General features: G+C 33.4%; 7 protein-coding genes across 8 annotated transcripts; 4 read left to right on the top strand and 3 right to left on the bottom strand.

Moving 5' to 3' along the window:
- Positions 1 to 1,111: 1,111 nt before the first annotated feature.
- LOC132182263 (protein translation factor SUI1 homolog 1) lies at positions 1,112 to 4,873 on the top strand. The gene is made up of 5 exons (XM_059595449.2): positions 1,112 to 1,197; positions 3,766 to 3,872; positions 3,981 to 4,186; positions 4,445 to 4,498; positions 4,584 to 4,873. Exons 2-5 carry the CDS (start codon positions 3,836 to 3,838, stop codon positions 4,626 to 4,628), a joined length of 342 nt encoding a protein of 113 aa, XP_059451432.1. The 5' UTR covers positions 1,112 to 1,197; positions 3,766 to 3,835; the 3' UTR covers positions 4,629 to 4,873.
- A 4,524-nt stretch (positions 4,874 to 9,397) lies between these two features.
- LOC132182626 (transcription factor CPC) lies at positions 9,398 to 10,502 on the top strand. Its single transcript, XM_059595929.2, has 3 exons — positions 9,398 to 9,639; positions 9,982 to 10,069; positions 10,174 to 10,502. Exons 1-3 carry the CDS (start codon positions 9,588 to 9,590, stop codon positions 10,259 to 10,261), a joined length of 228 nt encoding a protein of 75 aa, XP_059451912.1. The 5' UTR covers positions 9,398 to 9,587; the 3' UTR covers positions 10,262 to 10,502.
- A 14,234-nt stretch (positions 10,503 to 24,736) lies between these two features.
- ICL (isocitrate lyase) lies at positions 24,737 to 29,218 on the top strand. The gene is made up of 5 exons (XM_059593186.2): positions 24,737 to 24,953; positions 26,343 to 26,582; positions 27,261 to 28,141; positions 28,276 to 28,757; positions 28,864 to 29,218. The coding sequence occupies exons 1-5, from the start codon at positions 24,924 to 24,926 to the stop codon at positions 28,959 to 28,961; spliced, it is 1,731 nt and encodes a 576-aa protein (XP_059449169.2). The 5' UTR covers positions 24,737 to 24,923; the 3' UTR covers positions 28,962 to 29,218.
- A 3,040-nt stretch (positions 29,219 to 32,258) lies between these two features.
- Positions 32,259 to 41,972, bottom strand: LOC132180374 (syntaxin-132). Of its 2 annotated transcripts, none has more exons than XM_059593171.2 (13): positions 41,865 to 41,972; positions 41,061 to 41,174; positions 40,717 to 40,773; positions 39,707 to 39,755; positions 39,265 to 39,353; positions 39,097 to 39,170; positions 38,950 to 38,992; positions 38,803 to 38,863; positions 38,547 to 38,572; positions 38,380 to 38,457; positions 37,450 to 37,530; positions 37,311 to 37,376; positions 32,259 to 35,209 (listed from the first exon to the last, which is right to left on the bottom strand). In XM_059593171.2, the coding sequence occupies exons 1-13, from the start codon at positions 41,880 to 41,882 to the stop codon at positions 35,048 to 35,050; spliced, it is 918 nt and encodes a 305-aa protein (XP_059449154.2). In that variant the 5' UTR covers positions 41,883 to 41,972; the 3' UTR covers positions 32,259 to 35,047. The 2 variants fall into 2 exon arrangements, with proteins under 2 accessions (XP_059449154.2, XP_059449153.2); XM_059593170.2 differs by lacking the exon at positions 32,259 to 35,209 and adding an exon at positions 36,877 to 37,198.
- Positions 41,973 to 46,871: 4,899 nt separating this feature from the next.
- LOC132183125 (uncharacterized) lies at positions 46,872 to 47,736 on the bottom strand. The gene has a single exon (XM_059596523.2). The coding sequence runs from the start codon at positions 47,595 to 47,597 to the stop codon at positions 47,016 to 47,018; it is 582 nt and encodes a 193-aa protein (XP_059452506.1). The 5' UTR covers positions 47,598 to 47,736; the 3' UTR covers positions 46,872 to 47,015.
- Positions 47,737 to 62,050: 14,314 nt separating this feature from the next.
- On the bottom strand, positions 62,051 to 62,990 carry LOC132181585 (uncharacterized). Its single transcript, XM_059594834.2, has one exon. The coding sequence runs from the start codon at positions 62,813 to 62,815 to the stop codon at positions 62,234 to 62,236; it is 582 nt and encodes a 193-aa protein (XP_059450817.2). The 5' UTR covers positions 62,816 to 62,990; the 3' UTR covers positions 62,051 to 62,233.
- Positions 62,991 to 65,833: 2,843 nt separating this feature from the next.
- LOC132183187 (high affinity nitrate transporter 2.7) lies at positions 65,834 to 69,640 on the top strand. Its single transcript, XM_059596593.2, has 2 exons — positions 65,834 to 67,115; positions 69,357 to 69,640. The coding sequence occupies exons 1-2, from the start codon at positions 65,938 to 65,940 to the stop codon at positions 69,598 to 69,600; spliced, it is 1,422 nt and encodes a 473-aa protein (XP_059452576.2). The 5' UTR covers positions 65,834 to 65,937; the 3' UTR covers positions 69,601 to 69,640.
- The last annotated feature ends 1,551 nt before the right edge of the window (positions 69,641 to 71,191 follow it).

The following is a 71,191-nucleotide window of genomic DNA, read 5'->3' as shown; positions in this document are numbered from 1 at the left end:
CAAATTAATTCGGAGGAAATTTCCTTTAACCTAATCTAATAAGTGACAAGTGTCATTGTTCATATGTTTTCTTGAATATTTTAACAACCATTTATTTTCATTTCACTCATTTAGGAATCCAAACATTAATTTTTAAAAATCTAAAAATGTTGAATGACGCTTGAAGGAAATTTCATCCAAACCAGTTTGAAAATTTGTATCTGCTATCTATTCGTTAAATTATTAATGACAATTATTTATTTATTTTAATTATGTTTACACCCAAATTTAATATTTATAATTTTTCAAAATTAATAGAAATTGAGTCATTTCCTAATTTTGAAAATTGAGATATGCTGGATTTCGATGAAAGCATTATTAGAATAGATAGAGTAAGGTTAAATTTTTGAAAGGCTTTCAATTTTCAAAAGATCAATCCTAAGATAGAGAACAACAACCTTGTTATGCAGTGAATCTATTAAACTAATATTTATTTTTATATTTTTAACAAAATTAACAAAACATGTGATTATATACATTTAGAAAAATAGATGAGAATCACGAATGAGAGTAATGTTACATACCATATAAATTCTCTTACGTAACACGACCTAGTAACCTTAGGATCAGCTCTTCATAAAAAAAAAAAAAAAAAAAAGCAGAATAATGCTATACAATATACACTACATAATTATTTTACACACTAAAATGACATTGTTAATATACTCCTAAATAATTATTATTAAAAAAAAAATGATAAATTGACAATACCGCGTAAGTATAATGAGATACTGATATAATATATAATGTTATTTTAAAAATAATCCGATGATTATTGTTTTTTTTTTTTTTTTACGAGAAATTTGTGGGACAAAAGAATGGGCCCAAATGAGCCAAACCGTGCAAAAGTACTCCTACGGCCCAAGTACTCTTCGAGAACACGCTTTTTCACCCTTATCCTACGAACTGTAGCGCACATCGGAGAAGGACCACGTGATTCCCCTTTAGCACCGCCCATTCCTATCTTTCGGTTAATCGCAGCCGTCCAAATCTCTAACACAAATAAAAAGGGAAAAGGAAAACTGAGTTGAGTGGCTCAGAGACTTTGTCTGTACTATATAAATCTCTCTCACCCAACGTTTTTTCTTATCTCTCTCTCTTTTTTTCTAGCTTGCTTTGTCGCTCAGAGACTCCTCCTATTCACCGCCTTCGTATCTGGTATTGCTTCGTCTTGTCTTTGGATTTGATCATGTTCTTTTAGTTTCTAATCTTTAATTTTGTATCCGCCTGTTTGATCCTGTGTGCATATAAATATATGTGTCTGTGGGTCTGTTAGATTGTCATGTTCAATGAATTGGAATCTACACATTTATTTATTTTTCCACTTTAGGTTGTTGTTGGGGTTTCCATTTTAGTGCTTAATATTGATCTATATTATGATTCTTTTAATTTTTTGGATTATGTGAGGGGATTTTTTTTTTTTTTTTTGTAATAATTCCCATACCAAATATATTTATATGATTCCTAGTTTCTTCTGGTTTATAAGGTATTCTGCATATGGGCTCTTTTTTCTTTTTGGGTTCTCATGATGTTTGGTACTAGCCATATGAAGATTTCACTTTTTCCGAATTTTTCTGTTTTCTTTCTTTTTACCAAGTCGTCCCCTAGGTCAATTACTTGCATTGAAAAGAAAAAAAAAAAAAAAAAAAGGTTATATGTTGGTGTTCACGATCCGGAATTTATGAGTGTTTTTAAAAATAAGTCAGTGGGTTTCTTGGGATTTTAGATATTTTCAATTCAAGTTTCTTGGGATATTAGATATTTTCAATTCATGTCCCCTTCCGAAGAGGAGATCTGCGAGAGAAAAAGGGTTAAAAGGGTTCACGGGTGAGATCCGGAGATCGACGCCCATGTCAGTGAAGGTAAAGTTGAGGGAAAATTTAGGTCGAGTTTGGCTAAGACTAGAATTGCGTACATGAGTGAATGCCCTTACTTTCTTTATATAGGCCCTCGTTGTTTTAGGGATTTCCGTCAATAAGTTGTTATTGACATGGAGATTCCCGCCCTAGGCTTGTTGGGAAGGGTTGCATGGTGTGGGCATGAGGGACAAGCGGCTGCTAGGTGCTATCTCTGGGTGAAGGTGCACCCGGATCTCGGCTGCTAGTCGGGGCATGGGCTGTTGGACCTTGGTGACTCATGGTTCTTGATGCTCCTAGAAATCTGCTGGGCACTTTGGCGGATGGACCTTTGGGACCCATCAGTAACCAGGCCCTCCATTACTGATGGTTGTTTTTAGCCATATGAGATAAGGTACTTGGATAATCAGTGGGAAATCGATTCTTTTTATCTTTTCTTTTTTCAACATATTGTGATTGTGGCTGCTGTTTCATGATTTGTTCTTGCATTCAATGCCGTGATTGTGTAATTGATTATGACAGGTGAGTATAGAGGACAGCCAGCTGGGTTGGATATTTGTTAAAAGCTTGTTAAGTTTATTGGATTATGCTGAACATTGATAAAGTGTAGATTTAAGACTGGAAGAATTGTGGGTGTTTTGTTTGTATACTACTATTTAGGTGATCAAAGAATCTGTCCCATAATTTTGAATAATGATGTATTTTAAACTACATTTCGGTTCAGTTTCTTGTCAGAATGACTCATACCTGTGCTGCTTGGTTTTTTTTTTTTTTTTTTTTTTTTAAAAAAAAATTATTTATTTGAGAAATTGAATTAGTTCATTCTGTTTTTTTCCCCATAATTTTCACAATGAATCCATCTTTATGATTGAGATAATCCAGTTTGACAATTATAAAATAAGGGCCTTTCATGGACGTCCAGAAGTTATCTTATATAACTGATTATGTTAATGGCCTCCTTTTATGGGATCCCCCAATCTAGATGATGTATTTTTGCCATTGATGCCATATAAAATGTGAATGGATGATTTTATTTTCTCAGGCTAACCAAAGAGGAACCATACAGTCCAACAATTTTGAGCTGTTGACTATTAACTGTAAAATTATTCCAGGCAACTCGGGGGAAAAAAGTGATTGGCCAAACTTTTATTTAAGGATTTGGCCCTATATGGAGCTGCATGGATATATATACATATGGATGTTTAAATAGTTAAGGTTACGTTGAGCTATGTAGTTGATGGTTATGTAAATTTTTGTGTTTATGTTCTGGTAACAAAACAATTTAGAGGATGGACTTGGTTTTGGTTGCAGGGTTTAAGTGAAATGTCTTGCTGTGTTTATGTTCTAGTAGCAAAATGGTCTATGGGAAAAACATGATTTTAGTAAAATGTGATGTCTGTTGAGCTCTTGTTTGCAATTTGTATTCGAAGTGTATTTTGTTCAGTAATTATGCTACCTCTGGTGGGTTCATCTGTTGTTTAAAGGCTGGTGTTTTCTTTTTGATATGATTAGGGCAAAGAATGATAACTAACAGATAATGGTATTGTTATAAACATATCGTCAGAAATCTGTCAGGTGTAGCTTAGTGGTCAAAGGGTCAGGTCTAGCTTCGTGGTCAAAGGGTGGGCTTAGGATGAGCCGTAGACTTGGACATCCTGGGTTCAATTTTGCATTAGTAGTTTCTTTGGATTACTTGATACACGGTTCCAACAGGTGTGATCGTGTATATTGGGTTACTCCTTAGAGGTGGGTCCAAAGGGGTCTTGGTGGGGCTTCATGTCATATATATGTATCATTCATGACAAAAGGCGGTTGTTAGTTTTGAAATCTGGATTTTGACTAATTGGGTTTTGTTGGCCATCTATTTCAGTTCTGAGCAATTTCTGACAAAAAACAAAGGATATCCTTGGTTACTCTTCTACTTCCATCAGCCAAGTTTCATGTCTGAACTCGACTCTCAGATTCCTACTGCTTTTGGTAGGTTTTGTTTTCCCTTTCGCTTATCGTTTTATATATTTGATAAATTTACTATTAATGTCTCATGACCCTGAGAATAATACGAGTGGTTGTTCTGTAATTGGGTAGATCCCTTTGCTGAGGCAAATGCTGAGGACTCTGGTGCTGGGACAAAAGAGTATGTTCATGTGCGTGTACAGCAGCGTAATGGGAGGAAAAGCTTGACTACTGTGCAGGGTTTGAAGAAGGAATACAGCTATAACAAGATTCTAAAGGACCTTAAGAAAGAGTTCTGCTGTAATGGTACTGTTGTCCAGGATCCTGAGCTAGGCCAGGTTAGTTTCTATCCATCCCCTCATTAACATAAACGTGCATTATTGGTATTTTATCTTTTCCATATATTTCCCTTTGAATTTTCTTTTTATCACTAATAAATGTATACTGTTCCTACACCTCACTTTTTCATGTGATGCACTTTAGTACTGTTGTTCTTTGCAGGTTCTTCCAGTATTACTATTCCATGTAGCTTTATTTTTTTATTTTTTCTAGGGAATCAAACAAAACCTTAACATCATTTGTTTACATGGGTGCAGGTTATACAACTTCAGGGAGATCAAAGGAAGAATGTTTCCACCTTCCTTGTTCAGGTAAATAATTACAAAGCTTCCGTTTGTGTTATATTTTGTGGGTCGTTAAGTTTGTAAATGTTCCTTAACGTTTTTCTACTAACAGGCTGGCATTGTGAAGAAGGAACATATCAAGATTCATGGTTTTTGATAGCTGCAGCCTGCAGACCCATTGCCGTATGTAGTTTACACCATCCTCAACACGCAGTAGCGAATAGTCTGTGATCTGAACTTTTAGAACGTAGCCATACTGCATGTTATTCTGGTATATGTACCTTCAAATATAATATTTGTGTCTTCTGTGTTAGTTTGCTAGTTCTGCTACTCGCTGTGTTATGTTGGAGGATTATGGATTTTAACATTATCTATGATAAAAATAATGTCCTGTTTTATATATCTATAACTTGTACATTTATTTTGGATGTCTAATTGGTTAAATGCATCAAACATTAATCATTTGTTACATAATTAATAATTTCCTCAATTAGATATTTTAATTCTTACCTCGTTAGTTACTAAGTTAGGCAGAATATGCAAATTAAGTTAGTCACAAAGGGTGATGGCCGCAGACTCCTATCAAAATAGAGGGTAGTTGTGATGGTTGTGCAGCTACCTTTGGCGAATTGAGGGACTCTCTCTGCCAACAAAGCAGATGGCAACGCAGAGGCAGAGGCAGCGGCAGAGTAGCCTGGGTTCATAGCTGTGTCACAGTTTGCAAGGCATTATAGTAAATTTGGTAGTATCCATACATTTTCCATATACATATAGTTCTGTCCCTGGACTTGATCAAAGCCGGATTGTAATCTCAGCAGCAATTTGGGATTCTCAATTGTAAGGGAGTTCATATGGAACCAATTTGCTTAGATAGCTAGTTAGGCAATTCCAAATTTATTTATTTGAAAAAGTTTCATATATGGACTCTCATATGCAAGCTAAAATATCAGTAAATTATCCGAGATTTCAATCACGAGTTCTGAAGTTCATAACCTTTTATGTTGTAGCATGTATCTACCTCGTAAACCTGCCGTGCAAAGGTGGAATATGCAGTTGAAATGGGTGCCCTAAATGTATATAGTTTATTCACTACTATATATAGCAAAAGTAGATGATACATCAAAAGAATAAAGCATATTTTATAGGATAAACTCCTTACTCCGCCAGTACTTAGAGAGTAGGTGATAGTTGAGAGCAATAAATCCATTGGCTGGTTGGACAGCCACCAATGCAGAACCCAAAATTAGGATAGGCTTCAACACTAAGGTGGAAGATAGGTATCGTTTGGTTAGATGAAAAGGACAAGTGGTCCTTACTTTTATCTATTTTCTTATAGGCAAGCAATCTAAAGAGCAAACCAAACTCGCGTACACATGTTAAACAGGTTAAACTTTGAAAGCGATCGATGAAAGAAACGTTCAGCAACTTTAATTTTATAAAGTTAACAAGCTAACTAAAAAATCAAAGAAAGCAAAGAAAACCAGAAGTTTCTATCAATTTAACAATTCATTCTCATAAAGCTGATCTTTCTATTACATGTAGCACTCTTTTTATAATAGCAGTTACAAAGCTTCAAAAGGAAAGAAACGAATTGTTAGAATTAATCTAAACATGGCAATTTTCAAGTGGAGTAGTCGTGATCGTACTCTATAGACCCTTCGCACTCCCCTTCAAACAAGACTTCCAAATGCACCATTCGGATTCCTATTCGAACAATAGTGCATTCTTATTCAAACAATAGTGCGTTCAGACTATTCTAACTTTGTATTAGGAGAGGAAGTTGCCATCCTACATAAGAGGTGGGGGCAAATAAATATGGTCTTTCAAAGAAAAAAAGGGAGATAAACAACAAAAGGTGAGGAGGTCAAGGGGGCGGGCTGGGGAGGCGAGGAGGAGGAGCGGGTACACACTCAGGGGAGAGGAAGGAGGTTCCCACTTGGGGACAAAAAAACTCTCAACAAGAGTAAAAAAAAAAACTAGAGAGAGAAGCAGACTATACCAAAGAACTACTAGGTTCTATTCCACCTAAACTTCTAACACCCATTTGCAAGATAGACCCGTAGTACATTCATGTTTTGTTAGAGAGATTTTGAAAGGATTAAACAAAGTTTTCATCAAATCATTTCTTAACTTTGTGACCAATATATAGCCCCTTCTCACTTTTTTCTGGGTGCAAACTGAAAAATTATGATCCATTATTAATGTCTTCTATCTCTCAAAGTCATATATATTCTTCAACACGAGGGACTACATCAATTTGCTTTCTCAATTTACAAATGTACTCCCTTAACAAAAAAAAAATGCCAGTATTTCTAATAGGATATTGTTTAATGGAGTAGGTGCACCCTCCGCATTTTGTAACGCTTGTGAATGCAATAGAATGATTATCTCCATTTCATTTGAAATGGAAAAGAACCAATCCCTTATTCTAGAAGGGTAATATTGTTTTTATTTTTTATTTTTTATTTTATTTTTAATTAAAAAAAAATTGAAATAACAATATTACCTTTCTTAAAGTAAAGACAGACTCATTTAAAAGGGAGAAGGTCCATTTCCCTGAATATAAAAAATAGCGCTCGAACCTTATTTCGGTAGTTGCTCCGTCTCATTAACGGGGTGAGGCTATAAATAGTCTTACGTTTGAATGAGTTGAGGTATCAGAAGACTTGTAGACAATTTGAACAACTCTCCGACTTTCTTTTAATGTATTTTCTAGTGTTCTTAGACTTTCTTTTAATGTATTTTCTAGTCTTCTTAGATTGTTATGGTCTTTTTGTTTGTTTGTTTTTTTTTTTTTCAATAGAATACTCTTCAGGCGGCGTGTGAGAATGGTAAAGAGATAATTCGATAAGGGACCAAGAAAGAAACAAGACATAGAAAGGCCAGATGAGAGAGACAGAGGAACTTGTCTTTGTATATTTAAAATGGGCATTCTTAGCTGTTGTGTCTTAAAGCATGTTTGGCAGTTTCTTAATTATTGCTAAGACAAACAGAGGACAATCTACGTAACTTCTACATTCTCACCAAACAATTTCCATGAAGGAAACACTTGTGTATATAGCTCGCACCAAAGCATGACCAATCACAAAATCCCTTTCCATCTGATGCCTAAATAGATTAAGTGTATACAAGCCTTTTGATTTCAACATTTATTAATTTGATCATAAAAACATTGAATTAACAAAGTTTTTCTCTGAGTGGGATGCAAGGATATTTTCCCAATTCAATTTATTAAATTGGCATTTATTTGTCTAAACTGTATGTGATTTTTAATTCTCACATACATTTTTAATATAACATGTGATTTTAATATGCATTTTTTAAAACTTTAAGCTTGAATGGATTCTTTTTTTCTTAAGAGTCCGTTTGATTTGATGTTTTAAAAGATGCAATTTAAAAACGTTTGTGTAAAAATACAATTTTTAAAAATATAAAAAACCTTGATTTGATCTTTAAAATCATAATTTAACCTTTAAAATTGTATTATTATTTTATTTTATTTTATTTTATTATTTTTTTTTAAAAAAAAAGGGTGCTCCCTAGACCCTTCCTACAATGGGAAAATTCAAATTTTTCTATATTTTCAAACCATAATTTTTTTGAAAAGACACTTTCAAACAATACACTTATCTATAATCTTGTTCGAAATCGTAAGGCAAAACGAACCCTTGACTATATGTTAAAGTAATGATTAAGTGATTAAATTTACTTCTTCATATCAGCTTAAGCTTTTGAGACAAGTATTAATTTAACATGGTATCAGAATTAAAAATCATTAGCTCGAACATTGACTCCGTCATTTACCTCCAATTTTAATTAAATATTCTACGTGTTGGGTCTCAGCTATTAAAATTAGGCCCGGGTAAGTCCGGTTTTGGCTCTTAACGGTTATTAACCGATAATTTTCGGTTAAGTGGTTTATTAACCGAACCGAACCAATAAGAATTTTAACCGAAATTATCGGTTATAACGGTACACGGTTAAACCGGTTAACCGATTTAACCGTGGGTTTTATATTGATATATTTTGTTGGGCCAAAAATGAGTTTTTTTTACTTTTGAGAGCCCAAATATTTTTTGTTGGGCTAAAATAACTGATTAAAAATGAGTTGTTTTAGGGTCCAAATACTTTTTGTTTGACCCAAATATTTGTTTTTTTGTCTAAAAATTAAAGCTTTTTTATATTGATCCACCACAACATTTTTTTTAATTATTATTATTATTATTATTATTATTATTATTATTATTTTTATAAAATACATTTTTCCAAAGCAAATGAACTAATTAATATAATGAATGCTAATTAGACTAACAAAACTAGTTAATGAAAAATGCTTTCACCAAAGGCAAAGAAATCCCATCCAATACCAACACTAAAAAAAAAAAAAGTCAAAATACCTAATCCCAAATTAAGATAAGGTTACATAGATATATATATAATCTCAAAACTACATCGTTTTGGCATCCCTACTTAATGGTTTATATCGGTTAAACGGTTAACCGATTTGAAATTTCTAACCGAACCGATAAGTATATCGGTATAAAAAATTTAACTGATAAGGATATCGGTATATCGGTTACAGTTAACATCGGTTCGGTCGAAACCGATATACGGTCGGTAATCGGTAACAGGTTAATCTGTCCACCCCTAATTAAAATGGAGTTTGAACCCACACATAAAAAGAAAATACTAAAATAATAATTAAGTAATTAAATTTATCTATTTTTATTATCTTAAGCTTTTAGAACTAACGCTATCTAATTGTGGGACCCAACATCCCATCTGTGTGCCACTTGTGGGTTCCGTGCTGCTATAGACATTGTATATGGGTGTGAGCCAGTACACCTGAGATTTATCAATCTGCAAAAATCTAAACCAACAAACATTTGGGTTCAACAACCTATCAACGTTGGACTAGAGACTGCTCTGTCAACTACCATTCTTCTTTAACTTTCTATCTCACCGCCCATTCTTCTCCATCCGCGGAAGCCATTTTCTTACCTCTCCTATTAATACTACTTAATAACTGCCCTTAATTTCAACACACGCCTTCTCCCTCTGAATTTTACGCTATAATCTTGTAGGTCTGTGATTGTTTCTTACGTTTTCAACTCCTATGGCTGACTTGGATCACTCCTCCTCAGATGATACTTCTATGGATTCCAGAGGTACCCTTTGAAATTAGTGGCTCTTTTTTTTTACTTCTTTGACAGTTATTTCAACTGTTTTCTGATGACAACCTCTGTGGATTCAGTTGGTAGACATGTCAAATTATGTCACACCTTGATTATATACACTTTGGTAATTATACCTCTGATGATTTCAGAGATACCCATGTGTCCTCTTGAGTAATTTTCTTTTCTTTCTCTGTAAAAATGCCTACCATCCTACCCAGATTACTATCTCAAAAGATTTTAAAGCAAAAAGGGCACTGCTTTTACTATCTCTAGGATTGGGATATTGGGTATGAAGCTAATGAGAAATTATGACTTTTTCTGTGTTTGTTGCAGAGGAAAATAGTAGTCACGATTCCAAGCTTGAATTCTCTGAAGATGAGGAAACTCTTATCACTAGGATGTATAACCTTGTTGGTGAGAGGTGGGGTTGTTTTTCTATCCCTTTTGTTTGCTTTTCCCAAACTTGTTTGTAACTTTCTTGAAGTTTCAATGAACTCATGAGAAAAAGGTGGTGCTGATCCATAGGTGGTCTCTAATTGCTGGGAGAATTCCTGGAAGAACAGCAGAGGAAATTAAGAAGTACTGGACCTCAAGATACTCAACAAGTGTATGAAAATGCCATAATATGGATTCTGTTTCTCCATCAGAGCAGGAAAAATTTTGGGTTGGGGTTGTAGCAAAGTTTGGTTGTATGAAATATGCCAGTTTTTCTTTCCTTTAAAGAGAAGAAACCTTATCATGGGTTTTAACTCTCATCTGAATGGGGCATGTTATTAAAGCAAGTAAACTGTACAATGTGTTCTTCTTATTGGTATGTCCAAGAATGTGTGGAATTTCAATCATATTTTCAATTATCTGAATGTTCATCTCCCTTCCCATGGATAATCAAAGGATTATATTGTATTAATGCATGAGTGTGAAAAGTAATATTATTTTATATGATAAAAATATATATATTATTTTTTTCACACAAACAATTTCCCTTATAACAGAGTAAAGAGCTCCTTGCTCACCTTAAAAAAGAGAAGTCTTTGACTAAAAAAGAGAGCAGGGAAAAGAATAAGAATAATACCAGGATGCCCAATATCTCCAAATTTAAAAACTATATAAGATGGCTTGAATTTAATTCTATCTTATATATGTAACATTCTCTGACAAATTTTGGTTTGGTGATACAGAGTATAGCTTACAACAGAGTAATGTCCCCTGTCAGATTTGTTGTTGTTTCGATTGTTTCAACATAAATAATCCCGAGGATCCAAGTTACCCTATGACTCAAAATGATCTCAAACTGTATTGGAGCAACTCACTTGCTTCGTCATGAACCGACAAGGCACCGAAGATCTCGCTTTGTTCGAGCAAATGTTCCAGCCAAGGGTTCAAGTGATAGAGGAAGCTCTCTTTCCTGCCCATGGATAGGGTTCACTTGATTTTAATATTTTTATAATCAAGATTTTCTAAAATCCTTTTTTCAATTGATAATATGGCTAATTCATTTAATTTTTCTTGTGACATTGTTGATCTTAGGTAGGATTTTATCAATTTTAATTTTGAAAAACTTCTTTCTGCAGAAACGGCTGTACCATGTATTGTCAATAAAATTCTATAAGCGATACATGCATTTGGAAAATAATTAAATCTTTTTATATAATTTAAAATGTCAATTGGAGCACTTTTTTGCATCAATATTTTTTCATTGGCCTGTGTCATAAATATTTGTAACAATAGAGTTAGATACATCAATAATATTTTCATTATCTTCTAATTCTTTTTTATGAATTTCTTGTTCATTTATGAGTTTTTCACCTAAATTATTCTCTATATTTTGTTTATTTCTAATAACAAATTTATTTAGAGCTCCTCTATGAGATTCAATCAGTTTCTCTCCTTTCCTTTTTTTTTATTTTTTATTTTTTAAGTTTTTCATATCTTTCTACTAATAGACATGTTTGATTAAAAATATTAACAAATTAAACAAACACAATTTATATAAAAATATATATATATATATATATATTCTGACTATAATAAAATAAATTATAAAAATAGAACAATAAATCAAAGAGACAGAGACTAGAGAGTTCTTGGAGATTTCTCGTTTTGGAGAGGAAGAAGGTTTTGGAGAATTAGCATGAAGGTTCTTGATCTTCGAGAGAGTTAGAAAAATTGCAGGCTAGATAATAGATACGAGTGAAAGTTCTCGTTCTTATGTGAAATTCCAACAACAAAGAGACAAGAGACAGTCTACATTCCACTTTGAGAATAAACAATACTATTTGATTCCTCTTTTAATGTGAAATTCCATCACTCAGAGACCATAGATGTTGGTGATAGGTTTTTTAATATTATTTCATTCTCCAAATTCCATCAAAGAGACAGAGACGTTGGTTAGAGATTTTTTTTTTTTCTTTTGAATTATTATTATTATTATTATTGTCCTTATTAAATTGGGCCTTATTACTTATTTACCATTATTAGAGGCCTGAAATTTTTATGGAAATTTTTTTTGGGCCTTATTCAAAAAAATTTCCAAAAAAAAAATTTGTTTTGGGCCTTATTGAAAAATTGTTTACCAAATTTTTTTTTTTTTGGCATTATTAAAAATTTTTTTGGGGCCTTATTAAATGGGGGCCGTAGGCGAGTCGCCTAGCCTTTGGGCCAGCCCTGCATAGCAGGATTCGAACTCATGCTCTAGTGTGTACCTAACTACTTTGGAGATTTAGAGAATTACTTAGAGAGTTCGGTAAGAATACATTAAGATATATATTTGAATACTACTCTAGCGCTAACCAAAAAGCTTAAGCTAATGGGCCATTTAGGTATTTTAACTACTTATTTTACTTTATTTTAAAAATTTTTTAATGTGCAACGCAATACTCATACCTGCACCCACAACAATTACTTTGCCTTGGACACAAATCGATGAGACGTGAAGCCCCTCTCAATAATTTCCAAACACCAAGTATGTCTTTTGGCAATCTCCACTTCACTCAACTTCAGTAAACGTATGCAATAAAAGATAAATGAGAAAAATATAAAAAAGTCTCTCAAACTATCAACGGTTTGCAATATAACACTTCAATGTTCAAAAGGTACTAAAGTAGCCCCAAAACTACCAAAATGTATCAAAAATGCTACTTTTTTTTTTTTATATTCCTATAATACACATATTTTTTTAACAAATAAAATAATAAAAAAATAAAAAAAAAATTGTAAAAAAAAAAACCAAACAATTTTTTTTAAAATACAAAAAAAAAAAAAACCAATGGGTGAATATATATATATATATATATATATATATATATATATATATATATATAAGTTTTTTGAAATAAATAAATAATTAGTCACTATAGTTTGCTTAAATTACAAATTGTTTCATGTCGTATTAAAGTAAAATCAAAGGGCAAATAAAAACAATTTTTTAACAGAATTTGACTCCAGGAACTAAATTGGTTTTTTGGAATATCTCCAGAACCATACCTTTGATTTTACTTTAATACGACATGAAGCAATTTGTAATTTAAGCCAACTACAGTGACTAATTATTTATTTATTCTAAAAAACTTTTTTTTTTTTTTTTTTTGTATTTATTAACCCATTGGTTTTGTTTTTTTTTTTACAATTATTTTATTATTTTATTTGTTAAAAGAATATGGGTATTATAGGAATAAAAAAAAAATAGGGGTATTATAGGAATATAAAAAATTAGTGGCATTTTTGATACATTTTGGTAGTTTTTGGGGCAACTTTAGTACATTTTGAACATTAGGGGGCTATATTGCAAACAACTGGTAGTTTGGAGGGTTTTTTTTTTTTTTTTTTTTTTTTTTTTTTTTTTATATTTTTCCCTAGATACATTGTATAAAAGAGTGATCGATCTAGATTTTTTATTTTTTTTATTTTATTTTTTTTTTTCGAAATTAATAGATAAGTTAAGGGGGTAAGTTGGACATTGCAAATTTTTTTGAAAGGGAAAATCATTCCAATATCATTAATAAAAAGGATCACGAGCATATAAGTCTTACATCACAAGAGTACAAAGCTTTGAGAATGCAAATCATAGCCGAAGCAATAATGTTACAACATCATAAACACATACATAATATTCTATCATTTAAGACTTATCTATGATTTTAACTTCCGCTAACCTATGACTAATTTTCAAATGAAATAACAGATCTGCTTTAGGCAAACACAATCCAACGTATAGGTAGTGTTTATTCCTCGGCCTTGGACGCATAAAACGTCCATGCCAACACAAATCTACATAAATATGTTAGTTTTGACATATTTGTGCAAGCGAAAACCCATGTACTCTAAAATTCATTAATATTGAATTTTTTACACTTATTTAGATATTTGGGTGAAAATTATAAATTAATCTCGTGATCTTGTATCGATTGTAAAAAATTCATAATTTAGGAAGAACGTTGCAAATAATCTCATGATTTAGAGTAATAACTTTAATTAACTATCTTTCTCTTTAACAAATAATTTCTAGTGCTTGATATGACTAGATGATGGGAAAGCCTATCCATCTTTTCTCCTCATGGGAAAATGTATCACGAGATTTGGTAAAATTTTGAAGGTGTTGTGTGGACAAGTATTCTCTTTGCCTTTGCTTAAGCCTTCAAGTAGAAACAAATTTACAGATTCCCATGCTGTAGAACTAAAATTGGAAAATAATGTAAACAGAGAGGAAACCAGGGGCCATGGTCATTGGATTTGAATTTTTTTTTCTTATGTCCATTTAACCCACAACCCATCTATTTCTATAAACTATGCACAAATCAAATAAAATAAAATTGAATTAACGTATGAAACACGTCTAAGTTCAGAACACGTCTCTTCTAAACATTTTTCTAACCTTCATTAATAAAAAATGACAGAAATATGCTTCAAATCGGTCTAAAAAAAATATCTTCAAATTTATTTAAAATAGTGTCAAGTGTTTATAAACGTTTAAAGCGTTAGTCTAAGTTAATAAAGTGAAATAATGACCTTAAGAATTTGATGTGCGTTTTAAATATTTATAGATACTTAAAACTATTTTAAATGGGTTAGAGGATATTTCCTCTAGACTGATTTTGAGAAAATTTCTGTCCATAAAAATTCTAATTCGTGGGATGCCTCTGAACAAATTAAAGCTAGTGACAAGGCACATAAAAAAATAATATAACATTCGACATGATAAACAATATAAAGCACCGTTAAGAAGGAAATATAATCATATAAAAGGAAAGCAAAAACAATATAAAGCACTTTATTATATTGTAAAGGACCGTTAAGAAGGAAATATAATCATATAAAACGAAAGCAAGATCAATCTCAAAGCACAAAAAATTCTTCACCTTTTAACGGCAGTGACTACACGACAAAGCCAAATTCTTTCCCTTGCCGTCTTGGCAGGTCAAAGGCAAAGACCGTTAGTTAGGGCCTAGAGGATTTTGTTTTTTTGTTTTTTTTTGTTTTTTTTGTTTTTTTGTTTTTTTTGTTTAAAGGAGTAGTAGATTCTTAAATTACGTAATTTTAAACATTTTTAAATATCTAAACGTTTGAAAAATACCACCTATTAAAACTGTGGTATGTTGGCGTTGAGAATTGAATATATTTTCATTAGGTTTTTTTGCTCTCTATGTTGTAAAAAAGTTTTGAGCCAAAAATTGTCATTTGATTTTATGAAGAAGAAACGTCTACAAAATTAAAGAGAAATCATTTTGAGATGATTTTTTTTTTTTTTGGATATCTCGATAATAAGTCACCTTTTTAATAGGTAAAATTGAAGAGAAAACCTTTTGAGAGGAAAATTCTTTTTGGTTACATCGATAACATGTCAGTTTTTTTAATAGGTATCATTTTAGAAAGGCATAAGTAACCCTATTTTCTCTCCAATTGGTGACGTGTGAAAAACAACACGTCACAATTTATTTTTATTTCAATCTTTTTGTTTTATTTTTTCCTTTTCCGAAATATTTTTTAATGGGTTTTTGAATTGGTGACATGTTAATTTCTAACACTTCACTAAAAAAAATTAGTGACGTGTTAGAAATCGACATGTCACCAATTGGTATGTTTGAAAAAAACCTACACGGTAGACACGTCACTATTTTTTTTTTTTTTTTTTGGGTAGTGGTTTAGTTTTACGATTTCAAAATGTGTAGTTTAAAAAATAGTTATTTCAAAACATGCGAATCAAAAACACAACTTTTTAAAACGCAGTTTAGCATTTGATAAAATTACAGTGTAACCTTTCAAATCGCGTGTTTTTTTAAAATCATACTTCTTCATTGCGATTCGAAAACATATATTTTTCTATGTTTTTTCAAACAAGACAATTTTGCTTAAAATCACACTTTTGACTGGTAAAATTAGAGGGCCAAATTGACTCTTAATCTCAATAATTTTAATCAATTAATGTTTTTGCGGTATATTAGGAATTGTTTAGATGTCACCTTTGGTATACTTTTCGTTCTTTCTCTCAAATCTCTAGTATTTTCATGGTTATATTAATTTTTTGTAGAGCCAACCCCCCCCCCCCCCCCCCCCCCCCAAAAAAAAAAAAAGAGCAAGAAGACAAAAAGAAAGAAAGATAGGATTAGAGCCAAAAATCCACAGTAGCTAGCTAGCACTATGAAGTCGTAGAATTTCCTAAAAAATATGGATTTTGGAAGATTGGCACTAGGGTTGGGCGGGCCGGGTGTCGCCGTGCCGGTGGAGTTGAGAGCAAAAATGAGGTTTTCACCTCCCACCAATCATCAAAGTCAGTTAGTTGAAAATATCACTAAGCCGCTGCATTGTTTAAACAATAGTAGTAGCACCATATAGATAATGCGAAATATCACATTTATATTTGGCGAGGTGTTACGAATACCATTGCTACAAACTCTTATTTATAATAGAAGGGGAAGGTATATATATTGGGTGAGGCCTACTTGTCCTATGCAAATGCCCCCTCACCTCCCCCCCCCCCCCCCCCCCCCCTCCCCAAAAAAAAAAAAAATCAACCTTTTTCCCATCTTATGTATAAAAAATGTAGTGGGCTGTTCTATCTTGGCCTAACAATTTTAGAACTCCAAGAGATTGAACCCAAATGGATGAGGTTTTAATATAGTTTGTTTAAGTGCATCGCGATCGGGACAATGCTTCTAAGCCCATTACTTTCTCCTCTTGCCCAAAGAAGTTATAGTAAGTGTGCATGACAATTACGATTTAATAGTTGAGATTGCTATCTGATGAATCTGCTAAATTGACAACAATTTTTTCTCTTTTTCTGTCTCTGTCAAAACCTTTCGTAAATTTTAAAATTTGTCTCTCTTTGTTAGAATAGAAACTTTGAGAGTGTTATGATTTGGTAAACCCAACCAAATTATTGAGAATTTCTAGGCTCTATTGTATTTTGAAAAGTGTTTATTATATATAACCCAATGCATACCAATTATTCGGAATTGGTAGAGCAAATAACTTCTTAAAGAACTTAGGAACATTAATTTCCTGTTTTATATTTCTTAACCAACACCTTCTTAATCTATTTTGTGAAGGCCTGTTATGTTAGAGAATAGCAATGTGGGTTCGTCCCACATTGGTTGAGTATGGAGTCCCTCTCTCCTTTGGCCTCTATATAATGAGGCATTTTATGTAAAATAAAATCATTTAATAAAAACAAGATGTAGCCTATAGGACGTACTTTAGTGTGTAGATGTATGCATATTGTCAAACTACCTTAATCTTGTATCTCTTCTCTTGTTTATTATTTCACTTTATATTTCCGCATTATGAATTCTCTCTTGGTATAACATAAACAAGATTAAAAGTGGTCATAATGAATTCATAATGCGGAAATATAAAGCGGAATAATAAACAAGATTAAAGTGGTTCGACAATATGCTTACATTCATACACTAAAACCTTATAAGTTACATCTTGCTTTTATTGAATGATTTTATTGTATATAAGATGCCTCATTATATAGAGGTCAAAGGAAAGATGGACTCCATACTTAACCAATGTGGGACAAACCGACATTGCAATTCTCTAACATATTATTCCACATTGCTATTCTCTAACATATTATTGGTACTTTTGTCAAAATCGAAATGAAATTTTACCTTTTTCCTCTTTCTTTAGCTAGTTTCTTCTTGACGTATGGGATTTGGTGTTTCTCATTTTCTTCACTAGCATGTGGTGAACTTAGAATCTTGTCCAAAGGCCCAACTCTCAAGCATCCCACAAGCAACTCTCCACCAATGAATAAGTGCTTAAAATAATTGCATAATTAAATATTATACTATCTTCGATTAGACTTTCTTTCGGTAGGTATAATTAATTAATTAAAAGTTAGAAGCATTTGATGGATGGAGGAGACTGTCATGGCATTTGGTGGAACATTCAGTTCCACTATGAGGCCTCGTTGGGGAACATACATGTGAGGTGGGATGCAACTCCAAGTTCTAACAGCCAGAAACGCCAAAGCAAGAAATTATAGAGGATAATTTTGTTATGTATAATTAATATATGATGATCACTTATAATCTTTTCTTCTTCTTTTTTTCCTTATCAATTAGAAAAATAAATATGATGATTGATTTCTTTAAAAAAAAAAAAAAAAAAAATCATCAGAAGTATTTTTGTCATTTTAATGTAAAAAAGAAGGACATTGTGGTTGGTTCAGTTGGTAAAAGCCGGAAACTTTAAGTGCTTCTTATGGTCTAAGATTTAAAACTCACCGAGTGCAAAGTTAATTTCTAGGCAAAGCCTGCTATTCAATCGGCCTATGTTGAGAGTAGTGCGAGGCATGGGTCACAAGTTTAAATGATGGAGGTGGGTGACCTCTAACCTTTGTCTTCAATAAAGGGGTAGGCCGGAGGGATTAACATTCTTTTCATTGCAAGTGAAATTGAAAAATCTATATCATGATCCAAATTAGATTTATAAATTAAATAATATATATTATCACGCCATTTGAAATGACCATGCCCTCAACAAGGAAAGATGGTAGAAGTAGAAGCAATCCCTTGCTGTGGGTTTCAGCGATGTCATTGAAATTTTACATGAATTATATCAGAAAATTAATAAAAACAATAAATAGAAAAATCTATTTGGATTTCAAACAAAAGACATGAACCCAATTGGAAAAAAAATTTAAAATGCAAGAAGCTAAACTGAATGTAGTGGCATGACAATTTCCTTGAAGTATAATTATAATATTATATGAAAGAATAATTAATGAAAATTGTTGTGCAAGCATTTGTGAGGTTTGTGTCCCACATTGATAAAATACAACAAAAAAGAGTAATTAATATACCTAAGTAGATTCAAGCCAGTTAGCTTAGGCTTTTGGGCTAGAAGTGGTGCTTAATATGTATATTAATTTATTCTTGTTTGACTCCTTAGTATTTGTCTCTCTCCAACAAAAATATTTTCACTTGTATACAAAGAAGATAGATAATGCTCAAGCCAAAAATAAAAAGAATAAGGGTAAAGTCCACATAACTCCATCAAACTACCATCATAATGACAATCTATCTCCCAAACTATCAATTGCCACAATTTACCTCCAAAACTACCAAAACAATGACAATGTACCCCCAATACTATCAAAGTGACGAAATTACCCCTATATAATTTTCAATACGACAAAAATACCTTGAAAATTTTGAAAAAAAAAATTATTATTTTTGTTTTTATTTTAGTAAGGGTAGTTTCGTCATTTTGTTAAAAGTGGGGGTACATTGTCATTGTTTTGGTAGTTTGGAGGGTAAATTGTGGTAATTGATAATTTAGGGGGTAGATTATCATTAATGTGGTAGTTTGAGAGGGTTAAGTGGACTTTACCCAAAGAATAAAAAAAGGATACACCATTATACCAATCTTCAAAGAAATGTCAAGAAAAAAAAAATGGTTAATTGCCTTTTTAGTAAGTAGGTTTTTACTTTTTAATTTTTTCTCACTTAAGTTTCAATTCGTATTAGAAATTGTACCTTACTTATGGACAAATACCAGTTTAGTACTTTTGTCAACATTCCATCAGCCAAATTAATAGACTACCATAGAGTTAGTTTTGACCATCCATGCAGCTGGTCTAGGGGTAGTTTGACCACCTTATAGCCTCTAGGGGGTGGTCGAGCCACCCCCATAGCCTTTGGAAGTGGTTTTGGCCAATTCATTTTTAGCTATTGAGGGTAGCCGAACCACTCTAAGGGCCCTAGACCAGGCGTCGAAGATGGCCGAAACTACCCTTATAACAATTCATTAGTTTGGCTGATAAAATGGTGACATATGTATTAAACTGATATTTACCGAAAAGTTAGGTACCATTTGTGATGCGAATTAAAACTAAAGTAAAAAGAAAAAAAAAAAACTCCAAAGAAATGTGAGGTTTGTGAAGATCTTTTTCCTCGAAATGCTAAAACCGTAACCCTTACCAGGATCGGCACCAATGGTTTGTCCCAACCCTCAATCCAAGCCAGGAAAGCCCATACATTTTGAATGCCACAGCTCCCAAGAACAAACATCGTCATATCTTCTCCCTCTTTTAGCCTCATTCTGCGACCACCGCCATCATTTTTTATTTATTTATTTTTTTAATTTTCTAGAAACTCAGCTAGCTACAATCCATGAGCACCTCGTCTCTTTCATCCTCCCATGTCCATGACGTGTGATCCCAATCCTTCTAATACGTATTTGAATGCCACTTTCCAAGACTTTTAATTTGTCTATACACCATGCACCTACCTAGCTACTTGTGTGTATTAGGTAATCTTACTCATGACTAATTAAGAAAAAAAATCTATTTGTATAATTTATTTTGCTCTCTTCTTATTTAAAAACTTGTGGATAAGCACATTCGAACCGATGATTTCTGCTAATGTATAAGTTTAGGAATGATTAGACTTCAACCGATGACTTCTATCGTGTCTACATGATGTTTTACCGCTAAGTTATATCGAGAATAAAACTGTTAGCAAGAAGGTTATTATTGAGGTGCAACATTGTTGCTCTACTTACTTGAACAGCTTTTAGAATATGTTTTGCAGAGTGTAATTTTAAATGTTATTAAAGGCTTTGGCTTTCCTCATTGAAGACCAATTAATTTTTAGATGAGATCGTTAAAAGCCGAAGTCATGTAATAAATAGGGGAAATTATCCTTTCCTCCAATGAACTTCCACGCGATGATAATTTCCTCCATCAACTATCAATTTTACATTATGACCCCATCAAATTAACATTTTATTTTCAAAACCTTTATTTCGTCAGTTAAGGCCGTTAAGTCAGACGGTCAACACGTATTGTTCACAATACTATTCACAGCGTAGGTACTGTTTATGGTACTATTTACAGGGTTGGCCGTCCAACTTAACAACCTTCACGAACAAAAGATGAGTTTTTATAACAAAATGATAGTTTAATAGAGTCGTAATGTAAAATTGGTAGTTAATGAGAAAATAGTCATCGCATTTCCCCTAATAAATAGTTAAGATTTATGATTTTTCGTGTCTGAAGTCATAATTGTAATTATGTAATCATACATGTCGGACGATTTTTATGCTAAGATGACATAATATTTCTTTATTGGATGAATACGACAATATATTACTTGATCCATAAATTTGGTCCAATCATATGAGTGCCACGACTGCTATCATATCTTCTTTTTTTTTTTTTTGCTTCTTTTTTCCTTTTTAGTGTGAACGAGAAAACAAGTTTCTGTGATTCCTGTTATCATTAAAATAATAATTCAGGATAGAATTGCCATGTAGTTTTGAGATGAGGTAGGCTTATCCTTCACCTCCTCGGGAATCCAAATTTCCGAAGTCTCTACCGTCTAATCTATATCGTCACCGTCTTAACAAACACCCACAAAAAGGGTGTACTCTTTATATAATTTCATGCTCCTAAACTTACAAAATATTGTACAATAATCCCAAGAAAAATTTATAAGCTCTTTATCTATTTCAAAAGATAACTATGGAACTTCTTCCATTATCCATTTTACCTCCAAATTCGGCACATATTAATACTATTATTTTAATCTACTTTACATGTGTCACGTTATGTAGCCACTTGGAGAGAAAGGAGCTTGCATATCTTCCAACTAGAGAAAAGAAAAATGAACTCGTAAAAAATAATTTCCACATTTTTTTGTGAACCTATTCAAAACAGTTGAACAAACATACCAAAATTTCATGAACTTATTCAAAAATTGAAAAGTAAACTTCTATTCCAAAAAAATATTGTGGCCAACACACCTAACATTTAGGTTGTTTATAATGTGGCCGAAACAACCACATGATATCAGATTGGAAGATTGCACCTTTAGTCTAAGCTCATGAGCATACCTCATATAAAGTTTGACCCGACTCATGAGCTTAACTTGTATATGTGTGTATAAGTATATGCTAACTTAGTCTTATTTAACCTATTAAGTTATTAAACAGTTGATTAATATATACTATGTAAGCATAGTTAAGTAGTTAACTATAGTCTATAGGTTGCTTGATAAAGAAAAAAAAAAGGGTACATACTAAATAATACTAGTCTAGTTAGTAACTAACTAAGTAAGCCAAGTATTACATATTGATTATAATACTTTGATGATAGTATTACTATGGTCTATGAATGTATGTATCAATGTTTCTAACTAAGCATATAGTATATATATTTTTTTTATATTAACATGCTGACTAGTTAGTTCATAAACTAACATATTAAGTTATTAATAGTTAGTATATGACAATATAACTATATTAAATATTTAGTATATAAGTATATAACTATTTATATAAACAAAATCTATGACACATCATACATGGTTATATCATGTTATCTCAGAAATAAAACTATATAGTTATATACTTATACTATAGTTAATTAATTATATATAGTACACTATTAATTTGTTACATATAAACTATATTGTGAATGGAACCGCACACATTATGCACACGTGCAATAGAACTCCATGCATGTATGCAGGCATATTGTATAATATGCCTTATATAGTTATATAGTATATATTTATACTCTAAATAAATATACAAGTAGTAATTACTCACAAATTTACACAAATTATAGTATAAAGTTATAACTTTTATATAGACGGTCACCTATAAAATTATAGTTATATATATATATATATATATATATATATATAAAGCTTTTATTTTTTATTTTTTATTTTTTAACGAATATAAGACTTTATTGAAAACATCAATCGAGTAGGGGCAAAAGTTCCCTAGTTACAATACCGTAGACGCAATTTGAAATTTCATCAATCCAAATTTTATCTACAACAGTTAAAATAGCCTCTTCGGCGAGACTATGAGCAGCTGAATTCATCTTCCTCTTTATACATGCGATCCTCCACAATCTCAGCTAGCGCAACCCTTCTTTAATACCCTCGATGAAATGGCCAATCTTACTCAAATTTTTACCAACCATGTTGATTGCAGTGACAGTTTGCAAGGCGTCCCCTTCCAGAATTATATCAAAAAAATCAAGCTCACTACATAATTTCACTACATTTAAGGCTGCCATTGCTTCTGCCACAATTAGTTTAGAGAGATAATTCAAAATATTACTACGTTCAGCCACAACAACACCCATGTAATCTCGTACAATAATGCTGATCCCAATGCGCCCATGTGCCAGCATCCCAAAATTAACCTTGTGAATACCACTAGGTGGTTGTTGGAGAAATGCTCATTTTCATTCTCCTCACCATCTCCTCTCTCTTGTATTTTGTTTTTTACTGTGTTGTAGCAAGTCCTGTGGTTGTTGCCATAGCTTATAGGTGACCATAAATAAGTTATTATATATATGCTGATCCCAATTCGCCCATGTGCTGTGTCAACCGCAGCATCTCACAAGACTTCTCTTGTTGGCTTTTAGCTAAAATAAGACTTATTTAAAATTTGACATGTTGCTCTTGTCGGCTCAAGTTGATTGATAAGAATTTAGTAAAAGCATTTTTTTTTTCAAAAGTTCGAGCTCGAACTCAACTTGGATCATACATTCAAAATTTAATGGTATAGCTTGAGCTCAAGTTGAGCCGAGCCTATTGAGTAGTCAGCTTGGTTCGAATGACATTGATCTCAATGAGCTCAAGCCTCTATCGAGTCAAGTTTGGACACACATTTTATAACTTGGTTTAAGCTCGAATAGGCATCTTCATAAACGAGCTGGTCTTAGAATCCGAAAGCTTGACTCAACTCAATGACAACCCTACCACACACACTAAATTATGTCGTAACTAGTTTAACTTGTGCAATTAAGACAGTGGGTATAATACCAAAGACCAAAAAGAAAAAAATGGTGTGTATAGTAAAAAACAGTAAACAAGAATAATGTAGTACATAAAAAGACATATTTATGTGGTGACATTGGTTAAGTTACATCTACCATGAAAGATGGGGAGAAATTTATTGAATATGGTAAAGAGGTAGAGAGAATGATCCAAAAAATCTTAAATTGATAAGGTAATGTAAATTTAATCATTTAATTAATATTTTAATATTTCTTTTTATGTTTGGGATGACATAGACAAATTTAGACTACGGGTATACTCCGTGTTTGGTTCAGGCGATGTTTTGTATTTTGTGTACAATGTGGTTTGTGTTTACCCTGAGTTATTGAATGGGTGTTTAGTATTCAAAAAACCATTGACGATTGTAGGACTAGTTTTTTAAAATGTTAATTAAATAATTAAATATATCTTTTTATATCAGCTTGACTTTTTAAATAACTGGTAAAGGACTCTACAATTTGTTGTTATTTCAGTTAAACATTCCAAGTGTTAGGTCTTAATTACTTGTTATAGAGCAGATAAAGAAACGTCAACAATTATTTCCTAATTAAACTTCTAAAGAAATCACAAACGGCAAAAACAGAATCAGTTAGCTAGCAATGGGAAGAGTGACATCAGGCAGAATGAAAGAAGACAAGCATGGTGGAACAGGATAGGTGGAGAAGTGCCACCTCCTACGTGCCTGAAAATGCTGCTTCCATCGGACAAGTTTCACTCACTTTTCTTAGGATAACAATGAGAACATTTATTTAAAGAGATGAGATAAACATAAATGGAAAATTACAGAGGAGGTTTTCTTGGTTTTTGTTTTTTTCTTATCCACAAGGGAATCATCTTCACAAGGGATGTGATTTCCCCCCCTTGTGTTATAAATTGAGGGGCTTGGGATAGCTTTTGCATCAACTTTCTCCTAGTTGCTTTAGAAATTATTTCCTAACCAAAAAGAAAAAGAAAAAAAAAAGTTCTGCCATGGCTGCATCTTACTCAGTGCCTTCAATGGTAAGCATACCCAGCAGCCCCCATTTCTCTTCTTCTTCTTCCTTTTCTTTTCCTTTATTTTTTCTCTCATTGGAAGTTCAATAATACATAGGTGTTCATGCAATGAGTCTTGCATGTTTTTGAGCTCATATGTTGCAGTAGAACATCTTAATTTCCCTGCACAAATCATGGTGAGCAACACCCACATAATCATGTTGAAATAATTACTATGTATTGCTGACTATTTCTGCATAATACCATCAATCCCTCTAACTCCCATCAGATTTTTGTTCTGTGAGATAATTACTGCTTAAAAACATTGCATTTAAACACATGCAATGGTTTTAGATAGTTTGCTATGATTTGTTCAATAAAGTAATTAAGGCCATCAGTTGATGCATCTTACATTTATCAATCCTTCTACCACTATTTTAGCATCCATGGATCACTCTCTCTCAAGTTTTGGAGTTGTCTCCGAGAACCAGACTGAAATTATGACATGCATTAACACATAGGTGGAGATTTTGACTACTCCTGCAACAATGTTCTTTTCCTTTTAGCATAGGTAACACACAACATGTTGGAGGAAGTCTTTTAGAGGATTGAGCATCTCTATTCTACTTATTGCCGGTCCGAATTGCGGATTGAATTGCGTGCAATATCTAGGGTATTGTACATGGTGGCATCAAGGATGGAGCCAAACTTTGGCATGGGTAGGGGCCAAGTGCCAAAAATTTTAGTGGGTAGGGGCCAATAAAAAAAAAAAAATTTCCAATTTTTTTTTTCCCTCAATTTTTTTTTTCCTTGTGTTGGGGGCCATGGCCTACATCAGCCACCCCCCAATTCCTTCCTTGTGTGGTGCAATACCTCTAATTTGAATTGTTCATTTTAGATGAATAGTTCAAAACAAGGCAAGGAAGAAGTAACTTGCATGACCTACAAGTCACAGGGGTGGCCGTCGGGGTGACCGAAGCATCCCTTTGGCAAACGACCTGCTTGGTAACTAGAGGTGGTTCTGCCACCACAAAAGCCAAGTGGGAGTAGCCGAACCATCCCATAGGCAATAACATGCAGTAATATGCACCTGTAGTTTAAAGTCTTTTTTTCAAGTATTTATTAAAAATTTCCAAGAAATTTTCCTGATAGCGTTTCTAAGTACTTTTCTTAGTTTAAGGTAAAATCATTTCCCTTTCTGCTAAGAAGCATGAAATTGTAGACACATAGTTTATGTAAATGTATCCTGCAGCAGAGTTACAGAGACTACTCATAGTGAACCTCACTAGGGATGGTTGGCTTTTCTTTTGTTGGATCATTTAAAACTGTAGATATGATTATGACACAAATTTTTGGAGACCACAATCAAAACATCCTTGAATTATATAATAATAAGTCATTAATTTTGTAAAACAGATAATGGAAGAAGAAGGAAGGTTTGAAGCCGAAGTTGCTGAGGTACAAGCATGGTGGAACTCAGAGAGGTTCAAGCTAACCCGGCGTCCATATTCAGCAAGAGATGTTGTGGCACTAAGAGGCACCCTCAAACAAGGCTATGGCTCGAATGAAATGGCCAAAAAGCTGTGGAGAACTCTCAAGACCCACCAGGCCAATGGCACTGCCTCTAGGACTTTTGGTGCACTTGACCCTGTTCAGGTTAAATGATATCACTTATCTCAAAATTTTAAATTAATAAAAAATAATGAATTTAATCATTTCATTTATATTCTAACACTTGTAAAGAATATTTATTTGAAATGAAAAGTGAATGATGAATACTAGAGGTGGGTATTGGTTTGGAAAAGTCATGATTGGTCGATTAACCGAAACTATCGGTTAAATCGGTGAATTAACCGATAGCAGTATTTAAAAAATTTTGGTTAATTTCGGTAATCTGTTAATTTTAGTCGGTTAATCGGTTAACCGTGGGCCTTTTAATTGGGCCAATGATATTTTTAAGTGGGCAAAAAATTGGTTGTTTTGGGGGGCCCAAATTTTTTTTGTTTTGGCTAACAAGCCTAAAATAACTTATGGAACATGTATTTTTTGGGTAAGATCAATCTTGGGGGCCCATATAACAACCATAATTTCGGCTAATTTCGGTTTGGTATAAAAAATCTATACCGGTTTTTGAACCACAAATATCAATTGACGGTTAATTTCGGTTCGGGCGGTCGGTAATCGGTAGACGGTTAATTTGCCTACCCCTAATGGAGACAGAATTCAAATATGACCTATGCTTTGATACCATGTTAAATTATCATTTATTTTAAACTAGTTTAAGTAGATAAGAATGAATGAATTTAATAATTTAATTTGTATTCTAACACACAGGTAACCATGATGGCCAAGCACCTAGACTCCATTTATGTCTCTGGTTGGCAGTGCTCATCCACCCACACCAGCACCAATGAGCCTGGCCCTGATCTTGCCGACTACCCCTATGACACTGTTCCAAACAAAGTGGAACATTTATTCTTTGCACAGCAGTACCATGACAGAAAGCAGAAAGAGGCACGAATGAGCCTGAGCAGAGAAGAGAGAGCTCGAACCCCATATGTTGATTACTTGAAACCAATCATAGCAGATGGTGACACAGGATTTGGTGGCACTACAGCAACTGTTAAGCTATGTAAGCTTTTTGTGGAGCGTGGTGCAGCTGGAGTTCATATTGAAGACCAGTCATCTGTGACCAAAAAATGTGGTCACATGGCTGGGAAAGTGCTTGTTGCTGTGAGTGAACACATCAACAGGCTTGTGGCTGCAAGGCTGCAGTTTGATGTTATGGGGGTTGAGACAATTTTGGTGGCAAGAACTGATGCAGAGGCGGCTACTTTGATCCAAAGCAATATTGACACAAGAGACCATCAGTTTATTTTGGGTGTGACAAACCAAAACCTTAAGGGGAAGGGTTTGGCTACCCTTTTGTCAGAAGCAATGGCTGCTGGGAAAACAGGAGCTGAGCTTCAAGCTCTTGAAGACCGGTGGATATCAATGGCTCAGTTGAAGACATTTTCTGATTGTGTTACGGATGCCATTAAGAATATGAACGTTGGAGAGAATGATAAGAGGAGGCGACTGAATGAATGGATGAACCATTCTAGTTATGACAAGTGTCTCTCAAATGAGCGAGCGCGTGAGATTGCTGACAGATTCGGGCTCAAGAACCTCTTCTGGGACTGGGACTTGCCCAGAACCAGAGAAGGTTTTTACAGGTTTGGCTTAAGTTTATGGGAAGCGATGAATATAATCATTTAATTTTCTAACATTCATCCCCATAATGCAAAGTTATGAATTGATACAATGTTAGAAATTAATGAATTTAATCGTTTAATTTATATTCTAACAGGTTCAAAGGGTCTGTGATGGCGGCTATTGTCCGTGGCTGGGCTTTTGCTCCACATACTGATCTTATTTGGATGGAGAGTGCAAGTCCTGACTTGGTAGAATGCACCAAGTTTGCTGAGGGTGTCAAATCAGTGCATCCGGAGATCATGTTGGCATACAATCTCTCACCTTCTTTCAATTGGGATGCATCTGGGATGAGTGACGAACAAATGAAGGATTTCATTCCTAGGATAGCCAGGTTGGGCTACTGTTGGCAGTTCATAACTCTGGCAGGTTTCCATGCTGATGCTCTTGTGATCGACACCTTTGCAAAGGATTATGCAAGGAGGGGAATGCTGGCTTATGTGGAGAGGATCCAGAGGGAGGAGAGGAACAATGGGGTTGACACACTTGCTCATCAAAAATGGTCTGGTGCAAACTACTATGATAAGTACCTCAAGACTGTCCAGGGAGGCATTTCTTCAACTGCTGCTATGGGCAAAGGCAATTCATCAATCAATCACCTCATTTCATGTTGATGCACAAGAGAAAAATGTGAAAACACTTTTATAATTAACGTTTTTGCTTGTTTGTTTGATTGATTTTACAGGTGTGACTGAAGAGCAATTCAAAGAAACTTGGACTAGGCCAGGAGCTGTGAACATGGGTGAAGGCACTAATGTTGTTGTTGCCAAGGCAAGAATGTAGGAGACCTCTCTTAAGTTGAGCTACATGGGAACATTTCCCAGTTCCTATATTTTTGGAATTTGGGTAGAATAATGCATTGTAATAATTATCATAGGTATATTCTGGGCAATTTTTGGCCACAAAGTGCATGTTTCTCATGGTTTAGCTCCAAATCTGTTGTATTAAGGACGAAATTCCTGTAATTTGGTTTATTCCATATGTTTGAACTACAACTATTAAGCATTTCAATTCTTAATTATCAGAAGTTTTACTTCACACATGAATGTTGTTATAAAAGCAATAATACATAATTTATTTTTTTCAAAGTCGGATTGAACAATGAGCACTTACAAAATAAGAGAGACTATCAAAGTAAAACAGGCGGAAGAGCGGTCAGATAATTTTTTTTGCGAGAAGCTTAAATAGTCTTTGGACTATTTTGATGTCATTCCTTTTTTGGGTTTTGTGAACCTTCTTGTACGGTATTCTAGAGGTGGTACTTGGATGGTGTTTCCTAATCTTTAGCCACGTAATATAGGTATATAGCTGTGTAGTAACTATCTAGTTGACATGTGGTTGTGTGGTGGCCTCCTAATGGATGGACACAAAGGCAATGACAAAATTAATTGAGTGGCCCTTGGTTATTTATTTCTGTATAAAAAAATGGTTTCATTTTTCGGTATTGAAGTTGGAATCTGATTTTTCTCCAAGGTGGGTAGCCATGGAAGAAGTTCTTTCCTATAGAATGTGAAAACAATGAGAGGGGCAATAGTCCATGCATAATATATTTTTGGGTTAACTTTACAAATGCGTTAGTGAATTTTCATTCGTTTTAAAAAGACTCCTTCAGAGCTTAAAAACTTTTAATTTCACAGATAAGTAAAGAGTCTTGCCCGAGCAAGGAGCTCACTAGCTTGTGGGGCTCTTTGTGTAGGCCACTACTGCTTTGTTAAGAGAAGTCATTTTCACAATTTTCTGCTATTTATTTATTTATTTTTATTTTTCCCAGTGAGGCTGTAAGCCGTAAGGACTAAGGAGTGCTTTACTGAATACTGATGAATTCAAGAAAATAAAATATAATTATACGTGGCGCTTTAGTAGACATCTCTCTCTCTCTCTCTCTCTCTGATTTGCTCTGTCGTTGCGACAAAAGACCGAGTATCGCTTTCATTCTCTCTCTCTCGGAGTCGAATCTGAACTTGGGGCTTTCAACAAAATGAGAACGCGTTTGAAGGTAAACATATCTCAGACTTTTCGTTTTTGATATTTGACAATTTAGATGTTACATTTCTGATATTTGACCAATTGGGTGCTGTGGAATATGATTAAATTGCTTTTATCTCTATTTGGTTGTCAAGAAAGTTGAGAAAAATTTATCAAAATGAGAGAATGCGTTTGAAGGTCAACAAATCTCAGAACCTTTCGTTTGTGATATTTGACAATTCAGATGTTACGTTTCTGATATTTAACCAAATTGTGTTTATCTCTATTGGGTTATCACGAAATTGAGAAAAATTTAACAAAACGATAAAAAGTTTAATCTTTTAGTTTAGGTTGATTTGGGTCTGCAACTGCAAATATCGCAAAGATAATGATATACTCACTTGAACTACGCACAACTTATTGTATGAGGTCGCTGAAGATAAAAGTTTTTTTTTTTTTTTCTTTGTTTTTTTATTTGTATGCATTTTTGCAGTAATTCAAAATGAATTATTTCATTTTTTTTCAGAAATTAATGCGAGAACAAAGATAAAAATTTGAAGATGGAATTGTTAGAAGGTAGAGGGTGGCTTGGGGTTAAGGAGAATTGAAGATTGGAATAAAGCTACTGTGTTGAGGCATATATGGATCTTGCTTGCACAAGTAGTTTCCATTTGGGTTGAATGGGTGAAACAATATTTGCGTGGAGGAAAGAGTTTTGAGATGGTTCAGTTCCTCGAAAGAGTATTTGGAGGTGGAGGTAGATTCTTGTTTAAGAGGCATTGCTGGATCCTTGTTGAGGGATAATGAGGGAAATGCTTAATCTATTCCTCTGGGTCCTGTTTAACCATGTATTTGTAACAGAATTTATATGACTCAGCAAGCAAAGTTAGCAAAACTTGATAGTGTTCTGCAAACTGGTTCTTGGATTTGGCCACCTGCCAGGTCTGATGAATTGAGGCATAGTGACGTGATGTGGAGGTAGTTTCTTAAAAGTCTGATAGTGGATATTTTCTATTGGCATGATAGGTGGGCATTTTTTGTTGGTGTGGTGATGGGTAGTTTAGGGTGTAGTGGGTCTATGTTATTGAGTAATTATAAGGGAGAAAAGGATAATGGGCGGGGAGTAGAGAAAAACCAGTTTGTGTATGTGGTATTTCCAGCCCTAAGTTAAACTTGTTTACTGATATTTTCTTCCTTATTCCGATTTTTCTTTTTGGGGCTCATCCATCACCTTCTTCAAATGGGAAATACAATTCCCTTGATATTTGGGAAGTAGTTAGACACAAGATGCCTCAAGTCATTTGGCTGAACCTTATTTTGTTCTCTGGTGCTATGCCTAAGCACTCATTTATGTGCTGACATGTTATAAAGAATCTGTTCTCTACCTGGGATAGATTGGTAATTGGGGTATTATGGGTGACTTACTGTGTTCCTTTTGTTGAAGTAGATTGGATAGTAGAGATCATTTGTTTTTTTTGAACGATCTTTCACCAGGAGATTTTAAGCAGATGTTTGGTTACTAGACAGAATAAGAGGTAGGGTGAAGGGTTAATTGGCTGTCACTACTTTGAAAGGTCGGAGTTTCAGATTTATTCTTCGTAAACTTGCTTGGCCTGCTACCATGTATCATCTCTGGTTTGATAGAAATGAAAGAGTGCTTAACAGGCAGGTCAAGAGTGAAGAAGGCTTGCTTCAAGCTGTTAAAAGAGATGTTAGAAGTAGACTTGCTGCTAGAACGAAGCTTAAAAATTATATTCAAATAACTTTTTATCCGTAGTCTTTGCTACATTCCCTTCTCTGTCTTTAATGGGTCTTACTTAATGTGATTAGTTTATGTGGTTGGTATGCGGTTATAGCTCCTTATTTATTTATTTACTTGTTTATGTGTGCTGCTTGAGTTGCTTGTAATGACGGATGTATTTCTTGTATTTTGCATTAAATGAAAGCTTCTAATTCAATTGAGGGAAAAAAAAAAAAAAAAAAAATTGTTGAAAGGTTTCTGTGCTGATTGTGATTTTGGCCGGGTGTCTTTGTCCTCTAATCATCAAACTCTATGATCTTGAACACTAAAGAATAAATTGTGTAATCCTCTCCCTTTTGTGTGCATCTTTTGGGTTTGTGTCTGATACTGGATGTGTCTGGTGCATGTCTCAATATTTCCTTCTTAGCATGTACAGAAATAGTTGAATGAATTTGTAGCAGATGCAACATGATCTGGTCCTCTTCAAGTTTATTCTTAGATTGATATCAAAGTTACTTCGTGTTACTAGTTATGAAATGTTCACAACTGACACTTGTGTGTCATTGTGTTTGAATTTCTTGTGTTCAATGCGTTTGGCCTCAGTTTAATGAAATATTGTTTCTACTACTGAATTGGTAATTTCAAGAAAATTAAACTGAATTTTAAACCAGGATATCCGATCTCTACTGTTTTTACTAACTCTCACCAGACTTGACATCTGCTATGCAATCAATCAGGTTTGTCAGCTCATGCACACTTTCGCCCCGTACTTCTTTTGGCTTTACACATCTTATGAAAAGTGTGTGCATGTTTGCAAATTCCTATGCAACACTATTACAGTTGTAATTTTGGACCTTTTGTTTGCTCTGCTTCCTTTGTATTGTATTGGGATCTGCCATTTTCAATCACAGTCATAAAACACTACCAATTTACTCTAGCTGCAACTGTGCAGTTTTTGGAACTCTCTCTCACACACACACAGATGCTAGCATGCTCTATATACTGTACACATGATGGCTATGAAGATATACGGACCCACGCGCAATGCCTATGAATAACATATTGTCTGTTGTCTGGTTCCGTTAAATATTTGTGCATTTATGCCAGCGTAAGCTTTTCCTGTTATTGGATTTCTACTGTCAGAGTTGCTGTGCAAAGTAGATATGCACACAGCTCTAGATTCTCAGGCAGACTGCCCAAGGGGTGTTGATTGCTTTAAACTTGTTAGAGCTAAGGTGATTTTGTTTCACTGGATTCATGACTAAAAACATTCATTGGTAGGTTTTTTCTGGAGTGAATTTGTAACCTCATGGCTGATAACCAGGTTTGAGTAGTAGTATCAGCACTTGATTAACTGGGTAAGAGTTACCATGACTTTTTTTTAATGGTTGACTTGAACAGTGTAATAGATACACAAGAGTTGATAATTTCTCATTTCTATTATATTATATACTCAATGCACACGAAAATGCATATGTACATGTGTGATTTTAAGTTCCTTCAGTTATTCATCTATTTTGAAAGTGAAATCCTGAAGTAGAACACATGACAAAATTACATGGAATGTGCGAATCTCAGAAGGAGTTCTATGAGCACTTGGAAAGGTATTAGTGAGGAAAGCCATAAACCTTTGACAATATAACTGTGCCTTCATCTATTTGGTACTCTGGAGATGGTCATTTTTGACACCCATGAGTACCCGAGGCCATTGAACAAAGGTGATATTGCGCCTCTGGTTGCATCTATGTTCAAGATGAGGATTAAGTGAATTGGAGGAAGGCAGAGGATTAAGAAGTTTGTTTATGGTTAAGTAACTGAGGCCATTGGACAAAGCTGAGATTGCGCCTCTGACTGCATCTATGTTCGTAGATGAGAATGAAGTGAAATGGAGGAAGAAGAAGGATTAAGAGCTTGTTGATGATTAGGGCCAGAATATGGGGAGTGATTGTAACATTGAATGAACAGCTTTGGGAGAAACTGAAGATAATATAAACACTTTTTGGATGGTTCATTTAGTCTTATGCCTTGTTTGTGGAAACTGGCAATACTTGTGATAAAGATGGAGTTCATAATGAGAAATCAATTGAAGGATCAAAGCAGGAGGGCACATTCACTTGGATTGAAATTAAAGAACTGGGGCGACTGAACACAGAGAGTTGGTGAGCTCACTGGACCTGCCTCAGGGATACTGCTCATTGCCCTCCCAGCTTTTCCTTGATGACTTCCAATTATGGTTTTGGAGGTTTTCCCTGAGTTCCATGCATGTTTCCAGAACAGTTTTTCCCCTTCAGATCTAATATATAGGAATAAATGGCCTCTGATATTTAAAAAGAATTAACATTTATTTTCATTCTAACCCGAAAAAAAAAGGGGGGAGGGGGGGAAAGAAGAGTCTATCAATGCTTTCTTGCCCTAATTATGTATCAATTTTTACAGCACTGGAGCTCTGTGGTTGACCTGCTTCAATTTGGTAACTTGACATAGAGTTTCAAAAACTAAATCTGTTTTTACTTCAGAAGTACTCTTCTACTGATTATAGAATACAGACTTGTGCTGCAGCTAACACTGGATTACTGTAACAGGGTATTAATGAGACATACGACCTTGTAGACACAGGTGATTTTCTTGCCGGTAGGCGTTAGTACTCTTTTTTAAGCCCTGTTCCCCTCATAGTTTGGTCCTCCATCTGCTGAGTATTCCTCCCCCCACTTTATATGTATATTGAGTTTTTGCATAATTATTTCTCATGATTTATATCAATTTAGATCTGTTAGATAATGAAAAATTTGAAACTTACCACAAGAGTATGCAGTCAATCAAATCCAACTAATAGTTCTTTAGCAATTGCTATCCATGCCTAAATTTTCCTGAAACCAGTGATTTAGCTCACCCAAAGCAAAGAAAATTATGGATGGTGAGGAAAGGAGAGGAGAACCAGCCTTGTATACAACCCACGGTTCAGAAAGTGACAATCAAAAGTGAATGTACTAGCTTCTTTTATTTGTAAATGCATCTCATAAGAGATGTGATACAGAGATGCAATTAAATTGAAAATGAAAAGAAAAGAAAGAAACCATACACTTTGTAATAGTAATTGTCTTTTTGGTTTATTTATGTATACTATGAGAGAGTGAGCAGATGGGAGTTAACTTTCCTCTGTTGATTACTTCTTCCATGGTTTCAAAATTGAGAGAACTACAATGATTGCAATCAGCAGGAGCAAAATAATGGCAATCATCATGCACTTCCTCGACCTCTTTTGCAAGCTCTTTGCAGTTTGGAGAGCATTTGTACCCGATTTCACATGGTCCACTGCATTTGTAACCTGCACCCAAAAATTGCAAAATAATTGGACTTGTTTTACGGCAAAAATCTTCTACACTGCAATTTTCAAGGCATCAAGGATTTTTAACTTTGTATCTCCCTTTGGCAAGTGTAACCTCTAAGAAATATGACTATTGGAGCTTGGCGTGTCTCCAATGAAAAATTACTTGAGATTGCTTAAAACTCGGATTTACCGTACCCCAACATTTGATAAATGAAGAAGAGAACAATACCAAGAAGCCAAGAAAGGTAGGGAAATAGCATAATATAGGACAACAGATTATGTACAATCTTATAGCCCTATTGGGCACGCAATGACCAGAAATGGGAAGCAACTGTGCACCCTATAGTGATCATATTATTAATGACCATCAGATCCAGATTATCAGTAATTTTTTACTCAAATTCGTAACAATGTAAACAGAAAATGTGAAGAGCTTTTATGGGACTTACTTGTCACAGCAGGTTAGTGGGTCATTCGAGCCTCTTAAGATAAATGGACTCTATGAAAACTTGCTCACATTTTATGTTTGAATTGCTAGTAATCGGAACAGCAATCTTGTTGAAAATTTCTATTCGTGAATCATAACCATTACCCTAGGTCTATTGTGGGTGCTTCTGTTTATACATGAGTGCAAGAAAAAGCGTGCATTCTTATGTACATCATGTAAATGAAATCTAGGGTCCAAACTAGTGTAGATCAGTATAGTCCAACTACACTTGATCCCAACCAATAACTCACCCCCTTGTTCCACTTCCATGTCCAACCCCAACTACATAGTGGCTATAACCACTACACTATTACCGCCGTCCACCACCATAGACTTTAGCACTCGTTCACTCTCGCACTCGTCTCGTAGAGTTGTCTATTTTGTGCAGAGCCCGTTGAACCATGATGTCAAGAAGATGTTGTACGATCGACGGTGGAGCGATCCAACATTATGAAGGAGGATCAAGAATGGGTGGGTGATTGGTTGGGGGATTCCGTGTGGTTGGACTAAATTGATCTCTCCACTACTTTGGACTCCTAGTCTCCTATGTTTCATTTAGCTAAAAGTAGCAAAATTTAAGCCAAAACAGACAAAACGGTTGTGGCTTCAAAACAAACATTCAAGCCGAAAGCATTTTGGTGCCAAACCAATTGAAATAAGACTACAAACAACTTAGTTGATTGTTGAGACTACAAAGGAAAACAAAAATATTCGGATGCTTGGAAGAGTAAGACCATACTTTTGATGGCTACGATGATGGTGTTTTTTTTCAATATCCTTCCTCTATGACTATGATTGCTTACTCAAATTCTTATTTTCCTTTTTTTGGGTAATTTTATTCCTGAGCACACGATTTTTGACTTTTTGGTGAGGGAGGACCAACGTCTAGCCCACTGAATATATGAACATTAAAAAATTCCACCTGTCAAGAATTTGGTCGATTTGACTATAAGAGAAGGAATTATTTCCTCCTAACTTTGTCCGTAAGAGAATTGGGATGGCTACGTAACTTGGTCTTACAACCAATTAAATTGGAAAATAATAATAATAATAACAATAACAATCAGCAGAAAAGATCAATTGTTTGGCAAAGCAAATAAGGAAGAATGATGTTTAAAAAAAAGGGAAAAAAAAAAAAAAAAGTACCAGAACTTTCATCCACAAAGCACACCACCACAATCAAAACAACTTCACAAATGAATAAATAAAAGGAACACCAAAGAGGTTAGGAAGCTGTTGTGTTATGACAGGCAAACCAAAAGCCATGGATAGTGTGGAAAACCAACCCTAGAATTCTACATGGACAAGAGACAAAAGGGACAGACTCAAGCACCCTTGTTACTCTTCCAGGGCTTGATGACACCCACAACTATAACGGCTATTATTATTAGGAGAATAATAATGGCAATGCACATCCATTTTCGTGAGTTCTTCTGAAGTTTCTTTGCATTTTGAAGTGCAGATGTCCCTCTGTGGACATGATCAACCGCAGTGGTAACCTGGACAAGACCCCGTTAACACCCGATACCGAGCAACACATATTCTAACATTACACATACATATATTTATGCTTGGATCCACATGCTCAATAATGTAAAAGTAGAAGCAAACCTGATTTTCAATGTTGTCTAAGATCTCTCCTTGAGCCTCCACTAAAACTGCCATGTCGAGGTAAATCTGTTCAAATATTTCAAAGCTATATCAGACATCAGGTTTCAGGTAGGGTAAATTCACTTCTCTGTAAATATACCTGATGCAAGTCGAGCAGCTTTTTCTCAATTTCTCTCACCGCATCATGTCGCTCCTGAATTTCTTCAAGGGTATTTAGCACCTACAACCATGGCCAAAGAAAACTTAGTATAAGAGCTACCTTTGGGTATGTAGAACTTTGAGATTGCAAAATCAAAGAACCATGACTTTTTTCTTCTTTCGTCTCTTCGCCTGTGCCCTTTGTGTATAATAAAGCTATAATGCACTCAAGAAGGACGATGGAAAATTTTCTTTCTCACTGCATTGAAGCTGCAAATGCATGAGTAAGCTCACCCAGTCCTCAAAAGTGATGAAGACCTACAAGCTCAATGGGCTAATTGCAAGCCTAGGCAAAACATTCACATGCACACTCGGGGTGGGGGGGAGATCAAACATTCAAGTCTCGTTTTCCAAGCCAAAGCTTGCTTGGTAAGTGAATGATCATAGGACTGGAGACGGGGGAAGTTATCAGTGACCAAGATCAGAAAATGGTAGTAAACTCTCTGTAATTGTATTGCCATGATAACCTAAATACAATACCAAGAAAACTCTGCTCATTCCATCACTGATGACCAGTGACGTGGAGCTGAGCAAGAAACATGCTTGACATTGCTCCATCACGACTGTTCCAAGTCATATACTTACATGTCCAACCCTTTGATATGGTAAACGGGCCTATCTCGAACTTAACCCTTGGCATTAGTTATCTATAAAACACAACATACAACAAACCCATTCCAGAGAAAAATCTGCTCATTAGATGATCTATGTAATTAATAGTGTTTATGGTTGTAAAGAACAGTAACAGAAGCAACAACAATGTACATGGATAAAAAGAAGCCTTCAATAATCCTCATCAGTATTGAGCAAACCAGAAAACAAACAGAAATCTACATATTATACTTCACTTTAGATATCAAAAAGAGCATACCTGTCCTCGTCCCATTTCTTGAATTGCCTTCTGGAAGATCTGCTCACTATTTCCAGTTTCTATCAGGTTGTCAATTGTCTGAAAAGGTCATTCAACAATGACCAATTAAAATAACACCCAAATTTATCAATGCTCAAATCATAATATATATGAGGATTCAAGCTTACCTCATCATCTGGTCTGGTTCCCGTGACTGTGGATCAAATCATAGAGGAATAAAAATGAATAAAAACATGATCACCAACTCAAAAAGACAACGATAGCACTATAACACCATTACTTTTACATGCAATGGCATAAAAATGAAAAGAAACATTGTCACCAACACAAAAAGACAATAGTAATATAACACCATTTTTAACATGTAATTCTTAATTTTGTCATTTTGCAGTTTTCATTATCTAAAGGCTGAAGTCTTCTAACCTGTAATGACTCTTCTCTCCACAACCTCGCGATATTCATCTTGGATTCTCTGCCTAAGGGTCTGAAACATAGCATATAGATGAGAAGCAAAAGACGTAGACATGCCTGAATCATAACACCAGTGACAAGCAAAAGACTTAGATATACCTGAAACTCTGTCATTAGCTCCTTGAACTTTTTCATCGAGGAACTGCCATTCAGTATTAATTTACATATCAATTTTCTAGATTATTATTCTAAAATAAATGAATTAAGAAGCAGTTTAAGATTTAAAGATTTGCACTCGCGGCGAACTTTGTCATATTCATTCTTGCTCTGTCAACAGCTGTTCCCTTCTCACATCCAGGCTTTTGTCGATTCCCAATGTTCTGGAAAGAACAAGCAGTCAGTGCATAAAGCTGAAAGAGGTTAATTACCCTCAAAAGAAGCTAGCAGATTAGACACAATTGATTAAAGTATTACATCTTTGTTAATTGCTTCTAGTTTTCCTTTGACACCTCGTGCAATCTTCCCCACTTCATCAATATCTTTCTCCATCCGCTTCTTAATAGCTGAATATAGTTTAACAGTAATTGTTAATATGAGTCTGTATCGATAATAGACATGCAACTAAGCAACAAGCTCAAGAAGATAACATAGATACTCAAAACTGGTCAACTTAATGCATCTTGAAACAGTTTATTGAGTTTGAATCAACTGGCCAAGTCTATCTGAAATTACTCTGCTATTAGATTCTGCCAATGCTTTTTCTATTTCACCAATGTCGCCAATAACTCAAAACTTAATGTCAGTCGCAGTCAACTGACTAGTAGCTAACTTTTCATAAAATAATAGTGACTTAATGAGGTGATTTAGTTTCAAATACACGCCTTTCAACTGTAAAGGACATGGACAAAAGAATTACCTTTCATGGTGGAAGCTTTTGTAACAGACTTTGACTCCTCGTTAGCATCCTGTAGAAAAAGTTTGCAAATACTGTTTCAACAATACTATCAGAGAGAGAGAGAGAGACAGAGAGAGAGATTCTCTACTTAAATTTTGAGTGCCTGTCATTAATCCTTGACTCTGATAGAAGCAGGGTCTGATATGCTCGAAGATTTTAACATTGTTCAACATCTGGGCTATACACTAATGGTGGAATATCTTTATAACCACAACCTCTAATTGCCTATTTTTTTCAAAAGCATACAAAAGGTTTAATGATTGGTTTCTTCTACTGAAAACTAATAACAAAATGGTTAAGAATCATGAGACTTATATCACATTTAGAAATTGTGAACAAAAGCTGGTGCAACTCATGTATCCTGGACGAGATTAGAAATTTGTTCCATTTCAACCAGAAACCATCCCTTTGGTCAACCAGGTTGAAAGCCAGTTTTAGAGCACTAGGATCAGTATCTAGTCTAACTAGATAGTTAAATTTGAAATTATTACAATATTATTACTCAAATTTCCAAAACTGTTTTTCTGACATTTATCCCGTCCTTCCTCCCCCCCCCCCCCCCCCCCCCCCCCCACACACACACACACACACACACAGTTCTCATTAAATGGCTTAACTAAGAAGTTGAAGAACTGAACGAGATGCTGCCATAAAGGTTCCCATCTTGACCTTTGCTCCGGATGGCAAAAACTACGTGCTACAACAATTCCCACCAGGAGGTATAGAGATCAAGGAATAGAATTAAATAATTCATTCTGAGTGTCTTCAGAGTTAAAATTTAGTGCTACACCGAAATGTAAGATTAAGATGACCAAACATTTCACACCTGTAGAACCACAGCACATACAATAAACTAACTAAGCAAAGGCAATGGAATTTTACAGGATCAGATCTCATTTCCAGAAACACTGCTTATGAACATCTCAATGCAAAAGCATAATAGATTTAGCCCTGGATGAGAATCAACATACCTTTAGTTGTTTAAGAAGCACCGAGACCTTCTCCACCTGTTTCTCAACCTCTTGTATCTAATAAGAAGAACAGCAGGAAAAGGGAGGGATAGAACAAGTTGTTAGGAAGGAAATCTACTTAAAGACAGCAAAATTAGATATCTTCTTTTTTCTGTGCAGGGAAGGTAACAGAATTATAAAGAGAATCACACTTTATATGATTTCGCTTGTCCCCCCTAACTAATGCAAATTATCAGTATAAGTTTGCTAAAAATGGCAAAAAACTCAGCATGATCAAGTCAGATGGATTTCCCAATCACATATAAGTTTGCAAAAGAAAACAGAACATAATGTGTAGGATATACCTGCTTGTTGAAAGCTGCCATTCCCATATCAGGGTTGCTTCCAGGAACGCGTGTTCCCATTTCGATATCATTATCTCTGGAAGGCTGACCTTTGGCATCACTAACAAATGAATCCTAAACCACAGAAAAAGCACACAAAATAAATTCTCTTTAACATATACTGAAAGAACAAGCACCGTATAATTCTCTTCAAATCAACAATCAAATTACCAAAAAAGAAAAAAAGAAAACTCAGAACACTTAGAAGTTAAGTAATCTCTCCAGTCCAAATCCAATTCAATTTTTACCCTTTTCAACTGAATCAGTTTATAAAGTTTTAGATAATGGTGCCAAATAGATCACTAACAAACATAAACTATTGATAACAGTACCATTAGCTCAGTTTGATTACCAATTCAAGTTAGAAACATTAATATATCAAAAAAAAAAACCCCCCACTTAAAACGAAGTGGGGAGATTTGTCAGCTATCTAACTGCAAATTTTTCTTAAATCACAAGTGGGTATTCACTGGAAGTCTCAAATCTACACAGAAATCACAAAAAAATAAAAATAAAAGCATCAGACTAGAAATTCATCATCATTAGCAGAGAACTAAATCCGACCTAAACATCACCAATCCAGCCGTTACAAAGAGAGCATGAAACCCAAAAGGTCAAGATCCAAATAGCAAAATCACCATTTCTATATCCCAGTAATTAAAATGAATTTGTCAACTTCAATACAGTGATATCAATCCACAGCAATTGCAAAACAATCGCATATACACCCAGATGACAAAAGTTGGAAAGTTAGAATCAACGTACCGTGAGCAGGTCGTTCATCTTGATAATCCCAGAGAGAGAGAGAGAAAGCGTAAGTTCAATAAAACTGTTGAATGAAAAGGAAAGCTTAGGAATATTGGAGCTTTGGGTTGCTACTAAATAATATTTATATCGAACACAACGTTATGTTGGTTGGCCGGCGAGACAAGGCAAGACCAAAACGACAGACGGACAACCCATTCACTCGCACAAAAAGTCGTTACCGTTAAAAATATTAATTAAATATTTTTTTTTTTTTCCTCTCTGTTTAAGTTCAAATATTATTTTCTTATTGAGAAATATGCGGTGATTTAACCGTTACAAACCAATATCCTTTACCGTCAACATTTTCTTTATTGTGATGTAATAACTAATAACAATTATTTTTCAGGATTTTCTTTTTCTTAAAAAGCCATTAAGGAAGCTATCTTGATTTAGGTCTCCAATGGTATCATTAAGTACAGCTCAATTTGTTAACTGTTGGTAGAAAATTTTGTAAGAATGTTATTTACAAATAGTCGCTTTAAACTAATATATACAAAACACACATATGATATAACAAAGAAGATTATATGGTGAATGTTAAAAAAATGGAAGTATGAGAAGAATAACAAAGATTATATATAACAAGTTGTTTTTATTCGACCACACATAGGTGCATTTCTTTGTTTTTATTAATTATGTATTGGCTAATAGTTAGCGTAGGGTGATTCTAAGGAATTTGGCATAATCTAGCAGCTCTCCAACTAACAGGAAAGCTATCGCAGGCTTTACGCAATCGATCGGATCATATAGATATCCCTTCAACGCAACACAAGTCATTGAAAGGATTTCAAAGGCCCACCAAAGCATGAAAGTTGGGATCTTTCAGAAAATGAATTCATATTCGATGAGTGTATAACCACATGGATACGCTTACATTAACCCATCAATTTGAGATCCAATTCGGGATTGTTAAGAGTAGGGGTTTACGGTCCACGCATTAAATTACTGTAATGGAGGTGATGAATGATTCATAGTCGTGAACGAGTTCATGCAAAGAATGACCTTAAGTGGAGATGATCTATTTTACAGTTAATATTTTGTTTGGTTGCATCTAATGGTATATATAGTGCTACTACATCATTTAAACATGACTTGAAGTGGAAATGATTTATTTTATGGTCAATATTTTATTTTATTGCATCTAATGGTGTATATAATAGACTTAAGATGGAGATAATCTATTTTACGGTCAATATTTTGCTTTCTTGCATCTAATGATGTATATAATAGACTTAAGATGGAGATAATCTATTTTACGGTCAATATTTTGTTTTGTTGTATCTAATGATATATATAATGCTATATTATTAGAACACGATAATCCTGGATTCAGACTCAAACAATGTTTCTACTGTCTCAGCCTCTTTTTAGTGGTTATTGCTATTTCCAAGTGAGTGTTCAAATTGGCTTGCCTTAATTTGTGCCTCTTTTGCTTCTGTAACCGCCTTGCGTGACCCCTTGAGATGATCGAATCACTTGTTTGATCCATTTCTTACCCTTTGTAATTATTTTCGCACTGTTTTAGTTTGTTTTGGATTTATTATTGGGGAGTCTACCCCTTTTTCGTTTTTAGAATTGTCCACTTCTTCTTCCTTTTGGATCAAGAGTGAAAATGATCATTTCCTCTAACCCTTTTCTTATTCAATTAAAAATAAATAAAAATAAAAATAAAAAGAAAGAAGAAGAAAGAAGGATGAGGAGGAGGAGGTCACATTATTTAAAATTTTAAATAACATGTAGACAACCATTCACACATACAAAAGTTGTTATATATATATATATATATATATATATATATTGTTCTTTACCCTCAACATTTTATTTGGTGTGATGTATGAGTATTTCCTTTTCTTTTTCTTTTTCTTTTTTTTTTTCCTTTTAAGCTAAAATGTGAAAAAAAAAAAAAAAAAAAAAAACAATTAGGAGGACATGCATCATGATTGAGTTCTCCAATGAAATCATAGCTCATAATATTGTTAACGGTTGATATAAATTTTTGTAAGTACAAATTGTCACTCTAAAATAATATATACAAAAACATATACGTGCAATGCATAAATACACTACAAAGTACTTCTTACTTTTTTAAGTGACCTACAAAAATTTATTATGATATAATAAGGAAGATTATATGGTACATTTAAAAAAATGGAAGTACGAGTGAATAATAACAAAGCTTATAACAAGAAAGGTGATTTTATTGGACCTAGCTCGATCGGGGCATTGTTTTTATTTTTATTGACGTATTGGCTAGCTTGGAGTAATTGAACGAATGAGGATTTGGTGTAATGAGAGTTGCTCATTGCATGTGATCAGAGAGCGCGTGGACTCATTTTGTTCGAGCAAGTGCCCAGGAGCTTGAGTAGATGCTTGAGCACGAATGTTCTCTTATATAAACTGTCCATTGTACATGCAATGACCAAGATCCATAAGAACCCTATACTTGCTTATTTGTGTGATTTCTTGTATTTATTTATTTATTTTTATTTAATAGAAAAAATTGATAAATTAGTCAATGTAGTTTGACTTTATAATAAATAAATTCACGTGGTTTTAAAATAAATTTATGAGTCCATGTGGCATGTCTCTCTAACAAAATGATCCCTCCATATAAATTTTGGCCATTTTTTCAATAAATTATAAATTTACTTTTAAATTATAAAAAAAGAAATGAGATCACCTCATCGTAGTTCTACTCTTTTTCTTCTTCTCGCACTCGTAGATGTCGCAAAAATTAGATCTCTCAATGAATCGCACGTAGAGATGATCATACACATATAGCTAATTAATCATTCAAGTTGAGATTGGGTCAATTTGGGTTTGAATTAAAAACCTTAAAGAAAAAAAAAAAAATTGCAATTCTTCTAATTATCATTCGAGTCTTCAAAAAGTTGCAACTTTTTTTTTTTTTTTGTTTTTGTTTTTGTTTTTGTGTTTTTGTTTTTTTTGTTTTTTTTTTTTTCTGAGCAATCATTCAAGTTGATATTGGGTCAACATGGGACTGAATTAAAAACCTTAAAGTTCTTCTCAATTTTCTTAGCAAAAAAGAAAAAAAAAATTGTAACTCTTATAATTATCCAGTTGAATGGTGGGTTTTATTTTAAAAAAATTTGGTTGTGTTAAAATATTAATTAAGTGATTAAATTTATCTCTTCCTATTAGCTTAAGCTTTTGGGACAAGTGGTGATTTAACATGATATCAAAGCCAAAGATTCTGATATCGAACCTTGACTCTGTCAATTCACCATCATTTAAATTAAATATTCCACGTGTTAGGCCTCACTTATTAATTGATTAATTGGTAATTTAACAGGTTGGGATGAGCTTAAGGGCCCATTTGGAATTGTGTTAGAGGGGCCAAAAAGTGCCTTTAATACTCAAAAAATATGTTTGAGGAAAAGTAGTTGTTTGGTAAAAAAAAAATTAAAAGCGCTCATCCAAAGAGCCTAAAAATGGTCAAAACATACTTTTGGCAAAAACTTAAAAATGAAGCTTTTATCAAATAGTTCTATTTCTCAAACATATTTTAACTTGTATTTGTAAGGTCTCAAAACCCCTATTTATCTTCGGGCAGTAGATAAATAGTATGTAAGGTTTACTTACAAAAACTTTCCTACATTCCTAGGGGTATTAACCGTTTTTACTATAAGTTTTTTACAAATAGATGTGGTAGTCCATGTGGCACTGCCAATGTGATTGGCGTGACCGTGACAGTGCCACATGGACTATTAGATCAATTTGTAAAAACCATGATGATTGTTGGGCTTAATGATAAATTGAACTCTTAAATCTATCATTATTCATGAACTCCTTAGCATTACGAAATACTAAAGAGTAGTTTATTTTCATTGTGGTTAGACCTCTTTTTCCTTGTGAGAATTGAGTTTCATGTAATATATATGAACAAGAATTGTGTTATGATTTGTAAAGCAATATTAGGCGATGTCCATAGAAACTAGAATTCTAAGTGATATATATTTACCATTAATTTAGTGTAATTTGGTTCACTTTCATTCTGGTTAGATCTCTTTTTCCTAGTGAAAAGGTTGAGTCCCATTTAAAGTATACATATATCTCATTAATTTGTACACCAATAAACTTGCAACTAATCTATACTAATCCTAGTTCCTATCATTTAAGGAGGAGAAAATCACCATTCGATCTACCATGAGTGAGATAAAAAGAAAGGGGAAACTTCACCTACCCTTCTTAAATTGTCATTCCTTTTGTAATTTCTTTTTTAAAGTTCAAAACCTCTCAATTTATTGTTTCAAACTTTTAATTTTTTTTTTTTCTAAGTGATATATATTTACCATTAATTTAGTGTAATTTGGTTCACTTTCATTCTGGTTAGATCTCTTTTTCCTAGTGAAAAGGTTGAGTCCCATTTAAAGTATACATATATCTCATTAATTTGTACACCAATAAACTTGCAACTAATCTATACTAATCCTAGTTTCTATCATTTAAGGAGGAGACAATCACCATTCGATCTACCACGAGTGAGATAAAAAGAAAGGAGAAACTTCACCTACCCTTCTTAAATTGTCATTCCTTTTGTAATTTCTTTTTTAAAGTTCAAAACCTCTCAATTTATTGTTTCAAACTTTTAATTGTTTTTTCAATGTCCCCCTCTCTTAAAGTTTTACATTAAATCCCAACAAAATTCCTAAACCTTTTTTTATTTTAGAAAATATATTTAAATTTTTTTTTGCAAAGATTGATCCATGGGTATTTTGGGCAATTTCTGTATTTTGCAATTATTTATTAAAATAAAAAATAAAATAAAAAACAAATGGAGGGGGTGAGATTGCAAATAATTGAAAGATAGATACACTAAATTAAGAGAAGTTGAACTTCAAGGAGACACTTCAAAAGTGATGAAAATTCAAGAAATAAAGTGAAGTTTTCAAAAAAAAAAAAAAAAAAAAAAAAAAAAATCTCATCTAAACCAGAGAATTTCGAAAGCATAAGCATATTATTAAAGTACAGTTGACCGGCAGTCGAAAAACCGCAGGTCGAGAATTCTTAAGAGAAAATAAAAAAGAAAAAGAAAATCTAATCTGTATAAGGGAATTGAGAAAACATAAGCAGACCAAGCTAGAACAATTATAACTTGAGTTTGGTCTGGCATATGGATTCAACACTCCCAGAATGAACGAAAATAGAGATGTTACACCTATTATTAACCGTGCCATGCAGCTTGAAGATCTTAAGCAAACTCACTTTCCCAGGCAAAGTTGCTGTTGAAGTCAAATTGAAGCGCTCAGCTGCAAGATCACCAAAAAACTGAGAATTATCCAGCAGCCTACGGGGAACAAGACTCACAGAGGTTGTCAAGTTAAGCTTGTCTCGGGCCGGCACGTGTCGTCCGGCGATCGGAGCTTCCCCGACCAAATCCCCATGATAGTTGACATAAGCAGTAGTATTTTTGAACAGGAAGCTGCCATAGTTTTGATTCTCAATTGAGATGACGGTGGTGAAGGTGAAATTCGCTGTTGAATTCATAAACATTGAAAACCCAGAAGTAATGTTTTGGAGGCCTTCCGGGTGGAGGGTGATTATGGGGTCTTTAGGCTTGAAGATGGTGAAGGCCAAGGCTATGGCAACAACTATAATGATAACTAACAAAACTACCGTTACAGCGCAGCATATTTTGAGCCGTCGATGGGAAGTTTTGCCGGCGGCCATGTTCACTGAAATTATGCTATAATAACAGTAGGGCTGAAAAGATTTTGCGGCAAGAGAGAAATTGTGGAAGATGGCTATGGAGATTGGAAGCGATAAAACCAAAGGGTGGCATTTAAAGGATAAGAGGTGGAGAAGAAACGTGGAGGTTAGGGTACTGATGTTATTGAAGTGGATTACAATATTGTTTCCTTCTATGAATGTTGAATCCTAATTAATTGTGGTTTATGTGCAAGACAGAGACGTTGTAGGATTTGGATGTAAAACGACACAATAATAATAATAATAATAATAGAAAAGTACACTTTACCCTCAAAATTTGGGATGATTTTTAATTCAACTTTCAATGTTTCAATTTTTGCAATACACCCCTTCAAACTTCCAAAATTTTGCAATTTGACTAATTTTATCCCAAACTTCTCATATTGCCCATAATTAAAAAAATAATAATAAAATAAAATAAAATTCCCTTTGGCCATTTTTGCACTCCAATTTTTTTTTTTTAAAAAAAAAAAATTAAATTATGGGCAATATGAAAATTTTGGAATAAAATTGGTCGAATTGCAAAAATTTAGAAATTAGGGGGGTGTATTGCGAAAATTGAAACATTGAAAGTTGAATTGAAAATCATCCCAAATTTTGGGGGTAAAGTGTACTTTCGATTTTGATATAAACAGTGAGCTGAAAGATCACTGTTTGACATGGAATTTTCTTTGTGATTTTGGGAAATAAAGTTGCTGAAACACTGATTTCCAGATGGGTCATGCTTAGATTTTGATATTAATCACACACACGTGTGTGTATATTTATATAGGAGTATTTATTGGAGTTGCAGAGCTATTGTGGGTTATTTGAAAAACTGGAATTGGAAATGGAGGATCAGGCAGTTGTTGCGAGGATGAGGAAGCACTACAAAAAAATAATTTTTTCCTCACCGGAGATTTCTAATGTGTTATGGTATCTGATACGTCAGAAAATTTTTTTGACGTGGCATTTCTGATGTGTGTTGAATGTCAGAAGCATAGGAGTCAGTAATTTTTTTTTTTTTCTGACGTGTTACTGGTTAGCACGTCAGAACTTTCTAATGTCCTATTGTTTGCCACGTCAAAAATTTTTTTTTTGAAATGTCATACAGTAATTTTCTGACGTGGTACTAGTGCCATGTCAGAAAATTCTGACGTGGCACTTCTACCATTCTGACGTGAAAGAACTCCCACGTTAGAAAATCTGACGTGGGAGTTCTTCCACGTCAGAAAATATTCTGTTTCTGACGTGGGAGAAGTCCAACGTCAGAAAATTAGGTCCCTTTTTTCTTTTTCTTTTTTTCTCATTTGTTTGTTGAATTTACGATTTATTTTTTGTTTGCAAGGCCAATTTGTAGGATAGTTTGGAGTTGACCTAATACACATTAATCATCTATCACATTTGTTTGAACTATATATTCATGAAACGACATTAATCGTTCATAAAAAATTCGTTAAACCCTAAACGAATTTTTCATTAATCATCCATAAAAAATGAACCTCCACATTAATTACAAACTCCATCAAGTATGACAAACATGCATTTTGTACAAAACCTACAAACAACCAAACTATATCTGTTACCCTGAATCTAGACATAATTACATATAACGGTAAACATCAATAAGATAAGAACAAAATATTTATAAGTTTACCAACTACAAACTGACAGACAAAGCTGATTACATGGCAATAGGTTCCTCATTGTGTACCACCTCTCCGCATTATCTAAAAATGATAAAGCAACCAATCAGCACCCAATACATACCCTTCTTATCAAGATTCTAAGCCAAAGACAAAAAAAAGGGCACCGTAACAACTCTAACATATATACTAACCAAAATGATATTAATTACTATAATAAAACAAACAAAAAAAAAGCTTCCACTAGAAATAATAACAAACATCATCAATGCAATACTTATCTCTTACAAAGTGTATAGGAACAATAATAATAAAACAAAAAAATGCTTCTGCTATAAATAATAACAAACATCATCAATGCAATATTTATCTCATACAATGTGTATAGGAACAATAATAACATAACAAAACTAGTTATAACAAACATCATCCATGAAGGAAGAGTCAAAAGACGATCTTGATGAATTTTCAATGACTTTTTAATTTTTAAATTTTTCTTTTTAGGTTTAGTTTTTTATTATTATTATTATTAATTTATTATTTTTATTTTTATTTTTATTTATTTTGAATTTTTATGACACGTATCGCGATATAAATGGCGATGAGATGGACTTCCATTAGTGGGGATTGACGAAAATTAATGGAGGTGGTGATTTGGTCTTTTCTAAAATCTGAGGTACTAGATTTGTCATGTTTTAAAACCTAGGGAAAAAAAAAATAAAAACATTAAAACCCAGGTATCAAAAAGATTATTAACCCTAAAAAAAATATTATTAAAAAAAAAAAAAAAAAAGGATAGAAAACATAACATGATGACTTTTACAAATCAAAAGTATGTCTTCACAATTTACAAAACACAAGCCTAACATGAGAAAACATCAAACTTTTTAAGGGATTGTTTGGCCCTATAATTTCGCATATAAAAAGTGTACTTTTTGCTTTTGTTTTTTGTTTTAAAAAAATTAATAAGGCATATGCGCTACATGGCAGATTTTGGTTGATTTAAGATGTTTCTTTGGACGAAAGTACCATCTCGATATTTAGACTCAAGACAGGTATTGTCTACAACACTTTTGAAACTCGAGGCAACCATTTGATGTAAAGCCCGTTGGTATTTTTGTTGGCAAAATTCGGTGACTAAAATGTAAATCTCTCTGTATTGAAGTGCCAAGAGTCATCTCCATGTTGGACCGTCCATATGGGAAGCAATGTCGTTCGGACGCGAAGAGGTGCAAACAGCTCGTCTACAAGCTGTCTGGACCTGTTTTCTAGAGAGTTCATTCTCAAGACCAGTCCAGACAACTAGAAGCCGTGTTTGGACAGCATTTTTAGAAAGCCCATTATACTTGGCCTGTCCGGACACTGGGCTTGTCATGTCCGGACATTGAGGATTTACACATACGTAACCCTAGCCGAGTCCGGATACGTACTTAACCCTGTCCAGACTAGGGGTGTCAATGTGCACTAACTGCTATAACTGTTAACTGCTTAACCGTATTAACTGCTAACCGCTATAACCGCCTAGTGGTTAGCGGTTAGAGGTTATTGGATTTATTAACTGTAACTGCTAACCTCCTTTTTATATAATATATTTTTATAATTATAATTATAATAATATTTATACATATAACATAATCACTTGATCATTAAATTACAATTTTTTTTTTAGATAATTAAATCACAATTAAGTATTAATATATTATCACTATAATTTACATGATTATATCACATGATTAATTGATCATTAAATCATTTGATTATATAATAACAAATTATACATATATAATATGACAAAACTCATAAGTATACCAATTCATACTAATACAATAATTAAGTATCTAGAGACTTAGTCTCAATGTATGTTATAAACTTATAAGTCTATATATGTTATAAATTATAACTATACATATATGCATATGAATAATATAAATGTATAAGATCAATACTTAATCATATGATTCAATGACAATTCAAATACTTTATTCAAGTTAATCATATTGTTAATGTATAATGATACTGTGATTCGTATAATATCAAATTAAGTAATTGGCATTAGATTCAATAATGTGTTATGTATAACCACAATTAAAGTATTAATGTATTATCATTCTAATTTATATGATTATATAATAACAAATTATACATATATAATATGACATAAGTCATTAGTATACCAATTCATACTAATATAACAATCAAGTACCTAGAGACTTAGGCTCCGTTTGGTTTGCGGAATAGACCCTTGAATTGGACTAGCTAACACTAGGTATAGCTAATCCTTTGTTTGGTAACATTTTATTCCTGGGAATAGTCTATTCCCATGGGACTACTAATCTCATACACACAGGGTTAGTTAAGCCACTAAAAAATAAGAGGCTTAACTAATCATTTCTTGTGGGATTAAATTAATTGTGTAAATTGCCACAAAAAACCCCACTTGTGGGATGAAATTTCGTTCTCTCTCTCTCTGATTCTTCTACATTTCTCTCTCTCTCTCGCTATATATATATATATATCTTCGTTTCTCTTTTCTCTGTCTCTATATTTCGTTCTCGATCTCTTTTTTTTTTTTTATCTCTTTCTGGTACAGTTTTTCTGCAAGTGCAAATGAATTTTTTTTTTCTCTATGCCCTCTCGCTTCTCTGTCCCGTTTCTCTGTTTTTTTTTTTTTTTTAATTTTTTTTGATTCTCTATACATTCTCCAACTATTTTTTTTATTTCAAAATTGAGTTTGATTCTGTTTTCTCTAACTATAATTTTTTTTTATATAAATAGTTTTGTAGCATAATTGCAACAAAAAAAAAAAAAAAAAAAAAAAAGCCACAATCCTGACATAATTAAAAACAAAAAAGAAAAAAGAAAAAAGAAATTATAGTAAAGTTGTTTATGTTTTAAAAAAGAAGAAGAATGAAAGTCCTTAATAATATAAATTGTATTTGTATTATCAGGGTATTTTAGGAAATTTGATCACAATATGATTCCATTCACCAACATATTGCATTGTACCAAACGAAAGAATATGATTAGCTAGTCTATTCCAGCGTTACAACCAAACAAAATAATAGGAATAGCTAATCTATTACACACTCTTCTATTCTTAGTAGTAGCTAATCATTTTCCAATGGAATAAACATTCCGCGAACCAAACGAGGCCTTAGTTCCAATGTATGTTATAAACTTATAAGTCTATATATGTTATAAATTATAATTATACATATATGCATATGAATAATATAAATGTGTAATATCAATACTTAATCATATGATTCAATGACAATTCAAATACTATATTCAAGTGAACCATATTATTAATGTACAATAATTATGTGATTCGTATAATATCAAATTAAGTAATTAACATTGGATTAAACAATGTATTACTTATAAACACAATTGAAGTATTAATGTATTATCATTCTAATTTTAGTAATATTATCACTATAATTGATATGATTATATCACATGATGAATTGATTATTAAATCATATGATTATATAATAATAAATAATACATATAATCACATATAATATGACATATAATCATATATATCATATGTTTTATTTGAACTTCTTTTATATGTTGTGTTGAACTTTTTTTATATTTTTTTTTATATGTTATGTTGATTTTTTTTTTAATTTTTTAATTTTTTTTATGTTGTGTGTATGTGTGTTTTTTTTTAAAATTTTTTTTTTTAAAGTTAACCAGTTATGATTTAATATTTAAGGAATTTGTTTTTAAAGTACAAGTAAATGTAAATTTGGGGTCAAATATTTTTGATTTTTCAATATGGGCTCTATTTATAGCAATTAGGCCTAAGAAGACACTAAAAATACAAAAAACAAATGAGGGTAAAAAATGCTACGGTAAAAAAAAAAAAAAAAAAAGGCCAAAAAATGCTCATAAAAAGCCCAATTTTGAAAAAACGGTTAGCGGGCGGTTACCTATTTCACTAACCGCTAAACGGCAGTTAGTTGCGGTTAGTGAAATCTACTAACCGCTAAGGCTGTTACGGTTAGCGATTATTGCCAATAACTACTAACCGTAACTATATTGACACCCCTAGTCCAGACACAGCCCCTTTATTGTTGTGCGATTTTATATTTATTCCATCTGAATATACAGTGAGAGGTAGGTATTTAAAGAGTGAATACTGAGAGCTAAGAGAGGTTTTATGTAAGTGAGCTATATAGCAGTTCTCTCTTAGAGTGATTGTTATTGTGAAGTTGTATTCTATAAACTGTAACACTCCGAAAATTAATTAACTGGTAATTAACTCTACAGTTCATCTCCCAACCTTATTTCGCAAGGAATAAGGCTCAGAGATCTCTACTCCTCAAACAGATGATACTAAACAGGGAAAACATTAAGATTCTACAAACATCAATCATTACAACCAGAGCATCTACCAAAGATCGTCACAATAGTTGAAATATTATACATATCATCGTTACAAGGGATCTATCACTACGAAAAAACAAATTTTTTCTGACGGAAATTTTCTGACGTTTCTTGGTGTCTGACACGTCAGAAAATTTTTCTGACGTGTCGTTCCTGACGCGTGTTGATTGTCAGAAACGTAGGTGTCAGGAAAAAATTTTTACTGACGTGTTAGAGGGTAGAACGTCAGAATTTTCTGACGTTCTAATATACCACACGTCAGAAAAAAATTGCTGACGTGGTAAATGTTACCACGTCAGAAATTTTCTGACGTGGTAAATGTACCACGTCAGAAAATTTTCTGACGTGGTACATGTACCACGTCAGAAAATAAATTTTTTTCTTTTTTAAAATTTTTTCTGCAGGAGTGGTCTAGAGATTAAATTAATTTAATCTTTATTAATTTAAATTAATTTTCAATTCAATTATTTTTTTTTTTAGGAATTTCTCTGCACCCCACTCGTGTGGCCGGTGCAGAGATTTTCGTTTCTCTGCAGGAGAGGTGCAGAGAAACGAAAATTTTTTTGCTTCTTTTCTCAATTTTTTCTTTCTCTCTTCTTTTCTCCGGCCAGCTCGATCTCCATTTTCTCACTCTCTCTCTCTTCTTTTCAATCTCCATTTTCAAAAATTCAAACCCAAAAAATCTTCAAAAAATCAATCTGAAAACCCAAAAACCCAAATGCCAAACTCAACAATTCTTCAAAAACCCAAAAATCTTCTTATCTTCTAGAAGAGATCGATCTCTTCTTCTTTCTCTTTTTTTCTTTTTTTTTTGTCTTCTGCTTCTCTTCTCCTCTTCTTTTTCTTCTTCTTCTTCTTCTTCTTTCTTCTTCGATTTGCTGCTTTCATTGTTTCCCTCTAGATCTAGAGGGAGCTGCCGTGCAAGCATGTGCAGAGAACCAGGCCAGGAGATTGAGAGAGGAGAGAGAGAGTGTGTGAGAAAACGTGCAGATCTAGAGTGTGGAGAATTAATTAAAGGGAGAATGAGAGAGGAGAGAGAGTGGGAGAAATAAATGATGGGGAAAAGAATAAAAAGCGTAAAAAGTTGAAGGAAAAAAGAAGAGGGAAAACTTTTAAAATTCCGCCCATATTTTTGCAACAGTATTGAGGGAATTTCTGACGTGCCACACATGGCACGTCAGGAGTTTTTATAAAAAGATTAAAATCTAATTAATATATTTTCTGACGGGTAAAGCACCACGTCAGAAAATTCAGAAAAAAATTATATAATTATTTATTTATATATATACAATAAATAATGAATTCTTGTATCATAATTTTCTGACGTGGCGATGTGCCACGTCAGAAAAATTCTGACGCAGCAAACATGGCAACGTCAGAAAATATATATTTTTTTATGTTTTGAAATTTGTAACAATTTTCTGACGTTGGAGTATTTAACACGTCAGAATTTTCTGACGTGTTAAAACTAACACGTCAGAAAATTCTGACGTGGTACTATTCACACGTCAGAAAAAAAATTCCTGACGTAGTAAAATTCCAACGTCAGAAAATTAATGACGTGGCAACAATATATGTACTGTAGCCACGTCAGAAAATCCTATTTTTTTTGTAGTGTATGTTATATCTTAATAAGCATCAAGACTCTTAAGTGTACAACATCACCCAAAAGTACTAGTTACCATGAGGACTCACCTAATCTTGCAATAAGCCCTCAAGCGTCACCGGATCAAGTCCTCCACAGTAACCAAATGCTTCGTGATATTCATCTTCTGCTAAACTATCTATAACAGTATAGTTGTACATATGGAGAAAAAATGAAAAAGAATACAAGGTAAGTCCGACGACTTAGTGAGTGTAAATGCACATGACGCACCCGTCATTAAATAGTGAACTCAGTTGTTTATAAAACACATGCAGCATTATGAGGTGACAATTTATCAAGAATGCAATATAGATATAACATATAGAGTTTTTCCTAAGAGTTCTAAGGGCAAGATCCTTGTTTTTCTTAGGTTGAGACAAAGAAAACTCATGAGTTTGAAGAGAACCAACTAATTCTTCTATCCTCATGGTTTAAAGATCTTTACTCTCTTCAATAACAATTACCTTGATTCTGAATCTTTCAAGGTGCGATCTCATAATCTTTTTGATTAACTTAGTGTCAAACACTTTTTTTCCTAGGTTAATCATGGAATTTCTAGTTTCACTAAGTTTTCCATAGAAATCATTAAATGTTTCATCTTTTAACATCTTGATTCCTTTCAAACTGAGAAACTAACATTTGAAGTTTTGAAGATTTAACCATATCTGTACAGATGATGAGAAACTTGCCTTGATAGCCAAAAGATTTTAGAAACATGAACACAAAAATTCCAAGAGATTTGGAAAATAAAAAGATAATACTCATGAGAGAAATGAAAGAGACTCATGCAATCCAAAATGTTATGAGTGTTCTGGCTATGGTCATGTTTGCAAGGATTGTGTTAATCTCAAGAATAATAAGTCAAAATAGCCAAAAGCTTTCAATATTACCTTAAGTGACACTGATGAGGAGGTCCTTGATGAAAATATTAATTATTTAGCTTTTGGTGTCTCTTATGATTCCAATGATTCTAAACTCTCTGATATACAGTCTGCTTCTCATAATGAATCTAAAAAGGAAAATGATCTTCAAAGCTCCTTCAACAATTTGTTGAAAAAATTCTCTATGCAGAAAAATGATAACTTGAAAATTGTTAAAGATGTTAAGGATCTTGAGTATGAAAGGGATAAATTACTAAAATCTTTGAGTGATTCACATGCTATTTGCAATACTCTTAAATCTGAAAATCATGTGTTAATCGCTAAGAATAAATCCTTACAAAATGATCTGAATGAATATAGAAATCACTTGAGAAAATTTTCTAGTGAAAAGCTTGATAAAATGTTGCTTGTACAAAAGCATTCTAGTGATAGATCTGGGTTAGAATTTGATAAAATTGCTAATGTGTCTTCTAACCTTGCTTCTACTTCAAAGACAATTTTTGTTAAACCAGCGAAAGTAGAAGAATCTTCAATTGAAAGAGATCAAGCAGTTGCTCTGACTCCACAAGGTAAGAAAGGTAATTAAATTTTTGTTGAGCCTCATGCATCTTACCCTAAGTCTAGAGTCGTGCATCCTCCTAGGAAATAACCTTCTTAAAGGTTTGTCCCTACATGTCATCATTGTGAAAAAGTTGGTCACATTTGACCTAACTGTTTTAAATTGAAACCCAATGTGCATAAAAGTGAGATTTCCTATTCTATGAAAGATTGTGAGGTGTGCTTATGATGATAAAAGAAGTGTTATCTAGGATAAATGAGTTTGAGAAAATTCGTAAATCTAGACCTAAGATCACTCAAGTATGTGTTAGAAAGGATGATACCACTCACTCATTAAGAGGGAGTGGTAGTGATCTTACCTTCAGTTAGGTGAGTCAATAACATGTCTAGGATTGGTTGTCTTGCATACTTTTGCATATCCTAGGGCATGTTGTTTCTCTTTTGCATTGCATTTTTTTTGTTCTTTTTTTTTTTTTTTTATTTGTATATGCATTGCATTTTTCCTTTTGTGTGCATTTTTGTGTTGAAATCATTCAAAAAGACAAAAATATTTTTGCTTTGGTTGCCTCTTTCATACTTTTGTCATATGCACCTTGATAGTCCATTAATTTCTCATGCATTATTCATGGATTTAATTTCTTGTCTCTTAGAATGTTCCTATGCATGAGATGAAGAATTGTTTCAATGGATTAGTTTTGTGGTTACCTAAAGCCTAAGCTTATGTGGTATGTTTTACTTATACTTAAATGTTTGTGCACATTTAAGCATAAATTGAGTATATTCTTAACTTTAAATGTGAGTTTTGATAGGTAACTATATGAGGAAGTTTGACTAGTTGTATTTATCAAATTGACCATACGCGAGTTGAACCTAGGGCTTAAATATTCCAGCATTCCTCCAATTGTGTTGAGCACCAAATGATTTAAGACACTTTTTCAAAGAGAAAAATAGTGAAACAAGAAAACAAAAGATCATATTCCAAAAGAAATTTATTTCACTGTGTCAATTTTTTTTTTTTTTTGAAAAATGTATTGGATGAGAATACTAGGCCCTAGTATGATAAGGTTTGACTTTTGATATGATACACTTGTCAAAACCTCTAGTTGGTGAAACTTAGTCCTCATCTTGTAAGTTGCTAATTCTACTCAATGGATGGCTTACACACACGACACACATGGATTGAATGGAACATTTTTCATTCCTTGTGTTAAACAAGATGATGTTCTTGTCATTTCAAGTTTCAAGTATATTTTTGAATATTTGGAGATATTTTGGGATATTCATTGCTTAAAAAATGAGTCATTGATGTGTGTATCATGTGTGCTTACTTGACTGTCGAGGGGGAGAAACATGTTTCTTTTCAAGTTTCTTGTTGATATTGGCTCATGCATTGAGTGGGAGTTTTGATTATGTTCTTCATGATCTTGCATTTTGTACTTCATGCATCTTTTCAAACTTTGATCATGAGTATTTTTGATTTGGTGATACCCTTTTAGCATTCATGTTCCACATCACATCTGTTTGATGTATTTTGTGAGTGTTTTAGAAAACATGAGAACTTTTGTCAATTTGTGACAAAAATTGGGAATAAATATGGGAGATGACGGGTTAGCCAACCCTGAGAAGTCTGATGTGCTTTTGTTTGGGAGACTTGGTTGTCTCGGGTTATTGGTTTTTGTCACCAAATTGCCAAAGGGAGAGTTTGTTAGTGTTTTTCTTGGCTAAATTCGGTGACCAAAATGTAAATCTCTATGTATTGAAGTGCCAAGAGTCATCTTCATGTTGGACAGTTCGAACGGGAAGCAAGGTTGTTCGAACGCAAAGAGGTTCATCTGCAAGCCCATATGCAAGCTGTCCGGACCTATTTTCCAGAGAGTTCATTCTTAAGACCTATCTGGACATCCATAAGCCATATCCGGACAGCATTTCTAGAAAGCCCATTATACTTGGCCTATTCGGACACTGGGCTTGTCATGTCTGAACATTGAGGGTTTACACATACATAACCCTAGCCATGTTTGGACACGTACTTAACCTTGTCCAGACACAGCCGCTTTATTGTTGTGCAATTTTATATTTATATCACCTAAATGTACAGTGAGAGGTAGGTATTCAGAGAGCAAATACTGAGAGCTAAGAGAGGTTTTATGTAAGTGAGCTATATAGCGGTTCTCTCTTAGAGTGATTGTTATTGTGAAGTAGTATTCTATAAACAACGGTTGAGAAGTCTATCGGAAAGGTCCGATAAAGAGAATCACGTGAAGAAGATTGTGAACTATGAGACGAGTTGGAGGCTTGTCGATCTTATAGAGCCAAGGACTTACAAAGGGTTATAAATGTCCCCGTGTCTATAATCTCTAGAATATTTTCTTAATAGTGATTTTCTGGGTTTGACTGCCTCTGAGAGGTTTTACTTTTAAAACGGTTTCTAAAAAGTTTCATCTTCGTCACCAAAATATCTGTGTTTGCTTAATTTACTGCTTTACATATTTTTGGTGATTGATTGCATATTGCAGCATATTTTTAATTCCGCATATATTGATTGAACACTCAGATTATTCCTATTTGAGTGTGTATTGGAGTCTTATTAGTTTTTCAAAGCCTTACTACAAGTACAAAAAATTTATTAACCCTTAATGATACAAGTTATTGTAGACATATATGATGCGATAAAATATATAAGAGAGAGGAGAGAGAGCGAGTGGAAGTGGAGAGACAGTGATGGGCTACATCTTGACTGTATATAACATATGAAACAATATTACATAATCTATATTTACATAGAAACTACAACGAGTGAGCAAGTAAACACTCAAATATTAAAGAAGTGAATAAGGTCCTGTTTGCGATTGTGTATGAGATGTCTAAAAGTACATTTAACACTCAAAAAATCTGTTTGAAAAAAAAAAAAAAAAAAAAAAAAACTCGTTTGGTAAAAAAATTAAAAGCGTTTTTAAGGGTTTAAAAAGCCTAAAAATAGCCAAAACGTACTTGTGCCAGCTTAAAAATGAAGCTTTTGCCCAAAAGCTTACAAATGATGCTTGTCCAAAAGCCTTTTTTGACTTAAAAATTATATTTCTCAAACGCAATCCCCAACAGACTCTAAACCTTAATAGAAAATAAAATAAATACAATAATACTAAATATTCTAACATCCCCCTCAAACTCAAGTTTAGAATGGAAAAGAAGAATTTTTTTTATTTTGGAGAAGCTGATGGAAAGTGGTCAAAGATGCTACTGTAGGTTGTCTGAAATTATTTGGAGGGATGCCATAAATTTTCTGGAAAAATGGTTAGTGGTGGTCGTGGTAGTTTCTGGAGTTGGATGTTGGCATACCGACAACCAGTGGCAGAGAGAAGTGGGGGCGACTTGGGGGCGGTCTCCCTTGGTAAAAAAAAATTAAAAGTATTCTTCTGGCATGAATTGTTTACCGCCCCAGGTAACAAAATTTTGTTACAAAAAAAAAAAAAAAAAAAAAAAAAGAAAAAAAAGTCAAGAAACTTAATGTTTATTTATCAATATTTGGCATTTTCTTGTCATAATCCAAGTACCCAGGCGAGTAAGTTGAAAGTAAAGTTTATAATTAAAGCCATTAACGCCTTAATTTGTCTTGGTTATGACAGCGCCATTAATTTGTCTTGGTTATAATTGAAGCTTTTTAATTGAGATATATCTCTCATTTTCATCATTTTGTTTATCTTATTCTAAAACAATATTGTTATTTTTTTTTTTTTGTGTTTTATATACTTTGGGATTTTGTCAAGCATCAACGAGTTTCAGAAGATTATTGCCAATCTTAGATTTGTTCTTTTTATTAATTCATTTTAGGCTAATAGCTATCAGAATATGGTAATAATTTTATTAGAATATCATTATAGTATGAGAAGTAAACAATTATTAAAACAATACTTTGTAACAAAATGGAAGATGAATTTCTTGAAGATAATTTACTTATCTACATTGAAAGGGAAATTGCTGAAAGCTTCGATTCAAATTTAATACTTGATGATTTTGTTTTTCTAAAACCACATAAAATGCAATTTTAGACACTTTGTATTTTGTATTTTCCTTTACTTTTGTACCACTACCTACATAGTAACTAATATATCAATTTAGCATATAAATGTGCTTTTTATGATATATATATTGTGGTATAATTTATTTTTTTTTATTGTATTTACCATATTATAATAAAAATATAATATATAAAGAGAAAAGAAAAAATTATTTTATCATTATATTTTATTATTTTATTGACGCCCAGGGTAGAATGAACTCCTGGATCCGCTACTAGATCGGAACCAACTCACTTATGACTAGTACGGCCGAAACAAAGTTGGGCAGCATATTTAGAAAATGTGAAACATGACAAAGATGTACAACACATTATCTACCCCTGCCTTCAATATGGACAAAGATCATAGAGAAGAGACGAAAATATTAGAAAGAATAGAGTGGATAGAAGAGACGAAACCTCCATTATCTATAAATTGTGTGGTTTAGCTAGTATAGAGGAAGATGCCTATGGACCGGACTTGGGTGATTGGTCAGGACTTATTTAGAGTCGTTTTTGAAGATATGGACCCAATTGGGCTGAGTATGTTGGATGATGGAGGAACCACACGAGCGGATATGATAGAGATTGTTATCTCATTGGCGTTAGTCAAGATTATGTGTTATTCTTATGACCTTATTTCCAGACATTAATATTTTGGGATGTAATATTTTGATGATCGGTCTTAGACCAATACATTTAATGATCTATTTATGACCCGATGCTTGATCTTTACTCCGGTGATTATTATGGGTGGAATTTAGTTGTTGCTTTCCATTCCTGTAGTTAAAGTTTGTTGTATCTCTCGTTTAGTTGAGGTTGAGATCCCTAAATCTTGTCTCATGAGGGATAGGGCTGGAAGACGAACCATGAAGTCAATTACCAGTTAATTGATTTCTATATGGCATTATAGTTTCGAACTTTTAATTTTTTTTCAATGTCTCCCCTCCTTTAGAATTTACCGTTAAATCTCAACAAAGTTTCTAAAATACAACCTCTTTTTTTTAGAAAAAATATTTAAATTTTTTTGCAAAGATTGAGGCATGGGTAATTTTGCAAATACGGTTAAATTCGAACAAACGCTTTAATTTTTGCAATATTTTCTTTTTTTTAAAAAAAAAAAAAAAAAAAAGGAGGGTAAATTGAGAGAAATTGAACTTTAAGAGTAAACATTGCAAAAGTGATGGCAATTCAAAGAATAAAGTGAAATTTTCCCAAAAAAGAAATCTCATCTATGTACAAGGGAATTGAGAAAACATAAACATATATATTATTGAAGTAATTTTTTGAACCGTCGGACTGGCGACGGAGCTCATGCAAAAGGTCATCGGAAAAACCGCTGGTCGAGAATTCTTAAGAGAAACTAAAAAAGAAAAAGAAAAAGAAAATCTCATCTGTATGAAGGAATTGAGAAAACATAAGCAGACCAAGAACAATTATAACTTGAGTTTGGTCTGGCATATGGATTCAGCACTCCGAGAATGAACGAAAATAGAGATGTTACACCTATTATTGACCGTGCCATGCAGCTTGAAGATCTTAAGCAAACTCACTTTCCCAGGCAAAGTTGCTGTTGAAGTCAAATTGAAGCGCTCAGCTGCAAGATCACCAAGAAACTGAGAATTATCCAGCAGCCTACGGGGCACAAGACTCACAGAGGTTGTCAAGTTAAGCTTGTCTCGGGCCGGCACGTGTCGTCCCGCGATCGGAGCTTCCCCGACCAAATCCCCACGATAATTGACATAAGCAGTAGTATTTTTGAACAAGAAGCTGCCATAGTTTTGATTCTCAATTGAGATGACGGTGGTGAATGTGAAATTCGCTGTTAAATTCATAAACATTGAAAACCCAGAAGTAATGTTTTGGAGGCCTTCTGGGTGGAGGGTGATTATGGGGTCTTTAGGCTTGAAGATGGTGAAGGCCAAGGCTATGGCAACAACTGTAATGATAAGTAACAAAACTACCGTTACAGCGCAGCATATTTTGAGCCGTCGATGGGAACTTTTGCCGGCGGCCATGATCACTGAAATTATGCTATAATAACAGTAGGGCTGAAAAGATTTTGCGCAAGGAGAGAAATTGTGGAAGATGGCTATGGAGATTGGAAGCGATGAAACCAAAGGGTGGCATTTAAAGGATATGAGGTGGAGAAGAGACGTAGACGTTAGGGTGATCTTATTCGAATATGATTGAATTGTGTTTTATGCGGAAGATACAGACGTTGTAGGATTTGGTTGTAAAACGGCACAAAAATAAAAGGATAAGTAAACAAAACAAATTAAAAGGAAAAACTTTACTTTTTGAACTTTTACGCGATTTAACAAATCTCCTTAAATTTTTAAATCTTTTAATTTGAATCCCTGAACTTTCAATTGCTCTCAATGTGGACCCTTCCGTTAATTTTAGCTGTTAAAAATACCAAAAAGACCAAAATATCTTTGATTGTTGTTTTTTTTTTTAAATAAATAAATAAGAATAATTCGTTTTGAAATTAAGGATAAAGTTGAAATTTTATTCAAAAATAATGGGTATATACGTTATGTAAATTTAAAATATAATGAAGTAATATACATTGAAAACAATTAAAAGTTCAAGAGTTTAAAATAAAATATTTAAAAGTTCGAAAATAATTGAAATCACTCGCAAAAGTGGTTTCAATAATAACATATAAAGACAAATCAAATGGGATTGATTTGTGATTTCTTGATTTGTCTTGACAATTTCTCTCTTGACATGATTCCATGTTTTGTCCTTCCCATTCCTTGACGTGTTTGTTAAACCACTCGGAGCATAAGTGATGTTGATGGGCCACTTCCAAAAGATAAAGAGGGTAATTTAAGATTCCGTTTGTTTTGACTTTCGTACAAAAAAATTTTCGGCCGAAAATTTTTTCTTGAAAAATAATTTTTTGGAAAATATTTTTCATTGTTTGGCGCGTAAAAAAAATCACATTTTTTTATTCAAATATATTAAATTTTAAATTACAAAAATGTCCCGACCAAGTTCTGACGGGTCTTGACCAAGTTCTAAGCAGGTTCTAGCGTTGTCCCAACTGTGTCCTAATTAGGTCCCAACTGGTCATAAGCAGGTCCCAGTCTAGTCCTGGTAGGGTCTTAGTCGAGTCTTGGCAAGATTCAAACTGAGTCCCATTGAGGTCCAATCGAGTCTCGACGGGGTCCCGATCAAGTCTCAGCATGGTCCCGGTTGAGTCTCAAGTAGGTCCTAACCGAGTCTTGGTCGGGTCCTGACATGTCTTGACCGAGTCCTAACGAGGTTCCATCAATGTCTCGATCGGGTTCCAGCGAGGCCCTAACGATGTCTAGACCGGGTTCCAGTTGTGTTTCAATCATGTCCTAGCAGGGTCCCGATGACATTTCGGTTGGATTTGTCAATTTGCAATTGAAATGCTCAAACTGGAAAAATAGTTTACGGTTTTAAAACATAAAAACTATTTTTTGGAAATTAAAGAGGTTTTTTGAGTCAAACTGAATATATTTTCTGTTAACTATTCTTTTATGTCCCAAAAAACAACTCAAAATACGAAAAAACATTTTTTAAAAATTATTTTACGCCGAAACAAAACAAAAGAACATTAAGACAAAACAAAAGCTTCATAATTATCCATGGAATAAAGTACTCCAAAGCCTCAGACCCAACAACGAAAACTCTATGGACCATGTCCAACTCATCTTAGGCCGAGGCCCAACACTCAAGACAAAAATAAGTTTGCTATCGATTCCGAAAGATAACTATATATCACGATAAAACGAAAATGACTAACTTGGTGCATATGGTTTGACTTTGTGAGTACTTGACTTTTCAACCTTGTACTAATTCTTAAGATATTATAGTATAAATAATTTTTTAAATCTCCACCATTCATTTCGAACATGTAATTAGAGCCACTTAGGATATTATAGTATAAACAGTTACACCGACAATTAATTTACAACTCTTTTTTAACATGAATGAACACGTAATTAGAGCCACTTAAGCCACTAAAAAGAATTGTGTTGTCACTTTTTGTGTGGAGCCATGTCTTTGCTTTTCCAAATTGGTGTTGGACTTCACGTTTCAGGCAAGATGAATTCTTCTCCAAGTTATATTTGGATTCCTCTAATTAGCCAAAGTGTTGTGCCCCTACTTGTATTAGGTTTTGTACTTCTTGCCTTATGGGTGTATGGCACTTAAGAAGAAAGAGTTTTTTTTGTCAATTTTTTTTTTTCTTTTGTGAGAGTGAGTTTGGGTGTATTGAGGCTTTAAGTTTTGAGTAATTTTCTTTCTGTTATTTTTGTAATTCATCTTTGGATAGTAAATTTTCTCAGGTTTGTTTCTACCGGTGGATGTAAACTTGTTAAGTCGAACCACTTTAATCTTAGTACCTTGTGTGATTGATTTATTTTATATTCTGTTATTTTCTACTTCTTCGTGTCAACATGTTGTAACAATGTTATTCTTCAAATTAAATGACTAAATATTGATTTGATTAAATTTCAACCATTTAATTTAAAAATAATAATTAAGGTTTTAAAAAATATTCGACTTACTACAATTTTTATTGTAAAATTATTTACAAACCGATATGACAACCTATAATTAGCTAATTAAGAAAAATTAAGGGGAAAGTTCACATATTCCTCTCAAACTACCACCCAATTGACAATGTTCTCCCAATGATGAAACTACCCTTAATAAAATAAAAACAAAAAATACTAAAACTTCTAAAAAAAAAAAAAATTGTTTTTTTTTTTAAATAAAATTTTAAAAAAAGTTTTTTTATAAATAAAAATTTTCGTTTTTAAAAAACAATTAAAATTTTTTTTCCCGAATTTATAAGGGTATTTTTGTCTTATTGAGAAATCTATAGGGTATTTTTATCTTTTTGCTAGTCTTAGGAGAGATATTGACAATGTTTTGGCGGTAGTTTGATAGGAACATTATCAATTGAGTGATAGTTTAAGGAGGCATATAGATTTTACCCAAAAATTAATAAACCAAATTTTTTGTTTGAACTCTCACATAACTTTATAAATAACTTTAGAGTAAAAATTGAAGAGAAATTTCATTTAATCCCTTAATGTTTGGGTAGTTATACAATAATACCCTCAAAACTAAAAAATCAATGTTTTAAAAGCTTGCAATGTGGGTTTCCATGTTTGCTCATCAACGCTCTGATCATACATCCATGGAAGCTCAACCCACAAAAGAAGTTTTCTTCTCTTTACCGGTCGATCCTGCAGATCAAAAGGCCACCGAATTCCGACCATTCTCAATAGCCCCACCCCACATGCGAGCCTTCCACCTTGCATGGTTCTCTCTCTTCTCATGCTTCTTCTCCACCTTCTCCATCCCTCCTCTCGTCTCCGTCATCCGCGAGGACCTCAACCTCACCGACACCGATATTAGCTACGCCGGCATAGCCTCCTTCGCCGGCTCCATCTTCTGTCGCCTCGCCATGGGACCCATATGCGACCTCGTGGGCCCTCGGGTCGCCTCCGCCACGCTGTCATTCCTCACCGCTCCCGCTATACTCTCAATGTGTATAGTCTCGTCGCCAAACACCTTCATTCTCGTCCGCTTTCTTGTCGGCTTCTCGCTGGCGAACTTCGTCGCCAACCAGTTCTGGATGAGCTCCATGTTCTCCGGCTGCGTTGTCGGCCTCGCCAACGGCGTGGCAGCCGGGTGGGCCAACGTGGGCTCCGGCGTCACCCAGTTGGTCATGCCGCTCATATACGCTCTCATCTTATCCTTCAACGTATCGTCTTCCACCGCTTGGCGCGCTGCGTTTATTTTCCCAGCCATTTTCCAAGTTGTGACAGCGATAATGGTGTTGGCTTACGGCCAAGATCTACCTTCCGGGAAGTACTACTACAAAGTTTCCGAAACGACGCAGGATGAGAAATTCTGGAAAATCCTCTTCAATGGGCTGAAGAACTATAGAGGGTGGATTTTGGCTTTGACATACGGGTACAGTTTCGGAGTGGAGCTGACGACTGATAATATTATAGCGCAGTATTTCTACGACAGATTTGATTTGAATCTTGAGTTGGCCGGGACTGTGGCGGCCAGCTTTGGAATTATGAATTTATTTTCGCGGCCGACGGGAGGGTTGGTCTCCGACGAGATGGGGAGGAGGTTTGGAATGAGAGGGAGGCTATGGGGGTTGTGGTTGGTGCAGACGGTGGCCGGGTTGCTCTGTTTGTTGCTCGGACGAGTCAACTCGCTGTGGAGTTCCATAGTTGTGATGTGTTGTTTCTCAGTGTTTGTTCAAGCCGCCAGTGGACTCACCTTCGGCGTGGTTCCTTTTGTTTCCAAAAGGTTAGTTTCTTGTTTCCTATTTACCAAAAATTAAGAGAATTAATTAAATGTTATGCTCTTATATATATAAAAAAAAAAAAAAAAAAAAAAATTAATAATTAATTTTTACTCACTTCATCTCAATAGTATAGTAATAATATACCAGACTAAAATAGTATGATATATATAGGATCTTTTGAAATTGCGATTTTAATAAGTGTGATTTTAAAAATTACATTTTTTAAAATTACTACTTTTTAAAATCGTTTGATAAATATATTAAAAAAATACATTTTTATCAAATATTCGTTATGCGAAATCATAATTTTGGTTTAAATTCTCAGCTTTTTTTAAATAAACACTCCCTAATCTGCTTATATAAATGACAAATTTTTTTTCCTATTTTAGATTAAGGGCCTGTTTGGAATTGTGTTTGAGAGATCTAAAAATACTTTTAACACTTAAAAAGTCTGTTTGAAGAAAAAAGTACTCGTTTGGTAAAAAAATTAAAAGCATTTTTAAGGGTCTAAAAAGCCTACAAATTGTTAAAACACATTTTTTTGTAAAAGTTTAAAAATGAAGCTTTGGCCAAAAAGTCATTTTTTTACTTTAAAACTCTATTTCTCAAACGAAATCCCAAATAAACTCTAAATGCTTTTTAAATCGCAATGTCAAACACTTTAAATTTGACAGTATCTTTTAAAAACACAAATTATTCTTATAAAATTATAATCTCAAACACAACCACAAAATTATTTTATATTATTTAAATGAGTAACGTTATGCAATAAACTTTTATGGTATTATGCTGACGTTGTCGGATCTAATAGTCCTAGGATATTTATATGATGTTAGAATAAATATCTTCTCTTATGGTATATATGTAATTAACGAGGAAGCCTACAGATTTCTCAAAAGCGTGCAAATTAAGCGTCCACGTGTCAATCGGATATTTATGGTGGTAGTTGATGAGTCACTGTTCTCTAGAGTGTAGGCCCCATTTTAAGAGTTTTTAAATTTATACTAAAATTAGTAATGTACCTTTTTAATGGTTTAAAAATTTTTAATTTCAATCTTTTGTTATTAATTTTGGTCTAATTGGATAGAAATTAAAAAAAAAAAAAAAAGTATTAAAGGTAATTATGTAATTTCATAAATTTTCGTCGAAAAACACTAGGGAGTATATTACCAAATTAAACATTAAGATTCCAATTAAAAATTTTCTAAAACTTTAAGATGAAGTGAATTTAACTCAATACATATATGTCCCAACACTTTAAAGATTCGCTTTGAGCTTCTCTTTTGTCTTCTAGGTAAAAAGCATTTTTAAATATAACTTCTATTTAAAACTATAAGCATTTTTATATATAGTTTATTTTTAACTTTCAAAAAATTACAATATTAAAAAAAGTAACATATGTTACTTTTATAAAATAACTTAGGCGGAAGAAAAACTTAATTTATCATATATATATATATATATATATATATATATATTCGTTTTTATTTAATGTTATATAAATATATTAACAAATAATTTAAAACGTGTATATATATTTGTGGCTCAAAAGACTTTTAAAAAAAAAATCTCCAAACACTTTTTAGAAAGTATCTCCCAGCACAGTATAGAATCACTTCGAGCTTCTCTTTTGTCTTCCAGGGAAAAGGCATGTTTAGATATAACTTTTATTTAAAACTTGGAGAAATTACATTTTACCTTTTTTACACTATTTATATATTTGAACTTTTAACTTTAATATTTTAAAAGTGACACTTTACTTCTCAAACTTTTAAATTGTTGCAATTTTATTATTCTAATTTTGTTTTTTTTTTCTAAAATACCCGCATCCCAAGTTTTATATATATATATATATATATATATATATATATATTAAAATTTAAAATTTAAAAATTAAAGGGTGGCCGGCCACTCCAGTTGGGCCTGGGGGTGGCTTCGGCCACCCCAGACCAGCCACCCCTTAATTTTTATTATTATTTTTTTAATTATTTTTTTTTTTTTAACTTAGAGTGGGGGCATTTGAAAAAAAAAAAAAAAAAAGTCAAAACAGTCAAATTGTAACAATTTGAAAGTTTGGAGGTTAAAGTGTCACTTTTTAAACATTGGGTTTAAAAGTGCAAATGAGTGGATAGTTCAGATGATAAAGTGTATTTTTTCCTTAAAAGTTAAAACTATAAGCATTTTTATATAAAGTTTATTTTTAATTTTCAAAAAATTACAATATCATACGTGGATTTTTGCAGGTCATTAGGAGTGATATCAGGGCTGACAGGGAGTGGAGGGACGGTGGGAGCGGTGGTGACTCAGCTTCTATTGTTTACTGGCTCTAAATTCTCGACGGAAACAAGCATCTCTCTCATGGGAGTTATGATTGTCATCTGTACCCTACCAATTACTCTCATCTACTTCCCTCAATGGGGTGGCATCTTCTGTGGCCCTTCCTTTGATCCCCACAAACCCCACGAAGATTATCTCCTCCTCCAATAGAGTTGTAAATGAAATGAGCTACTCATGAAAGGTTTGTCTAGTCCTTGTAAGAATTCATTATATATTAAATGCTAATTAACAATATAATTAGCAGCGGAAATTTAATATATATATGTATATGTACCTCCAGCCATTGCTTTGCTCAAGCAGCTTGAAGAACGACTCCACAGCAATCAAACTAAAACTAAACAATTTTATTGAGAGGTTCTTCTGACCTATGCCTACCAGTGAGTGCCAATTGATGGAATACACAGGCCTTATTTATAGGTAGGTCAGGGGACCCTCAATTAGAGCTGTTACCTTAATTATTCCTCCCATCAAGGAATAAAAATCAAATCAATACAGCTAATTGATTCCACAAAATAAAATCTTTAATGAAATCAAATACTTGTTCCACAAGAATTAAATCAGTGATTTAATTCAGAATATTTGATTGAAATCAAATACTTGTTCCACAAGAATTAAATCAGTAATTTAATTCAGAATATTTGATTTACACAATAAGCTTTAATTGGAATAAATTATTGAACACCGTAATTTTATAATTACAATAATATATGTGACATAAAGGGACATATTTTAAATGAAATTTCTTACATTCTCCCACTTGGCCCTTATGACACATATAAATTCTTTATGGTGTTCAATTCTATGATATGGCCAATACTTTATTTATTCCAACCATTCATGGAATCCTCCCACTCATTCAAGGAATACCACACACGAATCATGGCGGTAAAGCTTTTATATGATAAGCTGTCCCTTCCATGTATCACGATGTGCAATACCTCCCTAAATGAGTACCTTATGGATAATGTACTTTATGAATGAACTTCCCATAAGTCATTCGGGTCCAACTTTAATTTTATCCCCACGGATAAGAATGATATATATGCGCACAAAAATCTTTATAACATAACCTTTATGTCTATAGACCAATTAAAGAGAAACTATGCACAAATGAATTAATGAATCTCATATATTCCACATGACTTTATACTTTCTTTACCGGTAAACCTTTAGTCATGGGATCTGCAATCATTAATTCAATACTTATATGCTTAATAGACACCTATTGTCACTTAATGTTCTCTTTCATAGTGATACTTTATGTCGATATACATACTTCTGCTTCTACTCAGTTTATTCTTAGAAAAATAACTGTAGTAGAATTAACTCAGAAGATCTTTATGGGTCTAACTATAAAATCGACAATTTTGAGACCTTAACAAAAAATGTCTCAACCATAATGCCTGTGTAATTAATTCACAGCATGTAATGACTTTTGCTTTCATGGTAGATGTAGCAACTATAGTCTGCTTACTGCATCTTCAGTACATATATACTGAAGTTGATTCTCTACTATCTACACATGTAGCAAAAATCAAACCTGAATAAACACCACCAAATGGTAAGTGTATCTTTAGGTTAAACTGTAGTTCTTGGTTCATTGCATATTCCATAATACTATATTGACCCAATAGTCCAACGGCTATTTCAATGTCAGGTCTAATGTAGACCTGTGCATACATATGGAATATTTTTCATTTGCCTTTGTTCCAATACATTTGGGACATTATCCCCTTTAATA

The sequence above is a fragment of the Corylus avellana genome, chromosome 5 (assembly GCF_965113065.1).
Source record: "Corylus avellana chromosome 5, dhCorAvel1.hap1.2, whole genome shotgun sequence".
NCBI classification, from domain to species: Eukaryota; Viridiplantae; Streptophyta; class Magnoliopsida; order Fagales; family Betulaceae; genus Corylus; species Corylus avellana.
The sequence above is the reverse complement of the archived record's forward strand: the minus strand, read 5'-3'. Positions and strand labels throughout refer to the sequence as shown.

Excerpts from the sequence above, each read along its gene's own strand:
- ICL (XM_059593186.2), top strand. The coding sequence starts at position 24,924 with ATGGCTGCATCTTACTCAGTGCCTTCAATG. Across the intron at positions 24,954-26,342 it reads CTTACTCAGTGCCTTCAATG|ATAATGGAAGAAGAAGGAAG; the intron begins GTAAGCATACCC and ends TTTGTAAAACAG. Across the intron at positions 26,583-27,260 it reads GTGCACTTGACCCTGTTCAG|GTAACCATGATGGCCAAGCA; the intron begins GTTAAATGATAT and ends TCTAACACACAG.
- LOC132180374 (XM_059593170.2), bottom strand. Across the intron at positions 39,354-39,706 it reads AAAAGCTTCCACCATGAAAG|CTATTAAGAAGCGGATGGAG; the intron begins GTAATTCTTTTG and ends AACTATATTCAG. Across the intron at positions 37,199-37,310 it reads TAGACAACATTGAAAATCAG|GTTACCACTGCGGTTGATCA; the intron begins GTTTGCTTCTAC and ends GGTCTTGTCCAG.
- LOC132182263 (XM_059595449.2), top strand. The coding sequence starts at position 3,836 with ATGTCTGAACTCGACTCTCAGATTCCTACTGCTTTTG. Across the intron at positions 4,187-4,444 it reads AGGATCCTGAGCTAGGCCAG|GTTATACAACTTCAGGGAGA; the intron begins GTTAGTTTCTAT and ends ACATGGGTGCAG. Across the intron at positions 4,499-4,583 it reads TTTCCACCTTCCTTGTTCAG|GCTGGCATTGTGAAGAAGGA; the intron begins GTAAATAATTAC and ends TTCTACTAACAG.
- LOC132183187 (XM_059596593.2), top strand. The coding sequence starts at position 65,938 with ATGTGGGTTTCCATGTTTGCTCATCAACGCTCTGATCATACATCCATG. Across the intron at positions 67,116-69,356 it reads GTTCCTTTTGTTTCCAAAAG|GTCATTAGGAGTGATATCAG; the intron begins GTTAGTTTCTTG and ends GGATTTTTGCAG.
- LOC132181585 (XM_059594834.2), bottom strand. The coding sequence starts at position 62,815 with ATGGCCGCCGGCAAAAGTTCCCATCGACGGCTCAAAATATGCTGCGCT.
- LOC132182626 (XM_059595929.2), top strand. The coding sequence starts at position 9,588 with ATGGCTGACTTGGATCACTCCTCCTCAGATGATACTTCTATGGATTCC. Across the intron at positions 9,640-9,981 it reads TACTTCTATGGATTCCAGAG|AGGAAAATAGTAGTCACGAT; the intron begins GTACCCTTTGAA and ends TGTTTGTTGCAG. Across the intron at positions 10,070-10,173 it reads TATAACCTTGTTGGTGAGAG|GTGGTCTCTAATTGCTGGGA; the intron begins GTGGGGTTGTTT and ends GCTGATCCATAG.
- LOC132183125 (XM_059596523.2), bottom strand. The coding sequence starts at position 47,597 with ATGGCCGCCGGCAAAACTTCCCATCGACGGCTCAAAATATGCTGCGCT.